General features: G+C 36.3%; 2 protein-coding genes and 1 non-coding gene across 3 annotated transcripts; 2 read left to right on the top strand and 1 right to left on the bottom strand.

The window, feature by feature from the left end:
• The first annotated feature begins 13,960 nt into the window (after window positions 1-13,960).
• On the top strand, window positions 13,961-30,134 carry LOC145766797 (uncharacterized). The gene is made up of 19 exons (XM_082578503.1): window positions 13,961-14,072; window positions 14,675-14,753; window positions 15,265-15,502; window positions 15,835-15,952; window positions 17,386-17,530; window positions 18,074-18,171; window positions 18,751-18,882; window positions 19,768-19,926; window positions 20,404-20,595; window positions 22,756-22,971; window positions 23,548-23,739; window positions 23,978-24,136; window positions 24,777-24,929; window positions 25,332-25,427; window positions 25,824-25,937; window positions 27,867-28,112; window positions 28,456-28,729; window positions 29,317-29,468; window positions 29,702-30,134. The coding sequence occupies exons 1-19, from the start codon at window positions 14,034-14,036 to the stop codon at window positions 29,813-29,815; spliced, it is 2,916 nt and encodes a 971-aa protein (XP_082434629.1). The 5' UTR covers window positions 13,961-14,033; the 3' UTR covers window positions 29,816-30,134.
• A 2,466-nt stretch (window positions 30,135-32,600) lies between these two features.
• LOC145767678 (U6 spliceosomal RNA) lies at window positions 32,601-32,708 on the bottom strand. The gene has a single exon (XR_014288845.1). It is a non-coding gene; the product is annotated as a U6 spliceosomal RNA (small nuclear RNA).
• Window positions 32,709-36,663: 3,955 nt separating this feature from the next.
• On the top strand, window positions 36,664-51,052 carry LOC145767278 (uncharacterized). The gene is made up of 12 exons (XM_082579067.1): window positions 36,664-36,810; window positions 36,966-37,053; window positions 37,550-37,960; window positions 38,261-38,423; window positions 39,031-39,212; window positions 39,856-39,996; window positions 40,774-40,901; window positions 41,855-42,001; window positions 42,432-42,541; window positions 45,217-45,358; window positions 48,472-48,615; window positions 49,816-51,052. Exons 1-12 carry the CDS (start codon window positions 36,736-36,738, stop codon window positions 50,041-50,043), a joined length of 1,959 nt encoding a protein of 652 aa, XP_082435193.1. The 5' UTR covers window positions 36,664-36,735; the 3' UTR covers window positions 50,044-51,052.
• The last annotated feature ends 21,037 nt before the right edge of the window (window positions 51,053-72,089 follow it).

Genomic DNA, 72,089 nt, shown 5'->3' on the forward strand with positions numbered 1-72,089 from the left:
AGAATACCACATAACTTACATGTTTTTCTTGATTGGTTTTGGAGCCATATTATACGCGCTGACTAAAGAGATAAATAAAGAATTAGTCACTTAGCCTACCACACTCAAACTTACCACACTCAAACGACAATTTATAAAACATTTTCACAACTGGCTAATTTGTTGGTTGTTCAGATCTATGATCAAAAATGGGAAAAACCAACTGAAAAAGGTGATCTGGTACTATGACACATCCTCAAATGGGCGATCTACCTAATACAGAAAGCAATATCACTAAGAAAATAAATCAATAGCTTTTTTTCCTTGGTCTGAACCTTAAAACATTTGACCAGGCTAACACACACAATAGTATTTCAATAAGATAAATTTATGTTATGGAACCGGTTTTCTTCCATTAGGAATCGTCAGCATAACTGAGTCGAAATAAAAATTAGCCTACATCAATAGATGTCAGCACAACTGAGTCGAAATAAGAATTAGCCTACAATATCAATAGATGTCAGCATAAATGGACCAAAAACAAACGAAAAATTACAAATTAATTAAATAAATAAAACTGTTCATGACCTCCAATCCTTCATATTCATTTCTTTATTTCTGCCTTTTCTTCTCTTCATAGTTTAAGCAAAACGCAACTATCGAATATTGTAATTTCAATTTGACTTAGCTTGAGCAAGTAGGCTATAATGGCAAACGCTTGAAAATTCAAATAAAATTTACTAAGCAGAGGATTATAGAAATACTATGTCAGTTTTATTATATACAGTTTTATTTATTTAATTAATTTGTAATTTTTCGTTTGTTTTTGGTCCATTTATGCTGACATCTATTGATATTGTAGGCTAATTCTTATTTCGACTCAGTTGTGCTGACATCTATTGATGTAGGCTAATTTTTATTTCGACTCAGTTATGCTGACGATTCCTTATGGAAGAAAACCGGTTCCATAACATAAATTTATCTTATTGAAATACTATTGTGTGTGTTAGCCTGGTCAAATGTTTTAAGGTTCAGACCAAGGAAAAAAAGCTATTGATTTATTTGTTCAGATCTACTTGTAACTTGGATTTTCCAAGATGAACTTGGGATAGACTGCTTATCATAGACCTGGTGTTTGGTGTTTTTAGATGAGTTGTACAGAGCTTTTTGTTTATTTGCATCTTTTATTGTTGTAGGTTGTGATCAGATTTTGTAACCGCAAATGCGCATTGAGTAACTTTCGAACAGGCTGCTTTTACAATCACGCTAGACTTCTTCATTATTATTTCTACGTCGTTGTTTAGGCATTGCCGTTTATGCATCACTGGTTCTTTCAAATCAGCAAGGCTAACTCGTTTGTACATAAAAAGGGGCTCTTCACATTACCAGTCATACTCTACAAGCATTTTGCTTTACTCATTCCTATGGATGTACAAGTCACCATATGAAAATTCAACAAGTGTAGAAAATAAATAACGTTGAATATAATTATGAGAGTCAGTAATATTGCAGGTATGCTGCAATGGATGACACCAAACTTCTAATTTCTATATTGACAGTATTTGATTTTGCACCGCAGTAAGTTGACGACTATGGTATTAACTTTCAGATTTGTGCCTTTGGAAGAATAAAAGTGTTGTTGAGTACTTTTGTTTTGTCTTATCAGTTCATTTGTAATTTTTGAAAAATACAAGGCAAACAACAAAAGGATATAAATCGTATCCTCTTGTGTTTATATAAAGTAGAATTGCAATAGATTGAGTTTCGCTTTTAGCAGCATGATCGTTGCTTACTTCACAATGTACTGTAGATATTAACGACCTGCTTTACCCTGATCAGCATCAGGCTTAAACAGTTCGTTAGTATTTACATTCTAAAGTAAAGTAGAATTATCAACTACATGCAGATACGTGACACTGAGTCAGGTTCACACTCGATGTTCATCAAAATTTGCAAAAAGTGATTCTCCACACTTAACCCTAATATCTAAATTTATAGCTTTGTTGAATTTTAGTTCAGATCTGTCGGGTTCACAATTTCTTCTGGTTTTATAATGCAGTTGAGTTAAATGATTGTTACAGCTTAACAGTTTCGAAACAATTAAAAAAAAAAAGTTTCAGAACCATTGAAGACCTCCAGTCCCAAACATAACTGTTGAGATAAAACAAGTTAAAGTTCTTTCCCCATTGTCAATTGTTTTATTTCTATGCAAACACCAGCGTGTGTTTTAGCGACATTAACATGTTTTTTTAAATCAAATTCTGAGCGAAGACAGTCATTGACCATCATGCAACATATTTTTGGTGATAACTCAACGTCCACAAAATGTGACGTAAGCAGTTTTACAACTCAGGTCTTCAATCGGAACTTTTGCAATGACTGGCCTACTTCCTTCTCATCAGACGTTCCGGGATCAAGATTGAAAATTATCGACCAATCTTTACTTTATTCCATCTACATGAAGTCAACTTTCAGAGCGCGATCATATTATTACAGCTTGTTAAGATCAGAAACAATCAAGACAATAAGAAGAAGAGAAACAAGATTTCAGATTAATGAGGATGATGGTAACAAAACAATAATAAAGAAAATTGTTTCTTACGTCAGTAAATCTTAAAAACTCTTGAAAAATATGTAGGGTGATGTTCGCTCCACTAAAGTTCGCAAAAACGTTTGGACAACATTAAACAAACCAAAATTGTTTAAATAAAACAAAACGCATTTAACGCAACAAAAACGTGTGTTGTATTATGTGCATTAATCGGTTTTCAGAAATCTTGCCTTTTGCCGGTAAAGATCACTACGCATTCAGTAACGAACCGACAGTAGAATGATCCACCAAGCATCATCATATAAGGAAATGTGAGCAGCTTCATTTAAAGTAAGCAAATATATAAGGAATTATTTGGACACGGATATGGCTAACGTGAAGAAAAATTTAAACGGCAATTGTTACCACACAAAACCCGACAGCTTATACGTACTGCAAAAATGTCGAAGCAACACTGCATCGAGTGCATCGTCCTTGTAGCCTACGCGTTAGATACATTAGTGTTGACAGGTGGGTCCAGGTGGTACTTTTGAACCCGGGCCCGGGATAATCTTAGAGGCCCGGAACCTTACTGAGGGGCCAGGAAACTTGAAGAAACCATCGAGTATTCTTTACGTTTTTCTTAGTAGTGTCTTGATTTATTGGCCGGAGTAATTCATTAGTACCGGGCCCAAATTATCCTTTCAACGGCCCTGGTTAGATATGATATATCAGTTAATAGGCTATCGTTGATTCCTGCCTATAGGCTGTGCTATAACCATATTTTAAGAAGAAATTGAACTGCAAAATATTAGATGCAATAAATTTGCAGGCATTAAAAGCTTGTACCAAAAAAAGGTAACAGCAGTTTATGATAACTTATTAATTTTCACACGCACACCTTTTTGCATAAACTACTTCTTTTACATACAATAGTCGATGTACACTAGAAAACAAAGAACAAACTTGCATTTCGGGATTTTTTACAAAGTTAGCGTAGGCTACTTTTGTATTCAAATAAGAGAATTTTTCAAAATATTAATGCTTTTAGCTTAATAGCTTTTACTCACCACTGATTTTGACACTTATTAAATTCTTTGTAGGCTGAGTGGCCGCAAATGACTTCGAATGGCCATAAAAGTCTGTAAGGTACGTGTTAAGGCTTTCATTTAAAATAAACCTGAGAAAGTAAATGTTAATTATGCGTTTTTTTTAAATATCACGTCATGATCTCAAAACGTTTTCTTCTGGACTGCATGGCTCAAAAGTTTTTTGTGCAGCAGTTTGAAATTACTAACCTGACTGAATGCCCAATGTCGATAAAAAGAAAATATCCAAATAAGGTTTCATTCTAAAGATGACGTATATCGGTAGGGTGTGTCATACTTTTGCAAAAATTTATTTTTTATCGGCTATGCTAAAAAAGGTGATATTTTAATGACAATAGCAAGTCCTGATAATTTGAAAGAATTTGAAGAAGGTCTACCTACATCGATTTTCACTTGAAAATCTTCATTTTTGGCCAAAATTTGCATTTTTTTAAAATTTTCTTGATTTTATAATTTGATACCCAACAATTTTTTTCAGCTTTTTTGACTCCAGTATGGCTCAAAATAGTTACACTCTCCCTCCTAAATGTGGTTAAATGGCTCTACCCTCCAAAAACATTCTTGTAAATAATGTCAAAAACCAGTGAATTTTGAAAAAAAAAGCCAAGAATAGTCTCCATTATTGACTTTCTGATTTGAGGGCAATGAGGATCCTGACATGCTTGTGTTTTGCAGAATATCAAAGGATATGATTACATTCTAAAACAACATTAACAATAAAGTGATAAACAAAAGTGTACAAGATAAATATGTGATAAAGTGATTAAAACACCTTCTCCAAGTGTATCAAATCATTTGTGATGCAATAATGAACTCTGGTTGCTTGATAATGGTAGCTTGAAGGTTGCTGGTTTTCCAGTTTGTTTGGGAATGAAAAACCAAGGAAATAGTAGGCTTTCAAAGATAATTTAGCAATATCCAACACCAATGTATAGAATCAATGTGAAGATTGCTGATTTAACAAAAGCCAGCTTTAGTTCAGATTGGTTTAACCTGTTCAGTGTTCACTGGGTTCAGTGGTCAGTTAGTAGCCTAAGATTGTTAAATTTTGCAGTAGCCTATGTCTGCAATGTCATTCAAAGCTTATCCAGATCGCTTTTTGATTAGATTCATCAGGCATTGTTTTAACCAGATATCCAGTGCTCGTACAATATAAGTTATAACTTAAGCTAAGCATTCAGCTAAGATTTACCATGCAAAGTAACATACTAAGCACAAGCTATTACAGGTAGGCTACTGCAAAAAGTTTAGTTATTGTTTTGTTTTTGTTGTTTCCAGATCATTTTTACTGTTAGTAAAATTTGACTACAGTTTTAATGAAATAGTCATTATGGCTACTAACACAAGAAGTGCTTCCAGCTGTCATTTAAGTAATATGATAGGATGTGGCAGCAAGATGCTGCCATCAGAACTTCCAACTGTCAGAGATGTGCTGAAGCTGGGTCTCTTTTTGCGAGAAACAAGTGAGACTAATCGCAGAAATTATACACAGAATGAGCTCATTACAGATATCTACAACCAGGTGTATGCTCAGTGGCAAAAAGCTAATGCCCTATTCAAATTCCCTGTCATTATTGCAGAAAAAAGTATTATGAACCGGTTAAAAAAACTGTGGAAAAGAGCAAATGAGATTGGAAGTGGTAAGGGAAAAACCGAAGCACGCCAAAAGTTTCTAGGAAGCATAGACTCATTGTTTGACATCCTTCATTGCAACTGTGTTATAAAAAAATGTGATGAATGCCAATGTGGTTCGGGTTGTGAAAAAGTGGTTCATATTTTCTGTACCTGCACCCGTGAACACAAGATTCCAGTTATGGATTTAGAGTACATCAAGGGACAAAGGGAAAAAAATAGCAGCAAGGGGCCCCATCAAATGTCTCATAAGGATGTTCCTGAAACAAGAAAACAAATTGCAAGTGCTTTAAATCAAAAAAGAAAGATGGAAGCCAGCGAGAAAAGAAAATTTAGACTAGAAGAGAAGGATGAAATGTTCGAACCTCAAGAAGAAGAACAAGATGACTATCAAGCAAACGAAAGTCCACAAGATAATGAATTTGTTACAGAAGCTTCTGCTTGGCCTTCTACTATAAAGCGACGTAAGCGTAACACAGAAAAAATACCAAACATTGCATTAGCTAGTTTACGACACAACACAGGCTTACGAGAGGCAGCTGAAATAGCCAGTGCAGCTTGGATGGATGCTGGGATTATATCAAAGGATGACCTATCTAAGGTGATTGACCATAACAAGCTCAGAAGAGCACAAACAGAAGTGATGAAAAGCATCGAATCCAAGCTTGAAGAGCAGATCAAAACGGAAGGAATTTCCTGTGTGTTTTTTGATGGAAGGATAGACAATACTAATTCTTATTTCTATGTTAAAGGATCTAGCCAAAAGTACCCAGGAATGGTAAAGGAGGAACATTACTCGGTGTGTAGTGAGCCAGGAGGAAAATTTTTATTTCATTTCACACCAGATACTGCAACTAAAGAAAAGAAACATGCTGAAATCATTGCTGAGAAGATATTCGAGTGGTTGGTCGAAAGAGGATTGGACAAAACTATCTTGGCGGTCGGCGGTGACTCAACTAACGTAAACACAGGTTGGAAAGGAGGAGCAATGCACTGTTTGGAAACTAAATTGAACAGAAAACTGGTTTGGATAGTTTGCGACTTGCACACTGGAGAGCTGCCTTTGAGGCATCTTATAATTGCTCTTGATGGAAAGACCGTATCTGATAGTAAGTGGTCTGGACCCCTAGGCAAGATGTTAGACGATGCGACGGAGATGGAGATAAATCCAAGTTTTCCCACGATTAGTGGTGGTCCAGCACTTCTTAATCTTCAACCAGAAATTATAAAAGATCTGTCTACAGATCAGTGCTATGCATACAAAATCCATGAAGCTATAAAAACTGGTAACCTCTCACCATCTCTCGCTCGCATGGAAATTGGCCCTGTAAATCATGCTCGCTGGCTCACTACCGCTCTTCGATTCTGCCGAATTTGGATTTCCAAGCATAATTTAAAGGGAAAAAAGCTACAAAATCTTCAAAGCATTGTTCAATTTATCATGGGGGTCTATCTTCCTAACTGGTTTAATATTAAAGTGAAACATAAATGGACAGAAGGTCCCGCCAATTTGTTGTTCATGCTAGAACAGATAAGAAAGCAAAAGACCGAAGTGCAGCAGCTGGTCATTCCTGCAGTGCAAAGATCAGCTTGGAACGCCTTCAGCGAGACAATTTTGCAGGCAATGCTTTGTTCCCAGGATGAAAGTGAAAGGGTTTGGGCTGTTAACAAGATCATTGAACTGAGAGGAGAAGGAGAAAGCAAAGTCGGAAATGAAGCAGTGCGAGTGAGACGGGTGGAAGAGATTAATATCGATGCAACTAAGATTTCAGACATGATAAAGTGGGAAGCATCGGCTTATGAGCCACCTCTTACATGTTCTCTTACAAGCAGTGAACTGAGAAAGTTTTATGCTATTCCTATGGACGTGCCCATGTGGTCTAGCCACACACAAAGTGTTGAGAGGTGTGTAAAGATGGTGTCTGAAGCAGCAGCAACTGTTTTTACACAAGAACGAAGGGAATGGTACATCAAATCCCAGCAGGTTAGCCGTATGCTGATGTCCAGAAATCATTCCAAACAAGACATAGCAAAGTTGATCCAGTTTGGCAGTTTCGGAACAATTTAAATATCCATTTTGCCAACTCTTGTTGTGTTTCTGTAGTTGTGCAACAATTATCTACGTGTTTTACGATGTGTTGCTGTGTTTTAAATGTTTTTTCAATTTTTTTTAATTTTTAAAAAAATTGAAAAAACTTCAAATTTTCTCGAAATTTCAGATGCAAAATGATGTAGGTAAACAAACTTCAATATTGCTAAAACTTTTTTCCCCAGTACTAGGCATATATTTGCACCATTTGTTGGGGTAGCCGAGAGAATATTTATACAGATTCTAAAAATCAAAAAATATGACACACCCTAGTATATCGGCCATATCGCAGAGTAGAGATAAAAATGCATCAAAATTATTTCATTTTGACAACTGTTTAAAAAATGGTCTTCAAGCAGGTTAAACACACTAGTTTTACTCAACTAAAACCAAACTTTGTTTGGTATGTTTAGAAATTAAATCGATGGGTAATCCTCTAGTACTTTGTTAGATGATGATGATGGAATTCGTAGTCGCTCGACTAGTTTTGTGTAATTATTTCATGAGCTGATTCATGTTTCATGAATTTTTTTATGAGAACAATGGCATGAAAAATAATTTGTATGAGTCAGGTGAAAAATCAATTTCAATAAGATATTGATACTATACAGGCTTTAATGCTTACAGGCTAAATACAGGCTTAATTTTAACACCACGTGCATGAGCACGTGGTGTTAAAATTAAACTTTTGTAAAGGAAATAATTAGAGTTTAACGTAACAGTAGCAGTAACGGTAGCAGTAACGGTAGCAGAAACGGTAGCAGTAATGGTTACAGTCACAATTTTTATAGTGACAAAAGTATTGCTATACTACTATACTAACTTTTCATTGAAATCCTTAATTGGTAAAACAAAACAAAGTCTATGCTTCTCTAATTAAGCATTCCAGTTGGTAAAATATCAAGACACACATTTATGTCAACCGCTTTGCGTTAACTTGGAAAAAAATGACAAAAAAAAATTGATAGGCCTACTGATAATTGAGCTGACTTTGAATTTTAAGTAAATGAAAACTAAATAAAATCAGCCCCCATATCTCTATCTCGGACGACACCCGCTTCTTAGATCCTTTTTTGCTGAAAAAGATGTTGGGTCCCATTCGTTCCCACGAAGACGTCAAATTTTTTAGGCACTAATGGTTAATGGCATATTTTTGTCCCAGGGACACAACGCAGAACACATACCATCAACAGCTGTACCATTATCCTGCCACAAAGGTTCTGCCTGACTTGGCTCATGGGATCAAAGATTGGCTGCTTTCTAGCAACAGTCAGGGCAAACTTTATCAGGGCAAGATTGGCTGCTCTCTAGCAACCTATTCGCATAGTCAGTAAACAACGGCAACCTGTGGTGATGAAAGAGTAGAATCTCGGCCTGAAAATGTCAAACAAAGATAATAAGGAACCAACTTGGCTTTCAATTTAAATCTTGTTTTATACAAGCAAGAATAAACACAGTTGGTAACATTTTTACAGTTTGTGGCATGACCTGACCAGGCTTCGAATTAAATCCTCTTAAAGCCTGGAAAGACACAATACTAACCACGCCACCACTGAATTAGTACTCAGACAGCAAAATTTAAGGTGTCTATGGTATACACTCAACTGAACCTGTGTGTCTGCGAATTAATTTAGTTTTTGTGCAACGATCAAGATACGTAATTATCACGTAAATAACAATAGGACCAAACTACTGACAATGGTTTCGTAGCCATCTCCACCGTAAGAGCTTAATTAAAAGAGCGAAGATCGATGATCGAGATATATCTCTGTTCAATACAGGAAGGACTTCAGGTGAGAAAGAAAAATACATTCCCTGGGGTGTATTTCGCTGATTAAATTGCTTCGTTAAATCAATGACAGCAAAAGCCATAGACAATAAACCATATAAAGAGATGACCAGCTCAGTGGCCGAGTGGTTATCGCCTTCGTCTCTAGTGCTGGTAGGTCTTGAGATCGATTCCAGGTTTGGTCAAACCAAAGACTTTAAAACGATACCGATTGTGTTCTTTCTTGCACAATGCAGTGAGGATAATTCGGGTAATAATGTGATGATGTCGTAAATCTGATACAAAATTAAAAATGATCCCTGTCGCTACAAGTCCTTGACAGTTGTACAGTAGAGCTACAATAAATAAAACCATAACAGTATTACTGCACAAAGAGATGAGCATGTGCAAGAAGTAATTTCGAATTTACTTTTGTAAAATTCCATGTGGCTTAACCTTGTTTGAAAGACTACTTTTTGTGGTCAGTAGCCTATTCGAAACAAACAGATTCGCAAAACCTTTTCGATCACACGTGTTCAAGTAAAAATAATTCAAGTGTCTGGATAATGACTGAGATAATGTTTTAAAAGACAAAATGTATCAGCCTATTGGCAGGAATAGAACTTTTCTCAGAAAGCGTACCAGGTTTCCAAAGAAAGTCATAAAATAGTTAATAACGTTTACACTTCTAGAAATAGCCTTCAAGCCTTTGCAAGTGAACATTTTAGTAATTTATAGCTTCATACATGTAGCAAATTTTATCGACATCGTATGTTTTAAGAGACTTATTGCAAAGGAAAAACTAAAACTTCGGTCGTTGGAAAGTAAAAATTTGAACTAATTATGCAATTAGGCTAGAATTATTTCACATTTTAGAATATGTGCTGGAGTCTCATGTAGTGAAAACAATTTTCACACGTCCCCATTGAAGGAATTGCACAGAGATATAAATCTTGTAAGGAACTGGCAGGTTTCGATGGTCCACTACACTACTGTACTATAGTGTCATGTTAGATTGAATAGACAACTTTATTTTGGGAGCTACAGGCCTTCGGCAAATAATTTTTCTAAAATTATTTATTTAGTTCAAGGGTTTTTGACCATTATTATAAATGGATAACTGAAATTTAATCTTCCAAGCGAGGAAAATTAAAAATTAACTTTTATAAGACTCAAGAAAAGATCACCATTCCCTTGCGCAAGATGTTCCTGTTCAGAAAGAAAAAGGTTTGTTTGTCAGTTACGTTAAGTGAGTCTTCGTATTTAAACATATGCCTGGGATTTATTTATTATTTAGATTAAGTGGGCAGAAAAGCAAGGAAATTATTTGTTTTGTATCTTGCTAAAACACCGCCGCGTGATTTTGATTGGTATTGAACTTACGACGTTCTGAGCGTGACCACCACTCGGTCAAGCAACGGGTTGATTTGTTAGATGGGTAAAGCTTTAGCAAATTAGGCCAAAACAGGCCCGGTCTTGCTTAAACTATCTTGTCTACGGTAGATATTGGCTTTCCAAGTATGATCCATTCGCTGTGCTATGCATGCGCTACACTACGACTTCAATCATATCAAAACTTGACAAAACTCTCTACGAGGTATCGCATCGATTTATTCTGCTCTATAATCTGATGGTCCTGGGTTAAACGATAAATTGCATCCAGTATAAAGGGCGTGATTTAGAAATCTTAGAGTTTTGGGAAATTTGAGCTGCCCCGTAATTTACATCACTTCCAGGCCCGCTCTGGTCCGAAGCGGTAGCACGTTAGGATCTCAACTATGTAAATTAGGCGGAGATCATTTTCAATAGCCTAAACAGTCCTGCATGCTGGCCCTGCATTGGGCCAGCATGGAGGGTTATGGCACAACACTCCCCAAGTGAGCTATGTTAATAGATCGACTGGATTGACTAGAAAAGTGTAGGCTAAGGGTTTTGCTCTGCAATAGATTATTAAAAGCTAGAAATGATGATGATTCGATGGAAATATTTAGAATCGCAACAACTCAAATATATTATTTGATGTTTTACAAGCATAGTGACCCGTGGCTGAAATTTGAACCTTGTAACAAACATTGTTATTCTATTTAGGCCCACCGCCCTTGCTTATAAGGCATGATTGGACGAAACAGTTGTTTACAGTAGAACTAGGGATGTGTATGTAAAGGGTGTTGCCAGTGGTTGTGCAAATAAACTGCTGTGATGTAGACGTAATTAGTAGTACATTTAATGCGCTAGTTACAGTAGTTGCAGTACCCAAATATTTGTTTTCGTTTTTTTTTTGGTTTCCACCGCAATACCTAATGGCTAAAAGATGAGAAATCAATTAGCATCAGAACGAACAGAAATGGACGAATTGAAGCAATATGAAACTTTCCCTGTTTAAATATTAATTGTGTATCGACTTTGTGCAAGTGATGAAATCCTAAGACCAGGCAAGCAGTGGAAACTTGAAAACATGAAAAAAGATAGGCTATTGCAGTAAAATGTTAAAAACACTGATCCCAACCTATTTACTTGAAAGGTTTGCGAGCATGCGTGAAATATTTTTTTTTGTTTTTAGTGTTTTACAACCGGTTTCAAATAAAGTGGTCCGTTATACATAGATTTTGGGTACATGTTAAACTGGAACAGCTATGCCTGCTACGGTTTGATGGATTTTGAGTTGTTGACACAAAATTTTTTTTCGAAGTTTAAACTTGTTATTTGATAAAAAAAACTTTTAATCAATAAATTGAGCACAAACCAGGACCGTAGCCAACATGCCAGGAAAGGCAAACCTGAAAAGACTAGGCCTCCACTGAATGATATACAAGCTTGTATCAAATTTTCGCATACATTTTCTTATTGCTTTGCCTTTCTATGAATCGGTTTCTTTCTTTGACATACAGGCCTGTCTGCAGCCTTGGCAAATGCCTTACGGTAATTAAGCTTTAAAAAAATGCTTTGCAAATTAAACAATATCCAGGTTAATTTTTTTTAATTTTGGAAAAGTGGATTCTTAAGCACCTTTCTAAAATAATTAAATTCTCTCAGTTAATATAAACTCTGAGCATATAAACACTTCGTGGGCTAATTTAGCCTTCCAGTGTTGCAATAGGCTACTCCCATGAGAAATGCATCACTCTTGCCAACACATATGCTTACCGTAGCTTTTGTAAAAGATAATTGCGTATCTGCATAAAACCAAGTTGTCATTCTGCCATGATGTAACCTGCGACTCGTCAAAAAAGCAAGTAATTTATACACTTCTGCTTCTTTTTTAAATTCAGTGCAGGCTGTAATCAAGCATTGTAATGCTACTGCCAGAGAAAAGTAAACAATTCTCATGAAAGCCCCAACTTTTCGTTTCTCATGTGCAGATTAGCACCTTATGCATATTGTGATAGTTCAGCTTAATTTGCACCAGAAGAACGTATATCATGTTATTTAACTAAATGCCTGGTGAACAGCCTCATTCAATTTCTGCATTTTTTATGTTCAATTAGATAACAATTATCGCAGTGACAAATCAATTTATTGCTTCTAAGTGCGCGTTGCTGGGAAAACCACAGCTAAACAATTGCACTGATTCGTGTTAGCAAACACGAGAGACCATAAAAGTAGGCCATCCTATTCGGTAGCATGTAAACTCCTCAGAGACTCAGAATTCGCCTGCCTCCATAGCCTTAGTTAGCAATAATTTATTTTTCCACAACAAATATCAACGTAAAACATTGTCATGTCGAAGTCTTGAACTATCATCAACTACCCGAAATACCTTTCCTGCGACGTCATGTTTATCAGCTGTGGCTTTTCGTGTAATGGCGGAGTTGTGGTTTACATATCACGTGACCGTATTGATTGCAAAGTACAGTAGTAAATTACGTCATGACAAGAATGCCATGAAATCTAAAGGGATAGTAGTTTGTCATTACTTTCAATGTCAAGTGCTTGTTTGTAAATAGCTAAGGTTTGAGCACTCAACTATGTATGTCATGGACTACAAGTAGCCATTTCAAAGCTGCGAACATATGTGAATCGTGTTTAAGAGTTCCAGGATTAATAAGACATGTCCTGTGCGCAGCAGCAGACATTTTTGAAGTCCCGATTTAATGCCTACGCAACATTTCGGAAAAGTTTACTTGTCAAAACGTGTGCGAGGATAGTCGTTTTAGAACGGCCATGCTACATTTCTACTTAATAAGTAGAATGTTCGCTTCGTGAGCTACTGAGTACAGTGCCTGGAAGGTTAGGGCTTTACAGATGAAACGTGTTTCATTTCGTTTAAAACAAGAGAGCGAAGCCAGCAATAATTCAATAATGAAATAAAAATAGAAGCCAGGCAATCAAAGTCTGACGCCTTGGCCAATTACCGGCTCTTTTCTTTATCAAAGGATGATAAGGCAAGATGAGTATGTCTGCACAACGAGACTAACAAAGAACGGTGGCAGCCTACAGTGCTAAGAAAGTTTAAAGCACTTTTACAAATTTCATTATTGGCTTGAAGCTCTAGCTTAAATTCGAAGTGACTGTTAACAGACTTGAAATTCAGGATAAGGTTACAAATGCTACTGTTTTCGAAATCAAGTTTCTGAGAATGCCGTTTTTTTACTGTGAAACAGACAAATTAAATATCTTGTAGGCAACTGCAGCTTTAAATTCTGCATGACGTAATGGCAGACTAAGTTTAACCTATCTTATGTGCCATTGCTTGTCAAGGACTATTAGTACTTTGGTTTCGAAACGAGATTATACAGAAAAGTACGTCGGTGAAAGGAAGCCATTGTTTATGTATTTTTATTTTTTTTTTAAATTGTTTCTGTTATAGGCGAAAGGTAGGGTGGTGAAGTTTATAATAAAACTTAGTTTGCAGTGAGGAATTGGTAATGAAATAGTTGGAAAGAAGATTATTTATGTGTTTTTGAAAAAGTATTGTCTTGATTAGCGATGGAAGAAAATCATAAAGATATCAATTTTGATTTTATGGTGAGTAAAAAAGAGATAGAAAACAAAAGAAAAGCAAAACGTCGTCAATCATTATGAAGCAGAAAAAGCTCATAATGAAGAGGATGAGAGGTGTAGGATATTTATTGTCAGAAATATGTGTGTGGTTGTGTGTGTGTGTGAAAATTTAAAAGTGTGGGACGAGTTGTAGCAGAATCCATATCAAAAAAACAAATGGTATTACTTTTATATCGTATTAACGTTGCCAAAAGTGGATCCGATGTGTGTAATATCCTTTTTATAAAGTTATAGACACATTCTAATATCTATACAAATACTGTATTTACTCGAAAACATTTAGTTTTGGGTTTGACGGTTTGTGAAAGAAAATTTCTGAAACTTCTCATTTTTTTCAAAAAGTTTGTGCTTGAAGCGAGTCCACTAAGTGTTCTTAAGAGTTACACTTGAGGAGTAAGTTTTTTCCGAAATCAATGTTTCTGGTTTACATTGTACAACAGCATAACTTTTATTGATATTTATTTTATTAGTTTTGTTTGATACGCATTTTAAATTTAGATCTAAAATCTAAATCCTTTAGAAATTAGATGTGAATGCAAAATATTGGAATCGACATCTTGTTTCAGGTTCCAGCTCTTTCAACGAAATCGTTAAATGCAGACACAGGAACAGTAAGAAAAAACAAGCAAGTGTTTTACGAAAAAGGTAATTTTTCGAAGATTTTAAAAGAGTTTTGAAACAAATACTACTTGAAATGCTTATTAGTGACACCAAATACAAGATTATTATTTTTATGTAATTTTACTGACATTGTTGAATAGATTTTTACAACTATACGATAGTTTACTTAATCAAGAAAATGAAATATCTTTTGACGGGTGTCAATGTCGAGTGAAATAAATTCGTTTGTATAGTTTACTGAACTATCGTTCATAAGCAATCAATTGTGTGAACGCAGGTTGTTAGATTGTTAAGAAGAGTTGGGCCTTTGAGCTACCCTCAAAAAGAAAAAAAATATTGATTGATAATAAATTAAGAAAAGTTTTTCCAAAAGTTTTCTGTTAACTTTCTTATGATACATCACCACTCTCATTCTAAACACGTCATTGTGTCCAAATCCACGACTCTTTGCTCTTTTCGTTACTATCTTGTATTTTCTGCTTTTTCTCTTTTTATGTTTATTTTTCCAAACTAAATCTTCGATTTCTTTTTGAAGATAAACACATTCAAATCCCACTTCCAGAAGATGAAAATTCGTCTGAAGGCAAAAATCCTGAAAATTCAATACATCTAAATGGAGGAAAGCAAACTGTTCCTGCGTCAAATGAGCCTAATATTAACCTTAGCAAAGATGAACTACTGAAGCTCTTGAGTGTATTTGAAGGAGAACTACAGGCCAGAGATGAAGTTATATCGATTCTCAAAGCACAATGTTCCCAGAACTCGGATTCAAGGTGACTGAAAAAACAATAGTTCTTGTAAAACAACTCTTTATTAAGGGAAAGGTAGTTATAAAATGTAAAGAACTTAGTTGTTTTAATAACCTGTTCTTAAAAAGTTTTTATGAAGCAGTAAAATTAACCACTGTAGGACTGTTGAGATACTCATTTACTACAATTTTAAAGGAATGGCCATCCAATAAGCTATTTGACTTTGTCTGGTGAAAACTAGAGATTTATCTAATCTAATTTAATATGTAGGTCAACAACTAGTGCTTGGTCATGTTAGAAGTCCATGGCTTGGTATTTGCGCTTTGTTATCGTGACTCATCAATTACTTTAATCAGATACGGTCTCACAAGTCAACCTTTCAAAGCCCTGCAAAGAGATGCTGCTACTTTAGAAATGACATCACAAGACCATGTTTGTGAACAAACAAAAGAGCAACTCCAAAAAATAATTCAAGTAAAGAGTGTGTTGCAAAACCTTTCTTTTAAATTGGTCCTTTAAAACGATGTTCTATTAGAAACATTTTATTGCCGTTAATTCTCAGACATCAACACTGTAAGTAGGTTAACTGTTTGTAGGTTACAAGGTAAAAGCAACTAATTAAAGTTCAAGAATAGTGTGGTGTTACTTTTTGTCGCAATTTGTCGCAATTCGCAATTTGTCGACATTATTGCAAGAAATTTCTTTCTTTAGTAAATTAATTTATTATGTAGTGTGGTATTTTCAAATCAAAGAAGCAAGACATACCACTGCATGAAACAGAAGTGCAAAAAATGGCTTGTGTTTAAAAAAAAAAATTGATAACTTGCGAGTTAAGTTGTGCATGAAGTGGTTTTTTATTTGTTCTTCTACTTAATCGATACTAAATCAATACGGTCAATATATGTAATATGATACTGCATAGCAATGTAAATAATAATTGATTGTCCATCAATGCGATTGTTTGGAGAGAAGTGGTTAGGTCCGTCAATTGCAATTGTTTTTGTTGATTGTGAAATGACAAAGAACACAATGCGTTCATAAACATTGGATTTATTTATGTTATGCAGTATGCACACTTACAACTCGTAGAAATATGTAAAAAATTAACAAATATACACGAATAAGTTATATCACAGGATCCAATGCTATCTTAATTGAAGCATAGCAATTCACAAGTAAAAATACGTAAACAGTCCAATTTTACGTGGTTCAGTGCCTCTGCAAGTAGCCTATGCGAAGCGGCCAGGATGAAGGTCTTTAAAAAGCTTTTTTAGTCCGATGATAAATATTTCCACAATCAATCAATCAAGATAAAAAATAACAAATAAAAAAATAAAAAATAAAAACTAAAAAATAAAAAATAACAGCAAAAAACAAGTCTCTATTGCAAAATTAAAATTGTCCGATCAGAACATAATTTTTTGTCTGCCCAAAATACCCTAAGCATTTCTCCCATACCTTTCTACCGTCAGCTTAAATAAACTGACAGAAGTAAAATCATCTATATTTCACAAAAAAAAATAAAAATTGTCTCGAATAAACATTCATTCCTTACAAGTTATACCTATTTAAAGCTATCTTGAAAAAATCAACAACAAAGAAAAAAAAAATCAGATTCAGGAAGATACGTGTTAAAGACTCAAACCTGCCTTTTGATATAAGCTAACTTGATCCTCCGAAATGTCGCTTTAGCACGCTGTCCATGTGAGGCAATGTGGTCCTGATCTTAAGCATCATTGGACCTTTGCATGTATTGTAGGATAGAGAAATAAAACAAAGTAACTTTAGCAGTTTTATTTCTCTATGGTTCAACAAAGCAAACTCTCTACCAAAGCTTTATGGTAGGATAAAAAAGAATAAATTTTGTGTAGTAGGCTGCTACACTTATACTTTTTTTTATATATCAGCATCAAAAAGACTCCTATAGAAAACTGAAACAAATGTACTTGGCTTCTGAAGAAAAATATCACCGTCTTTCAGCTGATATGGAAGAAGAAAAGCAAAAACATCAAGAGTATATATTAAAGTCAGACAACTTTGTCAACTTATTAGGTTAGTGTTTGTTTATTGCAGCTGACTTAACAGAGTTCAAACGTTAGTATGTTGTGTATATGTCGATGCTTCAGTGACATATAACCTCCTCATTTTGCTGAGCTTGTATTTGTGTTACTTCTACTCTACTTGTATTTAATAGAAATAGGGCTCTTAATTTTATGTTAATTGGTTCCGACTGAGTGATCAAGTGAGATGATCATCCACTGACGTCTTAATTGCATCAAAATTGTTTATTTTTACAAGTTTCTTCAGGATAAGGTTCAATATCAAAAAAATTCCGGCGTTAAAAAGAAAAACACTGTCCATAACTTGTAGCAGACGGACAAATTGGGAGCGGCTGACTGAAGAGATTTTTACAGCTTCCAGTTGTCTGGTGTTTTGCATCCGTAGACGTTGCATCTGTAATCCACGATGTATTATTATGTTACCACAATGGGCGCAAAGTAAAATGATGATTAGAATCGTTATTATTATCAAACGAGTGTCAAGTTTTTCTCACTCATTGTCTGACCCATTATTTACTCAAATCTTTCTAAACAGAACATGATCGAGATAGAGTAAAGCACATTCTTGAGCAAGAAAAAACAGAGCACGAACAAAAAGAACGTGACTTGGTGCAACAAGCCAAAGATTACAAGGTGAGAGATGGCGAAACATTGGACGAGAAAAGTAAGCTTTGACCCATAGCATGTATATTATAACCGTATTACAGAAAAACTAACACGGATAAGTTGTAGCATATACAGTAGGCCTATACAGTTTTTCTATAATTGGTATTGTCTTTCTACGATAGATATAGTTTTTCTGCAAGTATTTCAGCTCTGCTTGCTGCGTTGACCACTTTGTAATTGCTGTAACTTGACTTTGAAATATTATATATTGCATAATATTATATATAATAGAATGTGTGAAATTATCACACCGTGGAGATTCTATGATAGTTTTTTGACATATTGCCACTTGTTGCTGTGAAGTTTTATTCTTTTACAATGTTTCAGCTTTTTCCTGAACATGTATGACTTTGCATTGTAGCCTACAATTATTTGCTCTAAGAGAGTAAGGTCAAAATTCTTTTTTAAACACTCCAGAAGTGCATGTCAGTGCGAAGCCTGTGTTATTGCAGAATAAATTTTAAATTGACTTGTTAGCAGTTAAACATATCAGCAGAGTGTTTAGTGTTTCTCTTCATACACAATTTAATAATTGCAATCATGCAGGAAGAATTGGCTCGCGTAAAATCTCTCTCTCTGGAGCTCGTAGACGAAAGGCAGCAGCAGCTGCAAATTATCAACGAACAGAAACAATTAGCATTCGCTCTGCAACAGCGCGTCGATAGCTTGGAATTGAAGGTGAGGTTGAATAGAGGGAAATGATTATAGGCTAAATCGGGTGCGTTATAGCGTTAGATATTTAATCATTTATAAAGGGATGGATCACAGTGAGGAGATACAGCCACATTAATACACTATTTTTTGTTTTAAGCGCAATAAAATATAAGTGTTTATTTCATGTCTTATCTGAACTGGAAAACATAAAACCACAATTAATCAGTAAAAACAAAACCGAAACAAAAACCAGCTCTTTCCGTAATCAGTTTGCATGTTTGTTGGGAAAGACTCAGTTTCAAAGATTTTTTTTATACCTACAGTACATTCCATGGTATGTACCGTGATATTTGCCTGCAAGCTCAAAACACCGGAAATTACGTTCTTTGACCTCACACATCCAGTAAAAGTCATAAGCTATCATTACGTAACATGATGGGTGAGATTATGGAAATGCTTTTCTGCAGCAATTCTGAAGTAATTGCAAACCATAGTGAAGATGCATTTTTACTGTTTTGTATATCGCCTGCAAGCAATAATCGCCTGCTGTACACTCTGCCAAAAATGTATGGGGTAGTCTAGTCTAGTCTGTATCTAAAAGTTGTTTAACTGTGGCTAGTAGGGTACGCAAGGTTTTCTCTAGACTAGAGGGTAGTATAGGTGGATCGGACGTTGAATTTAGTATTTTCTTAACCTATGACAACATTGTTAATTGCTTTGACTGTGCCATCTAAAACATATTAAATGCCGTAATCTACATTGTTATATTACCAAAACATTTTTTAAAGGGAGAGAGGCATAGCCCAATCTTCTCCCCTCCTGCGTAACTCACTGACTGTGGCAATGTCAGCACTTGTCACTTTTGCAGAGCGTATCTTATAATTAAGCGTTGCTTACATATCTTCACAGATAAACGAAGCTGAAACTGCTGTTGAAACTGAGAAAGAACACTCCTCGCAACTTGAGAATGAACTTGAAGATCAAACAAATAAGTTTTTCAAGGACTATGAAGTGTTGAACGCGAAATTAACTGCAGAACTTGCCAAGTCAAAAGACCAAGAAGAAAAGGTATTATTATGCTTTTGTTTTTATTATTTATTTCCAGCAAACTAGAATGTCTATATTAAAAAAATATATATATACAATAAAAATGTTATGTTTACCAAAGTACCATTACAGCTGATTTTAAGGTAACCGTTATTGTTAAAGCAAGTTCACAATGATTAAGAAAATTTTAGAATATTCGAAGCTGGTGTAATCTTTGTCAATGTAATGTCATGCTGCAAAGGCGAGACAAAATTGTCACTTAAATATTCATTAGCATCAAAGCAGTTAATTGTGATTGCAGCAATAAATCAAATTGACAACAATTAAAGAAAATAAAGAAAGCAAAAAATAAAGAAGTGTTGAACTTTAAGTTTACAAAAATAAAGTATAATAAATTAATGAAAAGATATGGGAATGTGACAAAATAGTTGTTTGAATTACTGCTCCATTCGCGATCTATGTGTGCTGCAATCCAACTTTTACACTTTGTGGTTTTAGATAAAAAGTCTGGGAAAGCAAATGAAAAAGTTAAACAGTGTGGATAAAAATTTGCGGAAGACAGATGATCAGTTATGGAAGATAAAAGAAAAACTGGTGCAAGAAGAAAAATACGAAGACTTACTGGAAGAAGTGGAATTGCTCAGGAAAACTGTGGCTGGAATGCAAGAAGTTGAAAATATATATGTGCAAGTAGGTTGGCATTTGATGATTGAAAACTGTTTTAACCGGTAACACCTTGTATAGATCAGTAACTGATCAACTATCAAAAGATTAAAATTACGATGTTGAAAGATTGTGTTAGAATAACTAATCATAGTGCTGCATACAAGTAGGCTATTGAGCACCGCAGTATACGGAATTTACACGTGTGCAATTATATATTTGATATTGCTTCTTGTGAAGTGCATAGTTCATTGTCTTCAGCAGGGATTCATACTATAGGGATCGCCAACTAGGCTGGATATCCGACAATCGGAGTGTAAAAGTGTTGCCAGATATTTTTTTTATTTTTAGAAAAATTATTATTTTGGCAGTAGTAGTTGCCCAAAACTTGCCCGTAAATAAATATTTAAAACTAATATAAAGCAATTTTATTGTTCTTATCAGACTATCATATTTTTGGCAAATTTAACCTCTCTTGTACATAAAACATTTTACTTGCAATATAATTAGCAGCTTCAACACTTAAAACATGAAGCTCTTTATTCCTGAGGTGTATTTTAATTTTTTCAATTTTTTTTGTTTATAACTGGTTAGTAATATTTTTTTTTAAACCTGCAGGTTTTATTTAAGTTTTGCACATAAATTCAGCACATTCTTATTGCAAAGTAACACAACTACAAACTACTTTAACTCAATCTTGTGCCGTTTTAAACTTCAGGTTAGTTTTAAACGGACAAGCTTTGGGCGACCACTACTCTTTAAAAATGCTAAAATAATATTTTTTCTAAAAATATAAAAAAATATCTGGCAACACTTTTACACTCCGATTGTCGGATTTCCAGCCGAGTTGGCAATCCCTATACTATGAATTCCTGGTCTTCAGCTAGGGTATCCCAGCAGTGATATTAAATTGCATTGCATTTCACTCAATGATATGGATAATTTCTTTCCATAAAAATCTTACACTCCCTGAAAAGAAATGTTTAAAATCTTTCCTTGTTTTTTCAATCAATGGTCAACTTTGCATCAAAACATAAAAACAGTTTTAAAGAAAAACGATATTTATCAAGGAAATTATTTAACTGAGATAGTCATATAGCTAATAAAATTAAAAACACCTCTAAATTTAGGTTTTATTGACAGTTTTTGAAGCAGCTATTGCTGGCTGCCAAAGAAATAATAGTACATTTACCAGGCAAGTGGCTGGTTCATATTTTTTCTGCTGCTCTCGGTAGGCTTGAATTCGATTTAAAGACTTTAAAATGGTATTAATCAACTACTTTGTTGTTAGAGTCTTTGCATACTGTTAGCGTAACAACGTAATTACGCGTGATATACCATAAGGCTAAAATACGCAGCAATTATAAAAATCTTAGTTCTTGCAAACGACATGAAATAAAACCATAATTAATGTTTCCATACAATTAACACATAACCACGATTAGAAAATGTCAAAAAGTTAAATATATCCGGTTAATAATAAGAAATCAACATATAAGAGCAAAATTATGGCTGATTGTTTTGTGAACGGTGCAATCAATCTTTCCAATCGCATTACAGCTCTGGTTTTTTAAATGCTAAACTGAATTGTTTGGATGTGTTCTACTGCACTGCAGATATCTTCCAAACTAGCAAAACTCGACCATTTTGCGTTGAGCTAGATTTCTGCAAAGTGCAACGTCATAAAAATGTAAGAAAAGATAAATAGACTTACCTCGGTACGGTATACTGCATGCTTGGGAAACAGGCAGCAAATCGTTTGTTTCTAGATTGATTTGCGACTGATCGCGACTGAAAAAGTGACTGATTTGCTGTTGGGTGAGCTGCTGAACATTAATCTAACTTACTAAATGTTTTTTTTTACGGATGTGATGTCACAATCTTCGCAACTTGTTATTGGACTGATAAAAGTAAAATACAAAACGTGGACTGTTTGTGAATAGGAAAAGCTGGGCATCCTTATTCGGGATAACCTTGCCAAAAAATCTTTCTAATAAACAACAAAGTACATCGATTCGTCTCCACTTTGGAGTATTTTTTAGCAAGGCACTTCATAGAATACTTGAAAAAATCATCACAAAAGTTAGCTTCAATGCTTTCCCATCCACTTAGGCCTAATCTAAATTATGAGCTACTGGGAGTAAGCCCAGATACGAAAAATTTAAAATAAACAAAACATAAACTTAGGCTCAAGAGGAAAGCAAAGAACTACGAGAAACAATGGAGAAGGAACTTGCTCTTACCACAGCATTGCGAGAAGAGTTTAAAACCCTCAGGAATGGCATCCGGAATAATACGGACACAGAAAGATGTGTTGAAGAAGGGATGTTTAGATTGGAGGAAGTCCAACAACAGTTTGAAGCTGAACGTAAAAAAGTGACGAAAATGAACAAACAAATTGAGGTATTTATTTGAGGTATCTTTGAGGTATCTCATTTCTTTTGTTGCAACATTGTTTACATTTTTGCAAGGTTGGATATAAATTTGATCATGAATAAAAAACGTATTGAACAAGCTACTATTTAACCTGCAGCCCAGTAACTTATAAATATTGATCTTCCTAATCTGGTACTTAGGTATATTTGCAAAAGAAGTGGACTATTTGCACAACATCGTTTATTTGATAATCATCAAGACAGGGCATTTGACTTGGACTTGTAATGGACTTTGTAGTCTTCATCCCGGGCAACGGACTCGGTGGAATTTTCTGCAAAAATCAGACAGTTGCAGACATCTCCAAGTCCACTTTAATTTTGGTTGTTTTATGCGTACGCTGTCCCTTTGACAACATATTCTGGCTTTCGTTTTCAGTGTATTAATTTTTATTAATCTATGAAGCTGTTATAACTAGGCTACCCGAACAAGTTACAAGTTTTTATTATTCGAATTTTCAGATGTTAAATCAATGCTTTTTTTTTGGCTAGGGAGCAAAGTTATATACTGGTGTTAAATAACGTTCAAGTTTGCTTTTTATAATAGGAATTCCGCGTGAGATTGATAAAAATGGACGAAACTGAAAAGTTACTGCAGATGAGCGAAATTACACTCGAACAATTACACACGGTGGCGCAGGAGAAAAAGCAGGCAGAAGCTGATCTCAAAATTAAATTGCAATTGGAAAGAGAGAAATCCGACCAGTACCAAGAAATGATAGAAAATGAAAGAAGCAAGGTATGGCGCGTCCGTTTAGGAATAAGAATGTTTAATGTTTCAAAACAGTTTTGACAAGATGTAGTAGTGTATCAAATATATTTTGAAATTCTAAGCAATCTTCAGAAACGGATCGAAAGCAAAAATAGATTTTTTTTGTAGCACGGAATTCTTGCATCTTATTACAATTTTTACTTCTTCATTCGGTTATTTTATTGAAATTTCATGCATTCACAAATTATTCTTGTTTTGACATCAGGTAACGGATGCAACACAGAAAATGGTCGATGAAAGCAAAAAAGTTCTAAAATTGAAAGAAAAACTTGCTGCACTTGAAACAAAGCGCGTGGAAGAAACCGGATCATTGCGGTGTAAACTGGAATCAGCTGAGGAATCAGTACGACAAATGATCACAAAAGTATGATGCAGTGATTGTTTTATACATTTTGTTCTGCCCCATTAACTTGGTTAACATGGTGGTTATGCGCCGGACAAGGTCAAGTGGCGCTGGTTCGGCTCTTGGGGTGTGAGCTTGAGCAACGCATTTCAGGACTGATGCTTTCCATTCAAAGGCACTTAGTAGACGGAATAATTTAACAACATTTCAACAGGAGGAAGTTCCACTCTGCAAATCTCAGTAACCGGCTCTGCTTCAGTAGTTCAAAGCCTTTACAATTATGCAAAACTGTCTGGAATAATAATAATCTATCATAGGCTTTGTCAGTCACAGGATAAAGATTCAAAACCAACCAACCATTTTCTATATACCTTTTGAGCCTGAATCCTATGATTTCCGCAAAAACAATATTTCTTCTTTTGAAGGTCATTTGAAGTATGCTTGCTTTTTTTTCCACTTTTGTCTGCAGGAAACTCTAAAAAAGTGTTCAATCCTGACATAAACTTATAAAACAATTTTACATGATATTGCCGTGTAGAGGTTGCCCAAAATTTCTCAAGTTTTAAACTTATTCGTAAGTAGTCAGGGAATTTTAACTTCTCATTATTCACTGCCAATTGATTTAACTGCCCATTCATTCACTGCTGATACATCACAACAGGAGAAAGCTGGTCAAATGGAAGCTCTCATCACCAATCTAAGGAAGCAAATTTCTATGCTGAAGAAGAGGTTGGATCAATTGGAGAGTGCAGGAAGTGGAAATGAGACTAAAACACGGATTGCAAGAGAAAAAAGTGGAAAGCTGAAAGCAAATGTTGGAAAAAGCACAAAAAAACTTGAATGTGAAAGCGCAATTAAAAAGGTATTTCACTATTGTCACATATATCAAAATGTTTATGAAATTTCTAAAAAGAAGAGACAAAAACATGGAAGTCAGGAAAGTTTAACTGCATCTCAGAAATATAATAATAATTACAATAATAACATGAAACTGACCAAAAGAGTGACACTGAACCACCAAAAAATATGAAACCGAAAATGTAACCTACCAGTAGCCCTGATAATTTTACTGTTTTTCAAGTTGAAGACCTAGGCTATTGGCCATGAACTCTCCAACTGCCCTACGTTGTAAATTCAACACAGCTTAAGGTTTTAAAGATAGTGTCCTTGGCTGTTGATTGGTGCATATGTGGAGAAAGTCTATCTAACTTTGCAGAACAAGTCAACTGAAAAACTAATAAGACTGGTAGGCCAAGGCTTGAACGAAGAATTGACAACCGGATATTGTGAGGAAATCCAACAAAAATACTCGGTAGGCTACGTATATACCAGCAGTTCTCAAGTCTTTTTACAAGGCGGACCGCTTCTACTTCCTCGAAATATTAAAACAAAATTATTAAAATGACCATAGGCCTACAATATATTCCAGTGTAAAATAAATTTTGTATGATTACTGGTTGTTAGTGTATAGTGTACTGCAATACTATTTTCCCACTACTATTATGCACTTCTAGCCTAAGTCTAGGCAGCTCATCAGGCAAACTCTTGTGTTTTTATTTCACAGGAAATAAGATAAATATTTTTTTCGAAATGAAACCAAGGCAAAAAATTTTGTTTTATTTTGTTTTGAAACGAAATACCTCAGAGTTAGGCCTGTCGTAATTAAAAATTTTGTCTCATGGTACCTTACTAATTACGTTGTTTACAGAATTTAAAAGTAACAAACACAACCTTACAAGAAGAGGTGGAAATGCTGCAGTCCAAACTTCAAGAAATCGTTTTTAACACGTCGACCAAGAATAACAATAATATCACTCTGAAGGTAATATAGACTACATTGCACGAGGTAAACGCACCTTATAAGCAGCCGATTATATTAACATGAAACTCACCTGTGGAAACTCACCTCTGGATCAGTAATCAGATATTTTAATCAGCGAATTGCGATCGGAGCATACAAAAAAAATTGTGAAATAGGGTATAGATTGCTTAATCGACCGCTTCCGTAATTGTTAAATGATCTATCACTCGTGCATTCAACCTTTATTAAGGTACAATGCGGTTTGTCACATGTGATAACGTGTTCTATTTGGTTCTGTATCAAAATAGATTAACGTATTTTTATGACTTAGACCAGCGTTTCTTAACCGGGGGTGCTAGCACCCCTTGGGGGTGCTGGAATAGACTGTAGGGGGTGCTAGATGCATGCAGTATACTATCAAAAAATGCCATTTTACTTTTATGCATTTTTTCGTTTTTTTGCCAGTATCAGCAGTTGTCATATCAATGATTTCTGTTTCGAAGTAGCCTACATGATTTGCTGTTATTGTAGTCATCTCCCAGTCAAGTACTCAAATTGATCCTGAGTGGATTGTGCGAACTTAGGCTACCTGGTGGGTGCTTTGTTGTAGTAGTTGCTCACCTGTCGCTTCTAGAAACCACTATGGTAAAATACTTTACCATAAATCACTCATATCCAGAGTGGATACAGCAGCCCTTCTTGGCAGACATGAGTGATAATAATAGACTAAAGGAGAAGCTGATTGACATGCAGGTGAATCAGAGTTGTCGGACAAAATTTCGTCCTTCCGCTTGCTGATTTCTTGTGTGATCAGTTGACAGCATATCCTGCATTGGCACGAGCAGCATTGGAATTGATCGTGCCATTTCCGACTAACTATCTGTGTGAAAAGGCGTTCTCCACCATGCTCCAAATCAAAACAATTGGCCGGAGCCGTCTTCAACATAGATTGCTCCACGGTATGAGAGTGGCTTTGACCACCACGAAGCCTCGGATAGAGAAATTGGTCACACATAAGCAACAACAGAAATCACATTGATACATGTGTATAGTTACCCAGCTGGGTAACTTATACTTATGTATGCTTAAGTTTGTCCATGTTCTTTCACTATTCTTGGGTTTTCCTATTTCTTTTATCACCAATGACGACAGTAGTTTTGAAAAATAAACAAAATGATCAATTTGTACTTCGCTTTCCTTTCAATAGTGCAGGCAAAAGTTTAATGGCGGCGCCGAAATTTTGACATGCTTTTTGATCGCTTGCAGTATTTTTTGTCGCTTAACAAACTGTGCGGTTGTTTTAAGAGAGTTGATTCACTTACATATGGTTAAATTGAATTTCTGTTGGTGAATGAAAGCCAAATACCAAATCCTGAATTAACTTCATTAAAACAACTGCATAGTTTGTTACACAACAAGAGACTTCATTACAAAATATATCGCCAGCGATTTGAAAGCATGTCAAAATTTCGGCCTCTACTATACTTTTGGTCGGCACTATAGTAGTCGTATGTCAACGATAGTTAGGGGGTGCTAGACTGTTCAGGCCTGTTTACAGGGGTGCTAGAGTCAGAAAAGGTTAAGAAACGCTGACTTAGACAGACAATCGATAACAACTTAATAACATTGAATTGCATAATTCAAAACTAATACAGAAATGAAATAGATACATAATTTCAAACGTTTTCGGCAAAACTTTCTGCCCTCTTCAGGAAAATATCTTAATTCATCTAAACAAAACAAAATTATTCGTGAAATGTTAATAATAAATGACTGAAATTCAATAAAACTGCACTGACCTGCGTACAAGCAACAACTGACGAACAAACACAAAAGGTGGTAGCAATCTGTCATAATTATGCGGGAGTGTGGTCATAAAACAAAATAGTGAGCGGACAACATAACAGTTTTTTTAGGGCAGTTTTTTTATGACTTATGTTTTTATTTTAGGGAGTTTCCATTTCTCACACTGCTTCACAAACCGTGGATCCAGGAAATAAAAGTCCAACTTCTCCACAAAGTCATACTCCCGTCCGACGTCATTCTTCCTTGCGTAACCCTGCAAGTGATTCAAAGTCTTCCAATATTCGCCGAGCTTCAAGCTCTACCAAGAGAGATTTGTCTGCCGGAAGAAGCTCTCGTGGAATGAGTCTTCCAAGGTCTCAACCGAGGACTACAGCATCATGTTCCCGAAAAGTGTGTTGTTGTTTTAATGACTTATCGCTAAGATTAGTAAAAAAAGTGCAACCAAAAATATTACTGTAGGATAAAAGTGAATTTCAATTGCTTGGTATTTATCTGATACCTACCTACTCCGAGTGTGTTTATGCAAGAAGTAAAAATCTTACGTGGTTTTTCTTTTTCATTTTTATATCAGACAAAAACGCATCTAGCGCTGTGCTTTTTGTGGAGTTAAGTCAAGATTTCGCGATGCAGTGAGAGATTATAATCTTTCCAACTAGCTCATGGAACAATGTAAAGTCACCGGCAATTAGCATTAGAACTTTTTGAATGACTTTATTTACTGTATGTTTTGCAGTTATCTGCTTCTTCGGCAAATCGCACAACCAACGGATCAGCATCTTCCGATGCTGATAAAAGCTCAAAACCTCTTCTGGTTCGATTGAAGAGCAACGATGATCGTATCTCCAGTAGCCAATCTCCTGTTTCTATGATGATCACTCATGATCCGTCTGAAGAAGCTATTCCGACTTTTCGGATTGTCAAGGATAGAAAAACAGGAGACCAGCATATTGAAGCAAGTGTCACAGATAGCAGAAACATTCAAATACGAACATCTAACAAAGGTGTAGGTAAGAAAAACATTTAATAAACTGTTGGAATAACCCTAACTACTTTTCCTTCACTTTTTCACTAATTTATCTTCAGTTTCATGGGAAGAGTTGTATAAATGATTGGATTTTCTTTCTGTGAATGAAAATGCTTAAATTCCGTAGCTGAAAGTAAAATATTAAGCTAACTGTTGGCGAATAGATGTGTCATGTGTCGCTATTGTATATGGAAATAAAGCAATTACGCTAGAAAGAGATGGGCAGTTTTTTTTTGTATTTTTCTTTCAGTAGTATCTATTGGATGCCTATACCTTATGCACCTACAGTAGTTTGAAGTATTGCATACTGAAAAGACGTAAGGGGTAGGCTAATGCTATATTACCACTCGTATTTATAAAGCTATTTTACTGGTGTAAAACAATAAACAGGAAAAAAATTAAGGAAAAGAAAATCGCACGAAAGATCTGACCATTTTTTCGTAATTAATGCCGCGGTCCAATGCAATGCTAAAGCACTTAGTTGATGAAAAGCGTATTAGCCTATTCTGCAAATATATTTTGTGAAAGTTGTTTAAAGCAACGTAACTTTAACTTATTATTTGAAAACAGCGTCATCCTCCCCACAAACTCGTCCTCCTTCGGCTGCCAGCGCCAATGGAAGATCAACTAATTCCAAAGGTCAGGGAAAAGTAATATCAAAAGCGTCTGTGGCGCCTACGCACCATTCAAGGAGCAAAAGCAATACCAAGAAGTCGGATACGGTAAGAAAGACATCAGCTGTTGTGTAGCCAGAGATTTTTAGAAGTGAGGAAACTCGCGGTCGTAAGAGAATGGTTTTAGCACAAGCCTTGTCATCCGTTTTTGTCATTTTCTAGCAAAGATCAAATGCACGGCAGTGGCTCTCATCACAAGACTAGCTACAAACTTACCAAAAAGTGGTTATTTATTTTAAGTTCTTTGTTTATTCATTGATGACGTTATTCACGTTTTTCAGATTGAACGTCGCACCTCGATTTCACCAACAAGAATTCCTAAATATTGCTGCAGCACGTCAGCTCCAAACTCTCCAGCAGTTGCGAGAATGTCTCGAAGTGGTCCAACCACTTGATTTCAGAATGATATTCGTAGGAAAAGCACTTCCATCAGTTGGCGCCGGAGCGAAATGCGAGATTAGCAATGTATATTGCATGGGAATGGGAAGGCTGAATTGAAACTGTCTGCTAACAGAAAGTTTGATCAAGCCAGAAATAAACAAATCTTCTATCTGCAAGTCATGGAGATGAAAAAACTTATAAGAAAGCAATTCAATTCTAGTGCTGCACTTTTTATGATTTCAGTGTTTATTTTATCTGTATGTAGCGAGCCTATTTTGTTTTTTAATCTCTATCATCAGATTCGAATTTCCTTTTGAAGTTGAACTAAATAATTGAAAAGTTGTAACTTTTTTGGAAATTTCTTTTGGAATTTCTTGCCAAATACAAGAAAACCTACTGTATTTAGTATGAAGTTTATTTTTCTTTGGGCTGGCGTGCAGCTTCCATCCACCCAGGTTTTGAAACAAGCATGCACTCCTTGATTTGATAAGTAGGCTAAATATCCTTCGGTCATTCTTTTTTCAACAGCCCTCTCAGACACTTCAGTAAAGAGTAACGGCTTCTAATTTGTTCCTCCAAGATGCGCAGTCAAAGGTTAGCGACATTCAATTGTCTGCCCCGTTAACTCAGTGGTTACGCGCTCGGCTCAAAATCACGCGGCGCTGGTTCGACTATTGGGGTGTGCGCTTGAGCAACGCATTTCATGACTGCTCACCATTCAGCGGCACCTAGTGAATGGAATAATTTCCCGGCAACAACACTTCAACAATCGGAAAACTTCACTCTGCCAATCTCGGTAACCGGCCCTGCGTCAAGAGCCTCTTTACAAGCTTTCATTTCATATGTTAGACACCAATAATTAATTAGGCTATAATCCATGTAGGCCTATAGTTTAAAACTTGGCCTTAGTCTATCCCATGGTAATAAAACACTGGTAAGTTGTGCGTATGACTCTATCTCAACTGACTTATTTCCGAAACCTCCGTTAATCATTGCTTTGCGAGTGAAGAAAGAGCACGACAGAGCGTCTATTGTTCATTTTTTCATATGTGCGGTTTATCAGGGTTTCCCACCCAGTTTGTAAACATTGCTCTTTAATATTAGGCTACATCAAAACATAAGAATATAAACAAAGTTAAAACATGAAATTGAAATTTATAGGAACGAATATTACACGATGTAAACTTAATGACTTTTGTTTGGGCAAGAACAATTTTCTGTTGAACACACGGTAGAAAATCAGCCCATTTCTATAGTAGCCTACATCTGCAAACGCTGAATCGATGCAAACAAATCCATTTTGAGGCAGGTTCGATACCGAATGGATGAAGTAGGCTACACAACAGCAAATAATGTTTTTTTGTTTAATAGTTGATCTTCGGGCTGGGAAAACAAGCACTCACATTTCAACAAGAAACGAAACCATTAAATCTTAACCTTCGATTAGTTCTTCGGTAGGCCTATTCATCATTGCTTCCTTTTAAAGCATGCGAAAAACGGTCAGGGTGACCTAAGCTTTAATTAAAATTTCGGTTAAAGACCAAAAATGTAGTTTTTACCCAGATAGAAAACGTTTATTCCTAGACATTTGAGCAATTTTTAGCTTAGTCTTTGGCCGAAAAACGAAAAATGACTTTCGCTCGGGTAGAAAGGCTAATATCCAAACACAGCAAGGCTTTAACCAGTTGTGATGAAGGCAAATAGTCTCAAAAATATTGATTTTAAGGTTTAAGCTACTTGCCGTCTGGTTTTCAAAGTAAACATTGTAGCATTTTATGGCGTGGTTTACTGTGGATGGAAATCGCGTTTGGAAGCAAATAGCTTCCAAAAACTGCCTACAGCAGCCTGTGGCAAGTCAAATGTAGCCTACCGACTTTTCACGTATGGGTTGACTGGTCTAGACTAGAGAAACAAACCTAGCTTCCCAGCACAAATAAAAAAACTAGTGGTTTAATATTTATGGTTTAGTATTTTAGTCAATTCCATTGCACCTATGCTTTTCGTAGAAAAGAATGACCAATTTCTTTATTTAAAGTGTTTTGCTGTACAGCTTAGACACATGGACAAGAATGAGAACAGATATTAAAAGTCGTCATAGCACATGACTAGGGAACTGTGTTTTGAAAGCTAGTGCAATTCGCTATTATTGCAATTCAGCATCAGGCTAAAACAGGTCACTAAAATCTACATTGTGAAGTAAGCAACGATCATGTTGCTAAAAGCGAAACTCAATCAATTAGATCAGGGGTCACCAAGTGGCGGCCCGCGGGCCGCATGCGGCCCGCCACGCTGTATCGCTGCGGCCCGCGGAAGGTATCAGCGTACAAGTATAACTAAAAATACTTTTCTTGAGGAGTTAAAGAGCACGAAGGCAAAAAATACTTTCCGGGAAGCGTATTTTCGCTTTGCATACAATTCCACCGATCGACCAATCAGATTATAGTTCTAGGTGGGGGGTTGCTAAAAGTTATTCCAATGCGATGTCCAGCCACACTGTCCCAGTGGTTGATTAAAACGTCTGTTTTCGAATTTCGAAATTGTCTGTGAGCATAGGGTTGCTTATTTTAAGTTTGCAAATGTCATGTAAACACTAGTGTGCGTTTCAACGTTATGGTGTTTCACGAGCAGTGTTATCTTATCTTTATGCAAGTTTTTGTTGGCAAAATAGGTCGGTGTGCCAATTCAATTTATAATAAATTGGCAAAATATTATATATAAATTTAAAGACTTTTTCTGATTGTATTATGAAAATATTTAGCTTAGTAACTTGCTGCAAAATGTTTTTTTGTTTTTTTTTAAAGAGATATGGAACGCTTCACGATTTTGCTTGTCATCTTTGCGCAGGGGCCCATGCTACTCTTTTCTATATCGTTCCAATTTTAGTATATGTACTGCCGAAGCAAGTAGGCTACTGCAAAATGTTGTTAATCAACAAATTCTTGCCACGCTGATAAGCATCGCAAGTGACAGTTGTCTATAATAAAAGAAAGACGGTTTTATAGACTCTCACAAAAAGGATGAAAAACCAACTCATTGCTTTTTTAGAGGGAAGTCTGTTCATGAATTACGATAGAATTACGATTTTTCGGTGATTTCCACAAGCGTTTGTTTCATGGTGCCTGGTTTCTTTTTCCCTGTTATTGGAGCCTATTTTTCGCTGATATGTTTGCAGGTAACTATTAATTGTTGCCTGTATTGCGATGTGTCAAACATTTCCTTGTTTACTGAAATTGTTAATTGCAAAACTTTTTTGTGTGAAGCGGAGTGACAACACCACTCTTGCTTGGCGATGAATATTTTGATGAAACTGCTCGCCTCGCTATAAGTGCGCAAAACAAGTGGCCTCGTTTATTAGGCATTGTTAAAAAAGTCAAAAGTGTTGTAAAAGGAGCTTGGCCTGGCAGTAGCGTTGCTCGATTAATTTTGTTGCTGCGGTATTCCAACATAAATATGAACAACATGTAACGCTGGATACTGGGTACGAAATGCGTTCTTTTCTAGCATAAGAGTCAACCTACCGAATATTTTATTAGTGCGCCCGCCACAGCTCTCCTTGGTGCCAAAGTGGCCCGCATGCAAAAAAGGTTGGTGACCCCTGAATTAGATATTAGATGTTCAGTGGTTGCAAGAGCGGTTACAGCAAGAAACTTTAAGGAGCGATGGCCCAATCTCCCCTTCTGGATCCTCCACAATCATTCAGTGACCAAAGACCAGAAGAAAGGGATGCGTGGGAGAAAGAGAAGCAAACCAGCTTAGAGGTAGAGAAAAATCTATTTGCACAAGCGGTAGGTGAAATGAATTTCTCGGCAGTCGACTGCCAAGAAACACATGTTTTCGGGAAAAGTGTTGATGGCTAGTGTGGAGGCTACACCGGTATGGTTAGCGAAACACAATGCTCGCTGTTTTATAGTGAGTAGTCAGGTAGCGCTGACGCCAGGAAGATGGCTCCTTCTGAACAGGTGAAATGAATTTAGTTTAGATTGGTGATTTTAAATTTACCAGGACAGTTTGAAGTGCGACCAAAAAATCTCCACAAATGTGGAACTTTACCCTGCCGAAATTTTATTTAGAAAAATAACAGTGTAATTTAACAATATGATTTTGTAATTGGTGTTGTATCTTATAAGTCTATTTTAACAACGTTTTTTTCGTTGAGGAAAAATGAAATATTGTACAAAATATAGTTCTAGTGAGAATTCTATTGTAATAGCTTAAGCAACAGCTTTTGTGAAAGCTGAAATATCGATTTACTAAAAGAATAAGCCCTGTAGTAAACGGTTTATGACCAACTCAGCCTTGTTTGTTGAAAAAAATATGTAGCCTACCATCAGTGCGTACTGCGTCAACACAAAACGCACAATTTCCGTTTTGACGCATAGGCTACATAACAACCGCATGAAAAGCTTGCACTTGCAACAGGCTTTCAAGCAAGCCATGTGTAGCCTAAATGAAGTGCCTTGTGGATGTAACACCGGTTTATTTTTAGATTAAAGACAGAATAGAAGGACACGGAAGTGCTGTTTATTTGTATAAATCAACCAGATAGCTAGTCTGTAGAAAAAAGATATGCTAAACCGTCAAATATACAGCAGTTACAAGCAAGAAAGATATGACGTCAAATGTAGTAAACAACCCGAAGTTATTGTGTTCCCATGGCTACATGTTTTTTATACTTGGTTGCGTAGGTTTCAATATAATATAAAGAACTGTGCAATCATAATAATCTCCAATTAGTTTCAAAACGCATTGCTTAGTAATTACTCTCAGTGTAATTTTAGCGGCTGCTATAAGTGGGTGTTATAAATACTGTATTATCGATTGTAACAGCAAAAATTTTATTTTTAGCAGGGTAATAGACTACTTGGGGGCCATTTTCTTGTCCAATCAACAAGCAGGCGGAGACCATTATTGATTGGTTTTGTTTTGAGTCGTTCGTTTGAATTCGTTGGTTTTGATTCATTGGTTGGTTTTGTTCTGTTGAAATAAAAGATGAGGCAGCTAAATGTAATTTGTTCCATGCCTATCTTGCAGGCTACATGGTGCTTGTAGGTCGATGGCTGATCTATAGTTTCAGTTGTAGTTTGTAAAACAAGTTGGTTGGTTCTAAAAGGGCGGTCAGCAGCCATTAAATTCTAGCACTTACCATTGAAAAGCGGAAAATCCCGTGTGTAGACCGATAAGACGCATTCAAGCCTGTCTTAGCGAATAAAGAACGGCACAACGGATGTCGACGTCAGGGATAAATATTGGGAATATGGAGGAAAGGTATCCGCGCGATTGTGATCTCGTTAAACGGAAAAGGTTGCTGGAAAACTCCCTCGAAGTAAAGCATTTAGAGATTAAAATGTAGGCTACAACATAAGGCCATGGAGTTACTTTCTCAATCCTCTCAGAAGAGTAGACTTGTACAACAGATTTAATAAAATGTGGATTATAAAAGAGAGGTTGTTGATATAATCAGCAGACCTAGCTATTGTAAACGCAGCTCATTGCTGTAACTACAAATCATAAACTTTAACCAGAGACTTTAACCTACGATCTTAATGACAACCAGTTACAAGTTTACAAATACAGTGATCTTACTTCGAATGAAGATAGTTACTGCAGTACTATTACAGTACGTTTTACAGAAAGACTTCAGAGAACTTGCATTACAAATATGTACCGTAGCCTACATTTTTTATGATAACAGGTGTGTTAAATTACATATAGTAACCTACATTACCAGAATAACAAATTGCACGATCGTGTGTAGATGTGGTGCATCTTTTGGGCGCTACAGCTAGGAGAGAAACTATCGGAATGAAAAGCGTCTCCTGGCAACTATAAATTCCCCTTTTTGTAGTTTGCAGGTTTTTTGGCGTGACAGTAGGCTATGTCACGTCACAAATAGGAGCATTGATGTAGTTAAACAGCTCATTTTAAAAAGCGTTATTTTGGCACAAACCTGTCTTTTCGGCTACTGGTTGTAGTTAACATTTGAGCTGACAATAAAGGAAATACGATAAACTGCTACAGACAACACAACTCCTTGCAAAACATGAATCATCTTTTGTTTGGCAGCCGCGGATACAAACGGAAACGTTTACTATATTTTCTATATTGAACTATCAGCTAGTCCTACTGAATTGGTTGAAACTAATGTAGGCTACTCTAAACACTTAACTGTACAGCTGACATATATAACCCTACAACGCTACAAGCGGGAAAAGATCATCAGCTAGCAGATCTGTAGAAAAAAAAAAACTTTCAAAGTAAGCAAGCATCATATTCATACCTATTCACGAAAGGCCTATTTGTGCAAAAAAGGTGGAAAGCTTAGCCCAAAAAATGGCTGTGTGACAAATTTTGTGACTAATTTTAAACACGATTGGCCAAAACAGGTTTATTATATTATTGAATTGAACGAATGAATTTAGCAAGATATTTTAGCTTACAGAAAATAAAATTAGACTATGTGCAAAGGTTCGATTTACAGAGCACAGCCCGGAAGAACTGCGACGGTTAACTGAAAATCACCAATTATGGAGATTTTTTATTGACGCTATTTTCCACCTAACTGCTGTAAAATAAACTATCACTATTATTGTTATGTGCATGCAAATGTATAGCCTAGCAGGTTAATAGCTAGTATAGGGGCATAATAATTTGCTGCATTGTTAGCTGAAATGAGAGAAAAATGCTTCTCTTCAGTTTGTAAATAAATAATTACTAAGTCTGATTAACTGAAAGATGTAGTTTGCAGATATCTGCAATTTTTTTATCTTAATTTTTATTAATATAGTAACCAGCTTGTCCATTAGCCTATCCGTAGCAATCTTAACTACGTGGGCTATAAATCTTCTTATAGTTAATAACTTGCTATTCCACTGTAAAAGTCTCGCAATTGATTTGAATGGTTTTGCCAACCTGACGCTGAGACCAGTTGGTAGCTATGCTTTCAGACGAACATAGACGGAAGTCGACTCCAGCGCCAAAAGTTCCTCCAAGACTACACGAGCAAACAACAGTGAGTTACATATTGTTTGTGGGACATTTATTGATACCATTTTGTGATACAGTGACAAAGTTAGGCAGCTTAAGGAGGAAAAAATCTTTGGGGGACTGTTATAAAGTAATTAATTTCCAAGTCTAAAAAGACTTAAAATTATCTTTTGACTTCAGGGTTCACAGAAAGAATTCAACAAATCACTGTCATTTCATGATTACAATTACCGAAGAAGGTCTGGAGGGATTGAAGATTGTACAGAAGGTAAATTTCTGGAGTAAAAATCTTGCTAATTTTAATGTTAGAAAGGCTATATGATAATGTCACTCATAGAGTTTATAGGCTAATATCGTTGCAAGTTTACATAAAAGTATCAGGCCCATGTTGTTGACCACATAGTTGGCATATATGGCTAATGACGGATACAATGAAAAATATAGACTATGTTTTGAAATAAAATGTTTTTTTTAAAGTTTTAAGCTACTTGAAGTCGTGCTTTTGACTTGCCCTCACACACGGCAATTCTTGAAGGAAAGAGTTGCATCTTGCATGCATGTGTAAGTAGGCTATGTGACAAAGGTTTTTGTAAACAGTATAGACTGCAGAATATATTCCTTTTAGGATCAGAAAAAATTATGTAAGCCGTCGTTTGATCACTATTCTTGTTCATTGCGAAGTTTGACCTACGTGTAAGTTTTAACAGGAATTTGACTCAATGAACTGTTCAATGTTCATGCTGTCATGTCACCGCTTTTTGCAGCTTCCTATCTTTCCACGGAAGATATTGCTTCATTTCCTTGTTCAAATGCAAAGCTAAACAGTGCACACAATCAGCGTTATGTCGAACGCGGAAGTTACGAATCGATGTTGAGAAAAGCTAGGTCCAACACCGAACCGCACATAAGCCATGACCAACATCCAGTTGACACAGGAAAGCCACAAAAATCGCCAGTTCGGTTTCGTACTTCGAATAGTGTTGACCTCTACACTGAAGCCCTTAAGCGTTCTGACAGGGAGAAACAGTCACTTACGTCACCCAAGTGCCACATGATGCCAATGTCTGCACACGCGTTGAATGCAAACGTACCATCAGAAGAGACGAACAACAGTCATCAGAATTTTTTGCAGTCTACAGCCCAAGCTTTCTTCCCTCCAACTGCATCACCAAAAGGTATGAAATGTCAAAATAAAATAATAAATTTACAGAAGAATGTTATTTTACCAGTATTTGAGAAGTTTAATATTTTCACTGTACGGCAATTTATTTCCACAATAAAGAAAAGTCATTAAATCGCTTTATGACTTTAGCCTACGTGATACGCAGTGATAGCCTACAAATGGCCAGTGATTCAAGAAAGAGACTTAAGTATTCACTGAAATAAACTTAAAACTAAAATAAAAAAGCAAGTTTCTTTGATCACGTTCTTTAATTCTACCATTCACAGCTTAATGATGCGTTTTTATTTCGCAGACGATTATTCGCAACAAGTTGGGTATGGAACTGGGCAAGGCTGGGGCAACAACTTCATCATAGACCTGATCAGGATCCAAAAAAAGCTTTCAAGTTTGTATAGGAACATTGAAGATGCGTCGCACAGTTCGCCATTGATAGCAGACTTGAAAACTCATTTGAGGTAAGTAGCTGATAATATTTCTACTGTAGTTGAATGCAGGCTACTATAGAAATTACACGCAGGAGAGCTGCTTGACAAAGAGATAGGAGCACACTAAAAATTTAACTGAAAAACATCGGCTTTTCTTCTTCACGTTTTAAATCACATATGGTAGTCATGGTGAGTTAATCGATCACACTTTTATAAAAACAAAGTCAATTTTATGCAGAAAAAGAGCATACAGTCGTAATCGCATTAATTGTCAAAAATAAAATCAGCTGCCGAGATTATTTTATTATTAGCCTACTGTATTAGAATCAATTAGGTTGTATTACCAAACAATCAGAAGCACAGATTATTTCAGAATAATGAATGCAAATGAAACAATAATGGCCATTTTCAAGAAAAAATCAACTATATTTTTCTTACATTTTGCACCAAAATATGTTAGGCCTACTATGGTAGCCTGCTCTAACTGTTGAACCTCAAGCAATGTTTAATGTGCCTCTTACCATTTAGAATTTGATCCCGAAATGAGCACTGAACACTTATTTATGTGAGTGCAAATATAGACTACTACATATTTTTCGAGTATTTTCAACAACTAAGCACAGACAAAATTTTACAGGCTTTCAGAACACGAGCCAATGGATGCTGTCTTCAAAAGTATTCACAAATCTTTAGAGCCATCTTTTTCAAGCAGCGACTGCTTGGAGACTAGTGCTATGTATGTCGTCGATTTCCGTCAGTTTCGAGATAAACGTGAACTCAGACAACAAATAATTCAAATGTTTGCTAAGCCTGGACCACGTGAGTTGAACTTGTTTTAATTGTGCATTTTAAGTTAATTTTCGCAGTATTTGTGTTTGTATTCTGCAATATAGCATGCCTTCAGCCACATCTTACTGTAAACAGCGGAGAGAGCAATCGATTTTCAAAAGCTTCCAGTAAAGTAGATCGTAAATCTATAGGTGTAGATTAAATAACTGGAATGCACAACAAAGAAAATCTCCATGGCTTCTGGCTAGGTACGGATCTGAATCAATAGTTACAGATTTGGACTATGCGGACAGGAAGACAAGAAAGCCAACTTCTGTCGACATGTTTTGTTGATTTTCTAACAGATGTCACTGTCGATTTGAAAATAAACAGGAAAGATCGGCTATTTACTTTTTCCAGAAAGACAAACTACGAAATCAAGCATCAAAATGGAAAGATTAAATAGGAACGCTTACAGTACTTCAAATGCATAACTTCTCTACTATATTAACAAAACAACGCATCTGTCTATTCAACACGTTCCGACGTCAAACTGATGTGATTTAAAAAAAAGTTGTTGACACAAGCTCATATTATATGTCTTGAAGTTCTTTTGAATTCTTTGAATTTATTGTTGTTTAGTATAAAATCATATTTGTTCCTTTCTAATTTGATGATGTTTTGATGCATTTAGCTTCCATATGCTATGCGAAGGTGGACGCAAAAATGGACGGAATCGTCACGGAATTTTGCTCAAGAGTTGAAACAATGAGAACGGTCAGGAACGAATATATCGAGAGCCCAGCTCATGTTAGAGACTTGCTTCGATTACACGGTTAGAAAAAATTAAAATATGTTTTTCTGTTTTTTGAAGAAATATTATTTCATTTTTCGAGTTTGCTTGAAAATTGTCAGTAGCCTACAACAAGAATCAGTAACTGAACTTTACTTCATTGTTCAGTTCAGTGTCAGTTTAGTTTCAGTTCAGTTTCAGCAGTTTCAGTTTAGTTTCAGTTTGTTTTTATTTCGGACCATCACAATGAAAAACGATGTAGGCCAAACATAGCAGAGGTCGAGAAAAAGGTTGAAGCGACAAAACGCAGACGTTATAACGTTATGTTTTCTCTGTCGACAAATTTGAGAAATATATGGGCTGCTATAATGACAAGGCAGGGACCTCAAAAAATCCCGGCTTTAAGGAGAGCTAAATATCATGATAAGTGAGGCTGTATTCTTATACTTTTTTTCTTTTTGCACCAGTAAGAATAACACTGAAAGAAATGCTTCGAATTAAAATAAGATTTTCACTGTAGCCGATTTTTTATTCCAAGCTGTAGGCTAAACTTTGGGAAAAAACTTCCAGAAAATAAAATGTTTCTGAAGGCTAATGATTGTCACTTTTCTTTCCGTATTTTTTACTGGAGGTTTCTTTCTCTTGCCAGCATTGTCTTATGTAGGTTAAGTGGTTTGTTCGTTTCCTCAGAGGTGGCCATTAAATGACAATATTGTTATTCGCGTTTTAAACATCCACATTATAATTTCATCAGGTAACAACAACGTAAAATATTGTTTTTAATTGTAAAGTATTTTTTCTTAAAACAATTTTATTCAGGAATACCTGATGCTGAAAGTTTTGTTGAAGCGCTGCACGAAAACCAGCTGTGGATTAAGTGGGGGACTGCAACCAACCTCCCACCACTTTCTCACTTGTATATGCACAAGCAACCACCTTCCTATCAAGTAAGTTAAAGAGAATGTTCGAATATGATATCACTCCCTTGGAGTTGGGGAAAGGGGTCATCAGCAATATTCCTGAGGCTAATTTGGCTTAATTGTTTCTGGGCACGCGTCGTCTAATTTGTTAGCGCTTTACCTGCAGGAAGGCGCCTTCTCAATGGAAGAGCCAGTATTGTTTAACTGTTTACTTTCAATCACTTCAGTTTTTTGATAATGCCGTCCGAATGGTTGAGGTCTTTTGGTGTTGATATTGTTCGGTGTTTGTGAAGAACCATTTATAATCCTTTAAAAAGAAAAACAAATAAGCTTCAAAAAGTTGTACGTTGAAGGAAATTTTAGAAAAGGACAGGGAGACTTACAATACAAGCTTCCTAAATTTGAAAGTTAACGGATAGCCAGCAAAAATGTTTTACTGAAACAACTTAAAAACTTATTACCAAGGATTAGCATCATTCTGCGAATTGCGCACATGTAATAATGGTATAGCCTACAGGTGTACAGTGTACACCTGAACAAAAAATATAGATTCTATCATCATAAACCCAAATCTTACCCTCACGTTGTAGGCTAAATGTAATTGTGAATTGCCATCAAAGTTACACTACCGTTCTTTTCCGAAAAACACGGGACAATTTATCAATTAGCCATTACCCTAATTTTTTTTTTTTTATTTAGCATCAAACGCTAAAAGTTATGAACGAATGCAAAATAGCAGTAGGCCTACCAGCTACCACTGTAGTAGGCTTAAGTTGTGATTGATTATTGGCTGATAACCGCTTCCGCATTGACTGGGAATCAATCTCAGAAACAATTTCTGATTGCTTTGAATTTAATTTTCTTTCATGGAATAAACCCTGATTTGAGAGTAAGTTATATTGCATAAAAACCGGCAGAAACAAAACTTCCTTGCTGTTATTAAATTGTTTATTTTGTTAAGTTTTCTCCTTTTTTTACAGGTCAGAAAAGCTGTTACCATATCTTACATTGCTGAACGCCACAAAGTAATGTCAGACATGTTCAAATCTATAAAAGACTCCAGTATGCTTTGCCCACCCATATACAGTCGGCTAAGTTCTGAAAATTCCAACCAACAAATGTGGCAAGTAAGGACTTGTAATATTAGGTCTTTTTCTTTTCTCTACTTTCAGGCATTGTAAAGTCTACTATTCCTGCTGAATCAACAATATCTGTCTATAACGAATATGCCCAATTGTTTTCTATACAGGTTTAATTTTTGTATAGTTTGCTTTGTTTAGTATTTTAATTATACGGTAGTGCCTGCGCCGAGACTTGTGATGTCATTACAAGTCAAAGCTATTTTTAGATTCTTTGCTTAGCCTATTGGGCTATGAGACATTGTAAAGTGAGATTTTACTGCTAAATCAACTAAACTTATTTATCAAACAATACGCTCATCCATTGTGAGTGAAGAAGGTAATGCTTTTAACACTTTTTTTTCTATCTGTAATAGAACATAAGCCTTTTTGTTTTCCCCGACAAAAATCCCTTGCGATAATTTATTGTAATTTCAAGGTGACTGAATACGACGACTTTGAAGGAAAATTCAAAACTCAGGCATGCACTTTTCCGGCCTGGTTGGACGAGGACCCGAGTGCTAACGCTCTTTTAAAATCTTCAAATCGGTAAGCTTAACAATTTCTTTACATAGCCTACGACTATAGGAGCTATTTTAATTATGATAAACGTAGCCTAGACTAGAAAGATTTATTTTCTGATGAAAAAATAGAGAAGCCTCTAAAATAGAACAAATGGAACAAAACCTAGCCTGTTGTTGCTTTTCAATAAGACTCGTGACGTCGCAATCTAAATGTTTTAATTTTAGCTTAGGCTAGGCCTACCATATTTTCATCACCTAAAAAGAGAACATGTTTAGTAGCCTAAGCAAGTAAAATGCAATGTATTTTTACGTTTAAACAATTTTTACATCTTCTTAGATGATTACAGGCCTATGTAGCAAAAGTGACAATTGAAAAACAATATTTATTTGTCAGATTCAGTCAATGAACATTTTGCTGTTCATTTAATTTTCACCAATTCAATTGTCCGCCCCGTTAGCTCAGTGGTTACGCGCCCGGCTCAAGATCACGCGGCGCAAGTTCGACTCTCGGGGTGTGCGCTTGAGCAACGCATTTCAGGACTGCTCGCCATTCAGCGGCACCTAGTGAATGGAATAATTCCCCGGCAACAATAAGAAAACTTCACTCTGCCAACCTCGGTAACCGGCCCTGCGTCAAGAGCCTCTACAAGTATGCTAAACTACCAGGAACAACCTATCAAGGCTTTGCCATTCCGAGGATAAAGATTCAAAACCAACCAAATACCACAGAAAACATGAGTTTTACATTTGCCTTTTTCAGCCACAGCCTCTTGCAGACGAAGAACTGCTCGATTTTTAACAATTCATTTAAAAAAATCTATAGTTTTGCAACGTTTAAACTATTCTGTCCATTTTCTAATGTGCCATCGTTTAAACAAAGCTAATGCAAACTAGCTATCAGGTGTAGACGCCTTTGCACTAGCTTTGGTATGGAGCTTACAGATCGAACAGTTTAGCATCACCAATGCCAACATTTTTCTCTGACAGATTGCCTACTGCACATACCGCTGAAAAGAGTTATTCTATTCTTTGTTGTAAGACAAAAGAAGCATCCAATCAAAGGATGTGAACTCGGAAAATGAAACTATTCATCCAAATAAACAAATCCGCCCCGATAGCTCAATTGGTTAGCGCGTCACTTCGGGAACGAAGAGGATTCAAGATCAAGCGGCGCTGGTTCGACTCTCGGGTGTGCGCTTGAGCAACGCACGTTAAGGACTGCTCTCCATTCAGCGGCATCTAATGGATGGAATATTTCCCAGGCAACAAGACTTCAACAATCGGAAACTTCACTCTGTCAATCTAGGTGACCGGGCCTGCGTCAGTGATTCAAAGCTTCTACAAGTATGCGAAACTGCCAGGATTAAGCTCTACAAGAAGCTTTCCCAGTCCGAGGATAAAGATTCAATCAATCAAGAGTCGAACAATAGAAATACATCTGATATGGTCATCAAGTAACACTGCTTTCGTTTGCCACAGAAATAAATGTTGCCATCATAGCCACAACAAGCAATGTATTGACAACTTCAAAATCAATAAACACTTATCTAAAACAAGGCGAGCCTACTTCTGCCACAGCTCACAGAAAACACACTTTTCATAATTCCTTTTTTCTAGCTGATTGAAATCGATTTTCAGCTGTTATGATTGAACTGACTCTGAAAATAAATTCGTTTGTAGCCTATTGACCTTTTTGGTATCGTTGCTTAGCCTTGGTTGGTTGGTTTTGAATCTTTATCCTCGGACTGAAAAAGCCTTGATAGGTAATTTCTGGTAGTTTCGCATACTTGTAGAGGCTCTTGACGCAGGGCCGGTTACCGAGATTGGCAGAATGAAGTTTCCGATTGTTGAAGTGTTGTTGCCGGGGAATTTTTCCATTCATTAGGTGCCGCTGAATGGCGAGCAGTCCTGAAATGCGTTGCTCAAGCGCACACCCCGAGAGTCGAACCAGCACTTGTTGTGATCTTGAGCCGGGCGAGTAACCACTGAGCTATTTAGCTTTCGTCAAACATCACATAAAATTAAAACCCTGTTGAAACTAAAAGCAATGCAAAAAAGAGGACATTTGAGCATTTTCAAGTGTCCTCGGAGGACAATTCATTTTTTATGAAAAAAGAGGACAAATCCTCCTAAAAGAGGACATATGGTAGCCCTAGCTTAGGCTAATTCTCAAACCGAGAGTAACAAAGATCCAAAGTAATTTTGTTGTTGTCTACCCAGTCATAATAGCCATGTCTTTTACATTGATTTAACTTCGGAAAACAAGTCATCAATGTAAAGCATCATTGTAAGTCATCATTATTCAACTTTGGCAAACAAGTCATCAATGTAAAAAATGGTTGAACTTTGAAACTGCTTAGGATAGGCAGGCCCGGATTTAGGGGGGGGGGCAGAGGGTGCAGGTGCCCCGGGCCCCCCTTTTGAAGGGGGCCCCCCCCCGACGTGGAAGAAATGTGATTTTGTGTGATTTTTTTCTTTTAGCCCTTGAAGTTTCTACAAAATGCTCTGCAGTGCAGGATTAATGCTACTGTAGATGTAGAAGTAGTTTTTCACACGGGGGGCCCCCCGATGTAAAAGTGCTCCTGCCCCCCATCAGCTAAATCCGGGCCTGAGGATAGGCCTACTGGTGATAACAGAAGCAAAAAAAACTTTCCGAAATCTGTCCTCATTTAGCATAGTGGGATTTGTTTTTCTCTGTAGAACTATCTTTGAAGCTGAAAAACATCTCTACGCTTTGTACTGTGTGTACGTGATCATAGTCAAGGACTTCACAATAGCTCAAGAAGATAACTCAAGGAAAAATGATCGAGAGTATTCACGTGCTATTCCATCAAAATTTCAGGTAAGATTCGGTAGTTTGCTGATAGGTCTAGACAGGGCCGTGTGACCAACTTGCCTCCTCTCCCAAAATTCAATAATGAGCTCTTGCGTTTAGTGATGGGTCTTAAAAATACGAAAAGAAAGCGTTATACTATAGCGCAAACTCTTTATATGCAGAAAAAATCATATTCATCATTTTAGCAAAGAGTAGGCTAAACAACTCTAACATTTTAAAAACAGAAGTACCAGACTTTTAATACTGCAAAGCAAAATGTATGATATATAAATAGGGAATGAAAAACTTAATGTCCGATATTGTAAAGGCGAATAGGGAGTGTGGGGAGCTTGTCCCCTGAAAATTTTTGACAAATAAGATATAATCTTGTCTTAGTCACTTTTTTACCATTTTCGGCGCAATAGGCCTAATGGCCTATAGGCTAATGTTTTTTTTTTAAATTCTTTATCAAAATGCACACTTTTTATGTAACCAAGTTCATCAAATTAAAATTGGACCTGGGTAGAAGGTTTGGTCTGAATTTAAGTCACTTAACCAGAGAGAGAAAACTTTTATATCGATTGTTGCGAGAATGGTACGGTACAGTTATAAACAATAGCTATATGAATAAACTATCACCATAACAAGCACCGTTTCAAAAAACAATTTCATTCACAACCCCAGAAGGATTTTAATGCTGTAATTTTTGAATTAATGAGGCTATCTGAGAGTGAGCAATGTGTACTTCGGAATATTGCATTATTATTTGTGAGGCATAAAAGCTTTTTACTCCTTTCATTCATTTCCAAAACCATGCATGCCCAAGGTCGTTGGTTAGATGAATAAAATGTGGTTGAGCGAGCAAAACGAACGAAAAAACTTTTGCAAAAATGGGAAAAAATTGTAGCCTACTGGTGCATGTAAAATTATAAGACAAAAAATGCTGCACAAACTAAAATGCGTGGGCCGCTAGACGGAAAGGGGGCCCCAGCCGAAGGTTTGGGAAGTAGTAAAGACGGCCTTGCATGATTTAAGCTCGGCTCAACCGGCTCCGTGGCTTAGTGCGCCTGCCTCTGAATCGGTAGGCATGGGTTCGATGCCATGTCGGGTCATACCAAAGACTTTTTAAAAATGGTACTGAATCAAATTCCTGCTTGGCACTGAGCAATGGAATGGAGTCAGGTAATAATGTACTCAGTTGCGCCTCTATACGGCTGCATTGACACTGTCTTGCTTTGTAAAGCGCTGAGGAGTAACCCATTCTGCGCTGGATACAGCGCTATATAAAAACAAGCATTATTAGTATAAGCTATCAACTATATCGAGCTTTTGTAGCAGCTTCTTAACCGTCAAAACATTAAACATATGAAAACGAAGGGGCCCCCAAACAACCGTGGGATCCCCAGTCTGGGGGCGGTTAACACGGCCATGGCTTTAGGCTTCGTTTTGTAACTCGTTTTCCCAGCTAAAACGTGTGATTAACCGCAAGTCCAGTGGCGTACGCAGGGGGGGGGCCATTGGGACATGGCCCCCCCCCCCCCCCTTAAATTTTTTTTAGTAGTTAACGACGTAGATTAAGACATTGAATATGTTTTGGATTGCTCTGTCAAAGAAATTACTGAAACAATGTTGTTTTATAGACTAAGCCACGTAATACATGGCCCAATCCACCTACCCCACCCCAGGTATGCCAATGTAGCATAGTGTTCTGTAAGCCTATTATAGCGATTAGTGAGAGAGAAATGGATAAAGTCTAAACTAAAACCATACTGAGATATCATGAAGACGTCTGGGATATCAATGGCCAGTAGCCAAAGGGGGGGGGTTGGAGATTACAACCCCACTTTGGCACGCGTGTGACGTCACGATATTGAGAATGATGCTTTCAGTCTCTTTATGCTTGGGAATGATGCTTTCAGTCTATAAAAAACTTGCCTAATTTTAAACAAAACTGCATTAAAAGAGCGAGTTTTGCCAATACCAAACATTCAAACATCTCAGCCAGGAATTAACAACAAGAAAACATAGAGACTTAGCTTTATTTCCGAAAAATGCCGAAGAAAGCATGATCTTATCCTTTTGCTATGCCACCTAACAGCACCATTTTACAGGAATATTCATACCCACATTTTTGTTGAAAATGCTCTCAGAATGCACCAAATTCAAAGTAATTTTTCAAAATTTTCTGGGGGAGGCCCCCCAGACCCCCCGCCGCTGGGTGTCGTCTTAAGCGAAAACGCCGTCGGGCTTCGCCCGACTTCAAAAATTCTTGGCTACGCTACTCTCAATGGCCCCCCCCTTTGAGAAAATCCTGCGTACGCCACTGCGCAAGTCTGTTAAAAAAAGACAACTTTGGAACTTGAAAGGCTGAGAGTGAAAAATCATATTGTTGGAAATCAAGGCAAATGCTGTGAAAATAAATAGTTTGTGATGGATCACCAGTCTTCACCACAAAGAACTACTAACTTTATTCACGTACACCAAACTGTGAAGCATTTGGAAAAACCTCTAGCACTGATAAAAAAAAAAAGTGTTTCTAGTTAAAGCTTAAAATATTACCACATTTTTATAAATATAATAATAAAATATAACCACAAAGCTTTGCCAACAAACGCCACTTTACCTCACTTTCATGTGTGAAGTGGAGGCATTATAAAACGAATGCATCTCCAATGAAATCGATATAGCTTAAGTATCAGGGCGTTGTTGTAGGCTATTAGGATATCAGTAGCCTACACGTTTTGAGGCAAGTTGAGGATGGCTAATAACTTAATATTTGACCTCGATTGTACATTGCTGAAATAGTGACTCTAAAAGACTGTTTTACTATAATCGTCTTGGAATTAGCTTAACAAGAGTTAAAATATTTGTTTTTCTCCCAAGACATTGTTCTGAACTTGAGAGGCTACATTGTCATATGTCATGTTTAATCAATTATTATCATAAGTTAGTATAATAATAAATTATTATTTTATTAATTTAATAAAAGAATCATAATAAATTAGTATCAAAAGGTAATCTACTTCTGGACCCGTGCTTTTGACAGAAATGAATATAAATTATTATCAAAGTAGGCTAGTGCTAGAGTAGTGTATGAAAGTGCTGTAGACCTATGTCATAATCTGGCATCTTATGCGCAGTATTACATCGGCTCATCAAGCACTGGAGTTCTCTATCGGTTCACTCACGTAAAAGAAAGCCACTGCTTCCGTGCGATGAAAGTTCTACAAGAAGCATCAAACCTGAAACACTTCCGGTGCTATGAAGAATGTGATCTGGTGGAGGTGACATTCATAAAAAATTCAATCTTACATTAACTAGACCAAAATTTACTTGCAGTAGCGTTGACAGGGAGGTCCAGGGGGTAGGCTACTTTGTAGCCTACCCGGGATGATTTTAGGGGCCGGAAAACTTGAAAAACTACAGCGTATTCTTTAAATAAGTTATAGCCTAACGAGTTTGTTTTAAAGTGTCGTGATTTGGGGCCCGATGATATCCTCTCAACGGCCCTGCGTAGCCTACTTAAATATACCATAGGCTAAATTGATGGAAAAGCTGGTCTCATATATGAACACTAATGGTTTCGCATCATCGCACAGGTCTTACTCCCAGGGCCGTTGAGAGGATATTTGGGGCCGGTGCCAATGAGATCCTCGGCAGCCAAATCAAGACACTTTTATGAAAAACGCACTGCATCCAAAAATACGCACTGGTTTCTTCAAATTCTCAGGCCCCTTAAATTATTCCGGGCTCTGGTGCAAAAGTAGATAGCCTACCCCTGTCAACGTTACTGCTTACTTACTTAGGTGCGTGTAATCTACTTCGACCCGTCCCTTCGATAGAAAGTAAAAAAATGTTTTATCAAAAAATATAGGTTGGCTACAGGCTAGTCTACAATAACCTTGGTGTAAAACTCTTTCTATCTTTAATTACCGGTACATCGATAGTTTTTGTAGCCCACAAAGCAGTCCTCTTTGGAAGCTGTTTTGCATACCGCCTGTTCAAAGTGTTCATGCCACGTAGTTATCAACCGCTGCTTTTGTAAGTCAATTGAATCTTTAAGCTTGTGGAAAGAAAACAACTACGGTAAACTAACTGTCGCCAAGAATGCACGGTTGAGAAGGAGCGATCTTCCTGGCGTCAGCACTACCTGGTCAGGTTACGCCAGAAAGATAGCTTCTTCTAAACAGTTTTATACCTTCAGCTGGTGCTTTCAGTCAGTTTTAAAAAGTAAGCTACAGAACTGGAATGTTGTTTTGCAGTATGTGCTTGCTGTGTATACCTTATTTCATTCGATAGTTGCCTGTAAACCAGCAATTCGTTTTCACGCGATTAATTTAACTCCAGTGGCAAGTGAGGTGATTTTTTACCAGATATAGGCTACAACGCTAAACTATTAGTTTTAATAACGGCATCCCATGTATCACGGTGGTAGGCCTAAACAAATATCCAAATTCTTAAACTTTTGTTTAAAATGTTTGCAGGCGTGCTTGGCCTTAGCATGGGCAAGAAAACAGCCAAGAGCAGTATTCGTTCTCAATTCATTTTTACCAAGCAGCATGTCAAGCCTCTCTTTGGAAATGAAACGACCGTTTGATGAAAAGATGGCGGCACTTGCCAATCATTTGATTGCTGGCAAAAAAATCGGGCCACTCAATGACATGCGATACGGCATGAACGGACCAACCACAGTTCAAAATGATGAAATGTAGGAATATCATTTTAAAACACTGCACTGTTTTCGTTTATAATTTAAAGTACGGTGGCTATTGTAGACGTTCTGCCTGTCAAGCTCAAAGAAGTTATGTGACAATTGTGTGAAAGAATCGCTAAATCGCATCATTATTTATGCCAAATCACTCAGTCATCTATCGAGTAGGCTAAAAGTGATGCCGCTGCGGAAAACCACGAGTAGTGGCCTAATTTCTCATACAGAATGGCTTTAGTGCTAGAAGACCACAACAGTAGCCCCATTTAAACGTATTGAACATTTTTTTTTACAATATTTCAAAGTCATGGTCTCCGAACTGGCTTTGCATAACAGTAGGCCTATTGAATTTCCTTCTGATACCATGACTGCAGCTTGCAGTTCAGTTTATTTTGTTGGCGAAAAAAGTTACTTGCAGACTACAAATCAATAAGCTATTCGTTGATGACTCAACGGACTTTGTCGTTTCATGTTTAAGCAAAAAGCTCAAGTACTGTAGGCTAACAGCAGCGATTCTTTCACATAACTTTTTTGAACTTGATATGTAGAACGTCTACAATAGCTACCGCACTTTCATGACAATACAATTGGTTTCTGGATGTGTTTTCGTTTTTTCATATTTCATTGAAAGCACTTGCATATTTCATTTGTTGAAAGTAAATTTTTTTGAAAATCATGTATCAACAAGTTAGCTAAATAAAACTTACTGTTTTTTTTAATGTGAGTCGAAAAATGCTCTCAATTGTTCAAAAGAACAGTTAATCAAACTTCAAATTCAAAGAAAACTTATATTTTTTGTGGTACTGTTTTGTATTTATAATGTTATAGTTTGACTCTGTCTGGGCTGTAATTACTCCAAAGTTTGCCTGCAAGTCAAGCAAAAATATTCCTTGTAAACAAAGTTTGATGTTCAACAAACTGTACCTAGAGATCATGTTAGGCTTTTTTGAACAAACATTTTTTTTTATCAAGTTAGTCTATTTGTGCTTTGATATTTCAAATAAAACATGTTAAAAATATCAATTGGTGAATGTAGTAAGGCTAAAGCGGCATCTGCTTATTCAAAGGATTTAACTTATAATAGAGGTTAAGGTTAACCAAATAATAAAGACTCAGCGAAAATATAAAACAGTTGCTAAACGGCGTTTCGTGATTAACAATAATGGTTAATCATATGAAGCCTCAGCGAAAATGTCTCAACTAAAATTGATAGATATCGCTATAGCCTATACCTGCAAGATATCAGATGATTTACACCTACATTGAAACAATAACTTTCTCGCTTGCATGGATATGGGAAGGTAAACACAAAAAACGCCCACCCAAATGATCCATACAAATTCTCTAAATATACAGAAGCCGTCGGTGGATTTAAGAAATCACCGAATCGGTTTTCTCCAAAAAAGGCTGTCTCCGAATTGGGTTTAACGGATCATTCCGTTTGTTGAATCTGCAATCGCTGTGTAGTGTCGTAATGGAAGCAAAATAAAACATAATTATTATTATTTATTACAATCAATGTTTGAAACGTTGCAGCTAAATTATTAGAAGCGTAACTAGAGATGAGGACTCTGAAGGCCACCTCACCTTTCAAACGTGTGACGTCATAATAATGAAACCAATCATGATAACAACACTTGTTTCTGTTGCTTCACTGACGTGTCGTGCACAATGCCAATGATTTTCCTCAGAGTGAATAACGTACAAGTGAGAATGCGCATTGCCATGATGCGCAAAACAACAGCCCAGAATAAAAACAACTTGTAATTGTATGTTTTTGCTTTTACTTTGGTATTCACCAGACAAACGTTGCAACTACCGCTCGACAAATATTCATTAAATCAATTAACACGACTTCCACAAGCCCCAAAGGGGAAGGTAACCCATAACGTTTCTTGAGTATAGATTATTGCTTGGAAATAAGGTATGAATAAAATTCTATCTTTCAAAAGTGAAAACCCATATTTCGCGTAGTGGAACTCAATAACAGATGAACAACAAATTTTCACCAAAATATACAGTATCAGTGCAACTAAAATGCACTAGGTTATACAACTTTCCATTGTATCCATGGTGAGACCTACAAACAAATACATGCAGCTCACAGTGGATTTTGCAGTGAAAGTCACGGATGAAAACAATTTATATGCCGATAGTGCAAACAATGTGATATATACATTGACATGACGCGGTAGTATGTTCCATTTAATTAAGACGTTTCATCACTTTTCAAAATCTTTTCACTACTTGTAGGTTCAAAATCTTGACGAGATAAAAATATTTTTTGAGTGTACAGTTTTGTGTGAAGTTCACCTTTTTTTGGAGGCACTTCGGGAATGGACAGATCAGGGCTATACCACATGTGTACTATTTGAGATCCAGCCAGAATAGCCAGCAATCCAGATGTCAAAGATTTAAGATAATGAGCCCATGTCAGACCATAAGGCATTTTAAATATTTGTGGAAGTAAATCTTTTGCTTGTTGTAAATGGTAGCTATACAAATAACTGACTAGTTGAAAACATGTGTAAATTGGACTCGTCAATTCTTTTCTTCAGCTTAAGGCTTTGAAGATTCTTTAGGTTGGGTATAAACTCTCTTCAAACTTGGTAGAAAACAGCTGCAAATATACACCTAGAAGATATTTCTTAATAAGCTTGAACAAATAGGTAGGCTACTTCTATGGAAAAAAATAAGTGGGTAAAATATTTCATATTGAAATGTAGTGGAAGAATGTGACATGTGGAAGCACTTGACAGCCAACATTCGGCACAAGACGACACATGGTGATAATTAAAAGATATTAGCATTATAGCATGAACATGTAAAAACGCAGCAAGTATACACCACTGTAATTTCAATACAAAAACAAGCTGATTACAGGACCGATATTTGGGATTGTCAATCTCGCTTGATAGAGTTCTTTACCATCTCTTGTCATTACAATATATATTACATAACTGTTGATATTTAAATGAGTCTCAAAGTATTAAATGGCAACAGATTATGAAAAAAATAGGCAATTTCTGATTTATACACATTATATATACACACATTATAAGCTATTGGTTAGGCAGTGTTTAAAATAAACTATTCAAACTTTCCAATTGAAAACTGAAAGGTCCAGCTAAAATCACACCTTGGCAGTACTCAAGAACAGAAATTGCTAAACTGTTGAATAAACTGTCGAAAGAAGGTTGCAAGTGTGCAGCAAAAGCCTGGTGATTTGAATGTTGGTCAGAAATAAAAAACAACTGAACTGTTGCAACCATAACTGCAAATGTCAAATTAGTTTAGAAGAGAGCATAATTGCTTTCATGTTGCAGTAGGTGCCAACAATTAATTGTGTCAAATGTATGACTATCCATTATCCAACCACACCCTCTGGGGTGCGTCGTTTGACACCAACTTTTAGCAATAGATCCTACCTTTTTTGTGTGTGTGCAGTTAGCTTAAAAAATAACTTTTGGAAATTTTTTTTGTAAATCCAATACAGTACATGGCTACCCCACCCAGACCTTTTCTAAGAAAACTTTGAACATTTTTTAATGCTTTGAAAACATGCTCCTCTTTATTATGTAGTTTTGGTACAAAAATTGTTTAAATTGGACCAGAGAGTCAAGATAAAAGTAGTAAAGAGTAGACTACATTGTAACTCATGCATGTTTATTTCTTCAACATTAACATTTTCAACACATACTGTAGCAAACAACAAACATGCAAGAAGTTAAATGTATGATTAGAATTTAGTAAAACTACAATCTTCCAAGCAATGTTGCCACTCCCAAATTTGGCCTTTACAAATATATTGTCAAAAACGCAATATTACTCACAATCTCTGACGTAGTGTAGTCTAAAAACTCCACACTCATCAAATGTAAGCCGACTGCGCTGCCTACCGTACTTCGCTAGTCTACTTTGAACACTTTTCACATTCATTTATGTGTATTCTTTAAACTATTTATGCTAAATATCTCAAATTTGGTCATCATTGGGTGTAACCAGACAAAAAACCCGCTGTCCACTTTGAAAAGCACTACAAACACATTGATGCAGCTAAACAAAAATAGGTGGGGCTACTTTGAACACTGTCCAAATTTATGCACACCAACATAGCGCTAAATCACTAAAAAAACACGGTGCAAGTATAGAATCCGCCACCCTGGTCAATATGACGTCACAAAACGGACGCAACTACTACATAAGGGGTGAAAAAAAGGATGCTGAAAAGCGGCGGAATGAAGGTGATAAAGCGGAATGGATATGGATTTTTTGACAATTTTACTGTCTTTTTACAATAAAAACATTAAACCAACGCCGAGTGTTGAATATAACTACCTAGAATGACATAAAATTTACCAAATTGCATCAATTCAGCTAAAAATTTACCCAATTTAACTTTAAAAATAAAAATATGAAACGTTTGCAACTAAATGTGTTGTAGCTATCTAATTTCAGCTCGCATTTTAATTTTTACAATAAAAGTAGCCTACCAATCTAACGCAACTGCAAAGAGTATGTCTTGCTTTATGCACCTGGAAAGTTTCAGGTTTATATCTTATCTACAAAATGGGCAATCGTCGTTCAAACGTAGCCGCTCGGCGACACTTTTTCCCAATGCATTGTAAAGGCGAATCGATCCTTATTCAGTATAAGCCACCCCCTGTTTGCAGTGATCGGTAAATAGTGCTTCCACTAAACTTGCTGTAGTTTTCTCGTTTCTGCTCGGATTTTAACAATTTTGCCATTGTTGGAAAGCACGATCATACATCTACACGAATCAATTAAACAGTAGCACAAAATAGGTACTAGCTTTATTTTGTGATAACTTAAACTTCACCAACTTGTTTCGATTCTGAGCAATTTAATTTTTGCAATAAAATTATTAAATCTTTGCAAACTAAAAGAATATGTCTTGCTTTATGCACACGAAAACTTTCAGGTTTATATCTTATCCACAAAACTGGCAATCGTCGTTCAAACGTAGACGCTCGGCGACACTTTTTTCCAATGCATTGTAAAGGCAAATCGATCCTTATTCAGTATACGCCACCCCCTGTTTGCAGTGATCGGTAAATAGTGCTTCCACTAAACTTGCTGTAGTTTTCTCGTTTCTGCTCGGATTTGAACAATTTTGCCATCGTTGGAAAGCACAATCATACATCTACCCCAATAAATTGGCTACAAATCCAAAACAAGTACTATCTTTATCTTGTAATAACTTAAACTTCACCAACTTGCACCAATTCTCAGCAATTTAATTTTTACAATAAAATCATTAATATTCTGCAAATGGAAAGAGTATGTCTTGCTTTATTCACCTGAAAAGTTTCAGGTTTATATTTCATCTACCAAACGAGCAATCGTCGTTCAAACTTAACCGCCCAGCGAAGCTTTTTTTCAATGCATTGTAAAGGCGAATCGATCCTTATTCAGTATACGCCACCCCCTGTTTGCAGTGATCGGTAAATAGTGCTTCCACTAAACTTGCTGTAGTTTTCTCGTTTCTGCTCGGATTTTAACAATTTTGCCATTGTTGGAAAGCACGATCATATATCTACACGAATCAATTAAACAATAGCACAAAATAGGTACTATCTTTATCTTGTGATAACTTAAACTTCACCAACTTGTTACGATTCTGAGCAATTTAATTTTTACAATAAAATCATTAAATCTTTGCAAACTAAAAGAATATGTCTTGCTTTATGCACATGAAAACTTTCAGGTTTATATCTTATCCACAAAACTGGCAATCGTCGTTCAAACGTAGACGCTCGGCGACACTTTTTTCCAATGCATTGTAAAGGCAAATCGATCCTTATTCAGTATACGCCACCCCCTGTTTGCAGTGATCGGTAAATAGTGCTTCCACTAAACTTGCTGTAGTTTTCTCGTTTCTGCTCGGATTTTAACAATTTTGCCATCGTTGGAAAGCACAATCATACATCTACCCGAATCAATTGGCTACAAATCCAAAACAAATACTATCTTTATCTTGGAATAATTTAAACTTCACCAACTTGTACCGATTTTCAGCAATTTATTTTTACAATAAAATCATTAATATTCTGCAAATTGAAAGAGTATGTCTTGCTTTATGCACCTGAAATGTTTCAGGTTCATATCTCATCTACCAAACGAGCAATCGTCGTTCAAACTTAACCGCCCAGCGAAGCTTTTTTTCAATGCATTGTAAAGGCGAATCGATCCTTATTCAGTATACGCCACCCCCTGTTTGCAGTGATCGGTAAATAGTGCTTCCACTAAACTTGCTGTAATTTTCTCGTTTCTGCTCGGATTTTAACAATTTTGCCATCGTTGGAAAGCACGATCATACATCTACCCGAATCAATTGGCTACAAATCCAGAACAAGTACTATCTTTATCTTGTAATAACTTAAACTTTACCAAATTGTACCAATTCTCAGCAATTTCATTTTTACAATAAAATCTTTAATCCTTTGCAAATGGAAAGAGTATGTCTTGCTTTATGCACCTGAAAAGTTTCAGGTTTATATCTTATCTACAAAATGGGCAATCGTCGTTCAAACGTAGCCGCTCGGCGACACTTTTTCCCAATGCATTGTAAAGGCGAATCGATCCTTATTCAGTATAAGCCACCCCCTGTTTGCAGTGATCGGTAAATAGTGCTTCCACTAAACTTGCTGTAGTTTTCTCGTTTCAGCTCGGATTTTAACAATTTTACCACCGTTGGAAAGTACAATTATATATCTACCCGAATCAATTAAACACAAGCACAAAGTAAGTACTAACTTTATCTTGTGATAACTTAAACTTCACCAGCTTGCACCAATTCTCAGCAATTTAATTTTTACAATAAAATCATTAATATTCTGCAAATTGAAAGAGTATGTCTTGCTTTATTTACGTGAAAAGTTTCAGGTTTATATCTCATCTACCAAACGAGCAATCGTCGTTCAAACGTAGACGCTCGGCGAAGCTTTTTTTTCAATGCATTGTAAAGGCGAATCGATCCTTATTCAGTATACGCCACCCCCTGCTTGCTGTGATCGGTAAATAGTGCTTCCACTAAACTTGCTGTAGTTTTCTCGTTTCTGCTCAGATTTTAACAATTTTGCCATCGTTTGAAAGCACGATCATACATCTACACGAAGAAATTAAACAGTAGCACAAAGTAAGTATTAGCTTTATCTTGTGATAACTTAAACTTCACCAACTTGTACCAATTCTCAGCAATTTACTTTATACAATAAAATCATTAATATTCTGCAAATTGAAAGGGTATGTCTTGCTTTATGCACCTAGAAAGTTTCAAGTTCATATCTTATCAACAAAACTGGCAATCGTCGTTCAAACTTAACCGCCCAGCGAAGCTTTTTTTCAATGCATTGTAAAGGCGAATCGATCCTTATTCAATATACGCCACCCCCTGTTTGCAGTGATCGGTAAATAGTGCTTCTACTAAACTTGCTGTAGTTTTCTCGTTTCTGCTCGGATTTTAACAATTTTGCCATCGTTGGAAAGTAAGAGCATACATCTACACGAATCAATTGGCTACAAATCCAAAACAAGTACCATCTTTATCTTGTGATAACTTAAACTTCACCAACTTGTACCGATTCTCAGCAATTTACTTTATACAATAAAATTATTAAACTTTTGCATATGGAAAGAGTATGTCTTAAAAGTATTAGGTTTATATCTCATCTACCAAACTTAACCGCCCAACGAAGCTTTTTTAATGCATTGTAAAGGCGAATCGATCCTTATTCAGTATACGCCACCCCCTGTTTGCAGTGATCGGTAAATAGTGCTTCCACTGAACGTGCGGTAGTTTTCTCGTTTCTGCATACATCTACACCAACGGTGTTCAACTTGCGGCCGTTAACAGGTAATTTAATAAGCATGTGTTGGCGGCCGTGCCCTGTTTTTGAAATAAAAAAATTATTTCATTGATAAAAATGAAATGTATTTTAAATATTATACAGGGATATCTAGAACCACTGGATACCCTTGTAGCTTGTAATTATATATAATATTTCAAAGTTTAAAACTTGAAAAACATTCTCATCATAAGTTTTTGTAGGCTAGGCTATATTGTTAAAATCGTTTTGAGACAAAACTTTTTCCTCAACCTAATTTCATTTTAACAGTAGCCTACATTCAGTGCCGGTCTTTGGGGTGTGCAAATCGTGCGATCGAACAGTGCACGAAAATTAGAGGGCCCCGCAATTTAGGCTACTCAAAAAATGCAGTAAATTTTGTCATTTCCAATTTCCTTTGTCATTTCCTTAGCTCTATTACCAAAAAATGTATCGCCGAGCGGCTACGTTTGAACGACGATTGCCAGTTTTGTGTGCGTGCAGTTAGCTTAAAAAATAACTTTTGGAAATTTTTTTTGTAAATCCAATACAGTACATGGCTACCCCACCCAGACCTTTTCTAAGAAAACTTTGAACATTTTTTAATGCTTTGAAAACATGCTCCTCTTTATTATGTAGTTTTGGTACAAAAATTGTTTAAATTGGACCAGAGAGTCAAGATAAAAGTAGTAAAGAGTAGACTACATTGTAACTCATGCATGTTTATTTCTTCAACATTAACATTTTCAACACATACTGTAGCAAACAACAAACATGCAAGAAGTTAAATGTATGATTAGAATTTAGTAAAACTACAATCTTCCAAGCAATGTTGCCACTCCCAAATTTGGCCTTTACAAATATATTGTCAAAAACGCAATATTACTCACAATCTCTGACGTAGTGTAGTCTAAAAACTCCACACTCATCAAATGTAAGCCGACTGCGCTGCCTACCGTACTTCGCTAGTCTACTTTGAACACTTTTCACATTCATTTATGTGTATTCTTTAAACTATTTATGCTAAATATCTCAAATTTGGTCATCATTGGGTGTAACCAGACAAAAAACCCGCTGTCCACTTTGAAAAGCACTACAAACACATTGATGCAGCTAAACAAAAATAGGTGGGGCTACTTTGAACACTGTCCAAATTTATGCACACCAACATAGCGCTAAATCACTAAAAAAACACGGTGCAAGTATAGAATCCGCCACCCTGGTCAATATGACGTCACAAAACGGACGCAACTACTACATAAGGGGTGAAAAAAAGGATGCTGAAAAGCGGCGGAATGAAGGTGATAAAGCGGAATGGATATGGATTTTTTGACAATTTTACTGTCTTTTTACAATAAAAACATTAAACCAACGCCGAGTGTTGAATATAACTACCTAGAATGACATAAAATTTACCAAATTGCATCAATTCAGCTAAAAATTTACCCAATTTAACTTTAAAAATAAAAATATGAAACGTTTGCAACTAAATGTGTTGTAGCTATCTAATTTCAGCTCGCATTTTAATTTTTACAATAAAAGTAGCCTACCAATCTAACGCAACTGCAAAGAGTATGTCTTGCTTTATGCACCTGGAAAGTTTCAGGTTTATATCTTATCTACAAAATGGGCAATCGTCGTTCAAACGTAGCCGCTCGGCGACACTTTTTCCCAATGCATTGTAAAGGCGAATCGATCCTTATTCAGTATAAGCCACCCCCTGTTTGCAGTGATCGGTAAATAGTGCTTCCACTAAACTTGCTGTAGTTTTCTCGTTTCTGCTCGGATTTTAACAATTTTGCCATTGTTGGAAAGCACGATCATACATCTACACGAATCAATTAAACAGTAGCACAAAATAGGTACTAGCTTTATTTTGTGATAACTTAAACTTCACCAACTTGTTACGATTCTGAGCAATTTAATTTTTGCAATAAAATTATTAAATCTTTGCAAACTAAAAGAATATGTCTTGCTTTATGCACACGAAAACTTTCAGGTTTATATCTTATCCACAAAACTGGCAATCGTCGTTCAAACGTAGCCGCTCGGCGACACTTTTTTCCAATGCATTGTAAAGGCAAATCGATCCTTATTCAGTATACGCCACCCCCTGTTTGCAGTGATCGGTAAATAGTGCTTCCACTAAACTTGCTGTAGTTTTCTCGTTTCTGCTCGGATTTGAACAATTTTGCCATCGTTGGAAAGCACAATCATACATCTACCCGAATCAATTGGCTACAAATCCAAAACAAGTACTATCTTTATCTTGTAATAATTTAAACTTCACCAACTTGTACCGATTCTCAGCAATTTAATTTTTACAATAAAATCATTAATATTCTGCAAATTGAAAGGGTATGTCTTGCTTTATTCACCTGAAATGTTTCAGGTTCATATCTCATCTACCAAACGAGCAATCGTCGTTCAAACTTAACCGCCCAGCGAAGCTTTTTTTTAATGCATTGTAAAGGCGAATCGATCCTTATTCAGTATACGCCACCCCTTGTTTGCTGTGATCGGTAAATAGTGCTTCCACTAAACTTGCTGTAATTTTCTCGTTTCTGCTCAGATTTTAACAATTTTGCCATCGTTGGAAAGCACGATCATACATCTACCCGAATCAATTGGCTACAAATTCAGAACAAGTACTATTTTTATCTTGTAATAACTTAAACTTTACCAAATTGTACCAATTCTCAGCAATTTCATTTTTACAATAAAATCTTTAATCCTTTGCAAATGGAAAGAGTATGTCTTGCTTTATGCACCTGAAAAGTTTCAGGTTTATATCTCATCTACCAAACGAGCAATCGTCGTTCAAACGTAGACGCTCGGCGAAGCTTTTTTTCAATGCATTGTAAAGGCGAATCGATCCTTATTCAGTATACGCCACCCCCTGCTTGCTGTGATCGGTAAATAGTGCTTCCACTAAACTTGCTGTAGTTTTCTTGTTTCAGCTCAGATTTTAACAATTTTGCCATCGTTGGAAAGCACGATCATACATCTACACGAAGAAATTAAACAGTAGCACAAAGTAAGTATTAGCTTTATCTTGTGATAACTTAAACTTTACCAAATTGTACCAATTCTCAGCAATTTACTTTATACAATAAAATTATTAAGCCTTTGCAAATTGAAAAGGTATGTCTTGCTTTATGCACATAGAAAATTTCAGGTTTATATCTTATCAACAAAACTGGCAATCGTCGTTCAAACGTAGCCGCTCGGCGATACATTTTTTGGTAATAGAGCTAAGGAAATGACAAAGGAAATTGGAAATGACAAAATTTACTGCATTTTTTGAGTAGCCTAAATTGCGGGGCCCTCTAATTTTCGTGCACTGTTCGATCGCACGATTTGCACACCCCAAAGACCGGCACTGAATGTAGGCTACTGTTAAAATGAAATTAGGTTGAGGAAAAAGTTTTGTCTCAAAACGATTTTAACAATATAGCCTAGCCTACAAAAACTTATGATGAGAATGTTTTTCAAGTTTTAAACTTTGAAATATTATATATAATTACAAGCTACAAGGGTATCCAGTGGTTCTAGATATCCCTGTATAATATTTAAAATACATTTCATTTTTATCAATGAAATAATTTTTTTATTTCAAAAACAGGGCACGGCCGCCAACACATGCTTATTAAATTACCTGTTAACGGCCGCAAGTTGAACACCGTTGGTGTAGATGTATGCAGAAACGAGAAAACTACCGCACGTTCAGTGGAAGCACTATTTACCGATCACTGCAAACAGGGGGTGGCGTATACTGAATAAGGATCGATTCGCCTTTACAATGCATTAAAAAAGCTTCGTTGGGCGGTTAAGTTTGGTAGATGAGATATAAACCTAATACTTTTAAGACATACTCTTTCCATATGCAAAAGTTTAATAATTTTATTGTATAAAGTAAATTGCTGAGAATCGGTACAAGTTGGTGAAGTTTAAGTTATCACAAGATAAAGATGGTACTTGTTTTGGATTTGTAGCCAATTGATTCGTGTAGATGTATGCTCTTACTTTCCAACGATGGCAAAATTGTTAAAATCCGAGCAGAAACGAGAAAACTACAGCAAGTTTAGTAGAAGCACTATTTACCGATCACTGCAAACAGGGGGTGGCGTATATTGAATAAGGATCGATTCGTCTTTACAATGCATTGAAAAAAAGCTTCGCTGGGCGGTTAAGTTTGAACGACGATTGCCAGTTTTGTTGATAAGATATGAACTTGAAACTTTCTAGGTGCATAAAGCAAGACATACCCTTTCAATTTGCAGAATATTAATGATTTTATTGTATAAAGTAAATTGCTGAGAATTGGTACAAGTTGGTGAAGTTTAAGTTATCACAAGATAAAGCTAATACTTACTTTGTGCTACTGTTTAATTTCTTCGTGTAGATGTATGATCGTGCTTTCAAACGATGGCAAAATTGTTAAAATCTGAGCAGAAACGAGAAAACTACAGCAAGTTTAGTGGAAGCACTATTTACCGATCACAGCAAGCAGGGGGTGGCGTATACTGAATAAGGATCGATTCGCCTTTACAATGCATTGAAAAAAAAGCTTCGCCGAGCGTCTACGTTTGAACGACGATTGCTCGTTTGGTAGATGAGATATAAACCTGAAACTTTTCACGTAAATAAAGCAAGACATACTCTTTCAATTTGCAGAATATTAATGATTTTATTGTAAAAATTAAATTGCTGAGAATTGGTGCAAGCTGGTGAAGTTTAAGTTATCACAAGATAAAGTTAGTACTTACTTTGTGCTTGTGTTTAATTGATTCGGGTAGATATATAATTGTACTTTCCAACGGTGGTAAAATTGTTAAAATCCGAGCTGAAACGAGAAAACTACAGCAAGTTTAGTGGAAGCACTATTTACCGATCACTGCAAACAGGGGGTGGCTTATACTGAATAAGGATCGATTCGCCTTTACAATGCATTGGGAAAAAGTGTCGCCGAGCGGCTACGTTTGAACGACGATTGCCCATTTTGTAGATAAGATATAAACCTGAAACTTTTCAGGTGCATAAAGCAAGACATACTCTTTCCATTTGCAAAGGATTAAAGATTTTATTGTAAAAATGAAATTGCTGAGAATTGGTACAATTTGGTAAAGTTTAAGTTATTACAAGATAAAGATAGTACTTGTTCTGGATTTGTAGCCAATTGATTCGGGTAGATGTATGATCGTGCTTTCCAACGATGGCAAAATTGTTAAAATCCGAGCAGAAACGAGAAAATTACAGCAAGTTTAGTGGAAGCACTATTTACCGATCACTGCAAACAGGGGGTGGCGTATACTGAATAAGGATCGATTCGCCTTTACAATGCATTGAAAAAAAGCTTCGCTGGGCGGTTAAGTTTGAACGACGATTGCTCGTTTGGTAGATGAGATATGAACCTGAAACATTTCAGGTGCATAAAGCAAGACATACTCTTTCAATTTGCAGAATATTAATGATTTTATTGTAAAAATAAATTGCTGAAAATCGGTACAAGTTGGTGAAGTTTAAATTATTCCAAGATAAAGATAGTATTTGTTTTGGATTTGTAGCCAATTGATTCGGGTAGATGTATGATTGTGCTTTCCAACGATGGCAAAATTGTTAAAATCCGAGCAGAAACGAGAAAACTACAGCAAGTTTAGTGGAAGCACTATTTACCGATCACTGCAAACAGGGGGTGGCGTATACTGAATAAGGATCGATTTGCCTTTACAATGCATTGGAAAAAAGTGTCGCCGAGCGTCTACGTTTGAACGACGATTGCCAGTTTTGTGGATAAGATATAAACCTGAAAGTTTTCATGTGCATAAAGCAAGACATATTCTTTTAGTTTGCAAAGATTTAATGATTTTATTGTAAAAATTAAATTGCTCAGAATCGTAACAAGTTGGTGAAGTTTAAGTTATCACAAGATAAAGATAGTACCTATTTTGTGCTACTGTTTAATTGATTCGTGTAGATATATGATCGTGCTTTCCAACAATGGCAAAATTGTTAAAATCCGAGCAGAAACGAGAAAACTACAGCAAGTTTAGTGGAAGCACTATTTACCGATCACTGCAAACAGGGGGTGGCGTATACTGAATAAGGATCGATTCGCCTTTACAATGCATTGAAAAAAAGCTTCGCTGGGCGGTTAAGTTTGAACGACGATTGCTCGTTTGGTAGATGAAATATAAACCTGAAACTTTTCAGGTGAATAAAGCAAGACATACTCTTTCCATTTGCAGAATATTAATGATTTTATTGTAAAAATTAAATTGCTGAGAATTGGTGCAAGTTGGTGAAGTTTAAGTTATTACAAGATAAAGATAGTACTTGTTTTGGATTTGTAGCCAATTTATTGGGGTAGATGTATGATTGTGCTTTCCAACGATGGCAAAATTGTTCAAATCCGAGCAGAAACGAGAAAACTACAGCAAGTTTAGTGGAAGCACTATTTACCGATCACTGCAAACAGGGGGTGGCGTATACTGAATAAGGATCGATTTGCCTTTACAATGCATTGGAAAAAAGTGTCGCCGAGCGTCTACGTTTGAACGACGATTGCCAGTTTTGTGGATAAGATATAAACCTGAAAGTTTTCGTGTGCATAAAGCAAGACATATTCTTTTAGTTTGCAAAGATTTAATAATTTTATTGCAAAAATTAAATTGCTCAGAATCGAAACAAGTTGGTGAAGTTTAAGTTATCACAAAATAAAGCTAGTACCTATTTTGTGCTACTGTTTAATTGATTCGTGTAGATGTATGATCGTGCTTTCCAACAATGGCAAAATTGTTAAAATCCGAGCAGAAACGAGAAAACTACAGCAAGTTTAGTGGAAGCACTATTTACCGATCACTGCAAACAGGGGGTGGCTTATACTGAATAAGGATCGATTCGCCTTTACAATGCATTGGGAAAAAGTGTCGCCGAGCGGCTACGTTTGAACGACGATTGCCCATTTTGTAGATAAGATATAAACCTGAAACTTTCCAGGTGCATAAAGCAAGACATACTCTTTGCAGTTGCGTTAGATTGGTAGGCTACTTTTATTGTAAAAATTAAAATGCGAGCTGAAATTAGATAGCTACAACACATTTAGTTGCAAACGTTTCATATTTTTATTTTTAAAGTTAAATTGGGTAAATTTTTAGCTGAATTGATGCAATTTGGTAAATTTTATGTCATTCTAGGTAGTTATATTCAACACTCGGCGTTGGTTTAATGTTTTTATTGTAAAAAGACAGTAAAATTGTCAAAAAATCCATATCCATTCCGCTTTATCACCTTCATTCCGCCGCTTTTCAGCATCCTTTTTCTCACCCCTTATGTAGTAGTTGCGTCCGTTTTGTGACGTCATATTGACCAGGGTGGCGGATTCTATACTTGCACCAAAAACACTACAGTAGAATTCGCCTATAGTGACACCTGAAGGGACCGCGGAAAAAGTGTCACCATAACCGAATTGTACTCAACTGTTGCGTACATGCAAATGGGACTTTGCAACAGGTGTCACTATAAGCGAAGTGTCACTATAGCCAAAGTCACTATAGGCGAATTCTACTGTAGATAGCAAAAAAAAAAACACTAGAACACTAGGAGCAAGCCAAAAACACTAGATCTAGTGGAAAAACACTAGGAGTGGCACCACTGCTTCCAACTGCAACATCAACTTTGAGTTTGACCAAGATGTTGTAGAAACTGTTCTAGGTTCTAGCATAGATGGTTTGACCTGACTAGACTACAAGGTTGGCAGATTTTTTTTTAATTCTCAGCCGTTGCAATTATTGAAAAGTAGGCTAGAGACAGAGTGCTAAACAATCTTCCCAAGTGATGAAACAAGCCCCAGTCATAAAAAAATTGCGCAAAATTAAATCAAAATTGAAAAAATTTTGGTAAAAATGAAGCGAAACAATCGAAAAAAATGCGACTGCCAAAATTTTCCCGTGTCTCCAAAACAAAACTAGCTCAATAAACTTAGAAACTGGCAACTTTGCTAAATCTCAGTGTTGCCCCAACCATAAACGCAATAGATGTAAACTTTTCCAGGTTTGGAAATCAGTTAAGACTATTGTTTGTTCTGACCATTTTAAGTCAAATATATAGTAGGCTACCGGTAATCAGTCAAATGTGTTCCGTTAAATCGTAACCGTAGAGAGCTGACATGCACTTAATGTTTCAAGGTGTTGCGACCTTGCCATATTTTAAATTTATTGTAGGAAATTAAAAAATCTCAAAAAATTATTTCATCTTCCATCTGCAAATTTTGTAGATAAATTTAAGCTAAAAACCAGCAGTATTTTTCTAAGGAATAAGTTACGTAGGCTACGCTCTGCTGTTACAAGTTAGGAGTAACTTAGAAAACTTACAGTATATCTATGGCAGGGATCTGTGGTCTTAAAAAAGGCTTTATTTTGTTTGTTCGTTTATTGTTTGTTTTGTCATATCTTTATCCTGCATTGCGGGAAAGCGGACTTGAGCGCTATGCATCGAGCATCGGTGTACGCCTTCCGACGTACACCTGACCTACGCTGCAGCCGACGGCAATGTCTGTTTCCGGTTGTCCAAACTAGGGGTCGCGACCCCCCAAAGGGTCGCGTAACGAACTTCAGTGGTCGCAGAAAGTATACCAATTTGCACAAGGTACTGGTACTGCATATTAACACTTCTGTGCGAGATGCTGTGACAAGAGCCGCGCACTCTTCATTAAGAGTCGCGCTCTCAATAGGTTGCTCGTATTTTTGAAAATTTAAGAGGTGAAATGGAATCGGAGTTAAAAACTCTTTTACTGTATCGTGAAGTGAGGTGGCTTTCAAAAGTCAACGCTTTAAATGGCTAGCCAATTAACATTGAAAACCAAAATCGTAATTTTTCCAACAGAATAAAATTCAGTCTTGGTCCACCATTTTCGCAAAGACATCTAGCTTTTGGAATTAGGCTATGCCAAATGTCAGATTTGCTTGAATAACTGAACGAATTTAATTTGTCCCTTCTAAGACAAAACATCATTATTTGCAATGAAATCAAAAATTGATGCATTCATCAAAAAATTGAACATCTGGAAATCAAAATTTCAAAATGATTTATCTGAATTGTTCCCACTTTGCCTACCGTTCCAGCCTAACCAACATTGAAACCGCCTTGAGTTGAGACCTGCGTTTACAAACACTGAGCCACGGTTGAACTTGCTTTGTGGCAGAAAGCAGTTACACCCATCACACCGGATAATAATGTGTTTGATTTTTTGTTTTGTTTCCAATAGGCTACCCATAGGCTTCTTTGTGATGGTCAGAAAAAAAATAAAATAAAAACAAACTGAACTGAGTGCCGGTCAATTGTTTTTGGCTTCTGTTTGATCTAAGCTTTTCAATAAATATCTAGGCTATATTTTGCATTGTTTATCATATTAATTGTAAGGGGTCGCGAAAATGTTTAGGAGATTAAAAGGGGTCGCGAGCAAAAAAGTTTGGGAAGCCCTGGTCTACTCTACTTATGACTTAAATTTGGTACTACCCATTACTCGAAATCCGCGGAGCACCGGTGTTCCGTGAAAGATTATTAGGTGTTCCGGAAGAAATTTACCGTACTAGTTTGACTAGTGTTATTTGGAACACCGGTCGAAAATCAAAATCACAAGAGCTTCGCGTTTGTCTTCTGCAATTTCTGCCCGAATATCAACTTTGTGATCATCCAAACAGGCCCAGATATCGCACTATCGCAATGAGTTGTTGTTGTGTTAGGATATTTGTTTTATTGCATCATTATAAACATTTGTTTGGTGTTCGTGTTACGCAAGATTATTTCAATGCATAAAGTCTTCCGTGGCTCAAAAAAGGTTGAAAAACACTGATCTAGACTATTTAAATAAATTTCTAGTCCCATTTGCTGTTCAATTAATTACGCGGCGCCTTTGTATAAAGTCTACACTTTTCTGAAAAATCGTCAGACCGCACCCTATCAAAAAGATAAATAGTTTGCGGCACCCTGGCAAAACTAGATCAACTTGATGAGGTTTCTGTATTAAAAATAACTGTATGAAATAACACAGAATGAGTTGTAGCCTACAGTATAGCGAGCGTAAATAAATGTGTTTATTCAAAAGTTAGTGCGAAATTTAGGCTTGACTTCTTGCACAAAGTCCCTTGATATCTCGGGGCACATTCGATAAAGCCACCCTCATTTCTTCCTCGACTATAAGCAGTCGTTCTCGTTGTTTAGTTTTTACCTTCGAAAAACCCACTCTCACATAGGTATGACGTGGAAAACTGCAGCAAAAGCACAACAGCTTTCTTTCCAACACAAGGATATTCATTTTGAATTTTTATCCAGAACTCGTCGAGATGTATCTGCTTGTGCATAAGCTTAAAATTTTTATCGTTATGAAATGTCAATTAATTCTTCTCCTTCTTTAAGGTTAAAAACGATATGAGAGTCCAGCTGGACAAGCTGGAAAAATACTTCTCAATTTTTTCTTCCAATGATTTTAGGTGTTGAGTTATTAATGAGACAACTTCTTTGTTCTTCATTTCAGAGAAGTGTGAAAGCATGTCAAAGTTTCCATTCTCCACTTTTAAGGACCACATTTGCAGTTTTTCTCTCAGTTCTTTCAATTCATCCTTTGAAGTGATAGGCCATTTTTGAGTTCCATTTTTGCCATTTACGTTATTTAAATGGTCGAAGATATCTACTAATTACGTTAATTTGGAGACTCAATTGAGCGCAGTGAAACGCAAAATAAAATCATGAAACCTGGCAATAATGACGCGTTTCAAATGTTTTTATGGAAAGAACAGCAACGAGTCAAAATCTTTTTCACGCTGTTTTTCCTGTGCGAGAAAACAAAGGCATACCGCTGATTATCTACTTATCGCCAGCGACTTCCCCACTAAGCGACTCTCCAGAAAGGAGCCGGGGAACAACTGCGAGACGCGAAACTTAATACGCACTGAAACTCGGTTAGAAATTAATCAATTCCGCACTTAACCGGTTAAAGTTAAAACAAAGATTGAACTGCAGTATTGCAATATCTCAATATCTCGCGGCACCCTTGAGCATTGCAATTGGCAACCTTGAGCATTGCAATGTGCCGCGGAACACCGGTTGGGAACCACTGGACTAGGCTAAGCTTGCATAGAAATTCTTATCAAACGGGCCTTACTTTCCATATGGCAATAAAAAATCAGCTGTCACAAGAACTAAAAGTAGCAAGCTGAGGGGTGTGATGAAGAAAAAAGAAGTCGTTTCTACGGTGTCTGCAAACGAAAGTGTGTAGAATAAATATTGCAGCTTATTCTTTTATTATCAATTTTTATAGGGTGGATTAACCGGTTGTAAAACCAAATGTATCTCATCAGACAATCCAGGGGTTCATAGAATTGAATTCATAGAATAGAATTGAATTTACTTGTATGAATCTCTGGGGCCAACATACCTAAAAGTGAAACCATCTCTTCGGCGAGTTTCACACCGAAATTGTATTTCTGGGGTGAATGGTAAAAAGAAACAAACATACACCATTTGTCGATCGACGTTTTTTGTATGACAGTTTTGCACGTTCGGTGCGGTCGCCTTAATTTGCTTTTTATCACCTGCTTTTTGCGCTTTTTCACGTCACGGAAAACGTACGGTAGCTTATGATTTGTTCGAAGTTTCAGCAAGTATAACGGAATTTTATTATGTTAAAGTGGCTACCAAGCACCAAGTGCCCCCACTAAATTCGCTACTGGTTTAGCGTTTAGTAATTTAATAGCACATACAGGGCAGCTACTAACAAATGTTCAAACGATTTATTTCTGATTTGATCATTTGTTTTGTAAATATGTGAAATAGGCTATTTTTTGATTAGTCTACTGAGCGTCAAGACTAAAGAGATTTGTTACGTAGCCTTCGCTTGCATTGAACAATAAAAAAGCAATTCTTCGCCAAAACTAGCTTAGCCTACATTTTAAAAAGTTGCCTACTTGTAAATTTTTCCCCACTTACTTGTAGACTGGTGAAGATTGAAATCCCTAATAATGAGTTAGTTGATTATTTTCATTTTATCATTGAAGTTCCTTTATTATCATTGTATCATTTCATTTTATTATCAAATTTTTATCATTTAAGATTTTCATCTGTTAATTTTTTTTATCATTTTTGTACGCTTGTAAAATGACCTTTTTTGTCATCTATTCCACTGAGAGAAGCAAAGATTGTATAAGAAATTCATCATTAAAAAGTTGCTTAGCTGAGAATCGGTAGGCTATCATACAGTAACTGTTGAATAAAAGCAAGTAGCCTATGAAATGCCAAATTGTTGAAACCGCAAGAAGGCTGTAAAACATGCCAAACAGATTTCAAAGATATAACTTACATTACTGCAGTATCAAAAATATAATTTTCTGTTGAAAATGAATTAATAAATTGCTGATGTCATTCTGTCTTGGATGCTGTATCTGGCTCGCTTGCATTTGTTTAGCAACCCAAGACAAGCAACGTTGCGTATCCAGATGTAAACAATCCAATCGTTTATGACTTCTTCCCACAGGAAGTAAGCCTGGGACATGCATTCGCTTCAAGGAAGACAACGCATAGTGACAGGCTGTTATATAAAAACACATTAAAATCCATTGAGTCCGCATTAGTTTACATGTCACTCAAGCCGGCCTGTCGTTTTATTTCCAATAAAAAGTGACAACCGAAAAAAGGTTTGCTGGTTTTATTTCATAGTCCAAGTTAAGTTCAAAGTTATTGTTAGACAGTGTTATCTTAGTAACTCTATTAAAAAAGCGCTAAGATCTTTTATTTTTTCGAAAATATTTCTTTAAAAAATGCCAATATGCAAATAAATTCTTATAACTAATTTAATAGATAATTTATTAGGTTTTTAAGAATGAATTGGCTATATTTAAAAAAAAACGTAGCCTAATTAAATAGGTTTAAACAGAAGTCTTATATCCTACTGAGTTCAATATATAGCCTAAAGTGAAAACAGGTTTATTAGCATAGCATAGTTAAGAGCAGCATAGTTTGCAGTTTATATAATATTAAACTAAATTAAACTTTATAGATAAACGTTGTTTTTAGTCTGCACCTGTGGAGGATAGAAACGTTTTAATGCTAATAAAAAATTGCATTAAATACAAGTTTCAAAAATTAAAACAGAACCCAAGTGTAGTAGATTGTTATTATTAGCGTAGCTATTATTATTTTCTGTCAATGATCGCAGAAGATTAGCTTTTCGGAACAAATTTTATCTTAACTGCATGACATCTCATAAAAAATATTTACTAACAATTCGAAACAAAACTGTGTCGAACCGCTAACTCGCTGCAAACCAGCACGGTCACATAAGTACCGTGCTGGTCTGCAGCGAGTTATGCATGCAGAGGAGAGAGGAACATTTGTGACAAGCATTTGCCACAGGTTTTTATGGTAGTCGTGTTGCTTATGCGACTAGTGTTTGATTGGCTGTGTGAACAATTTAATTTGCGTTATATCGAACTACTGTAGATATCGGTTTCAATCTTGATAATTAACTTATAATCGACAACAGTGGTGACATTGGTAGTCGCCTACATTTCTGCCAGCAAAACCAGAGACTGTCAAATGCATGCTTGATTTGCACAACGACTCTGAAATCACATCAGTTTGTTTTGATATGGTCACTGTAGTCTGTAGGCCTACACTACTGGTCGATGGACGATAACTTGCAAATGTCTTTTGCTTGATTTTTATAGACGTTCTGACAGGCAATGCCTTACTTTTTAATTAGGAAAGGTAATGGTAAAGGTTAGTCCCATACTAGATCCAAGCATCGGGGATGAGAAGATAAGGTTCCCATTATACTAAGCCTTCGGGTTTCGGCACAAACGAGAGTAGGGTGGCCAGTTCCTTTCTCTCGATCGCCTTACAATGCGTAAAGGTGAACAGTGATTTTCAACCACCAGCGCCGGGAGTCTAACAGGATTGCAAAATTGGAAAGCGAGCGCCTTACCCGCTGTGCCATTCCACCGCTTTAAATTAGGAAACTGTAGTATAAAATTTAAAAAGAATCTCCAGAGCAAAAAAAAATATTAAGACTATTCAGCTTTAAGTGTCACACAGAAGCAGGTTTAGAAAAAATAGTACGTAATGGTCGAATTAAATGTTTCCTGTCAAAAAGAGCTTTATTGCTGCGTTTTCTTGGTTACAAGACGTCTAAACGTTTTAGTTTCAAAGT

The sequence above is a fragment of the Aplidium turbinatum genome, chromosome 3 (assembly GCF_918807975.1).
Source record: "Aplidium turbinatum chromosome 3, kaAplTurb1.1, whole genome shotgun sequence".
In the NCBI taxonomy this organism is placed as follows: domain Eukaryota; kingdom Metazoa; phylum Chordata; class Ascidiacea; order Aplousobranchia; family Polyclinidae; genus Aplidium; species Aplidium turbinatum.

What these genes read in the sequence shown, in the direction of transcription:
- LOC145766797 (XM_082578503.1), top strand. Translation starts at nt 14,034, where the DNA reads ATGGAAGAAAATCATAAAGATATCAATTTTGATTTTATG. An exon ending in TAGAAAATGAAAGAAGCAAG is followed by an intron (nt 23,740 to 23,977) that starts GTATGGCGCGTC and finishes TTTTGACATCAG; the next exon opens with GTAACGGATGCAACACAGAA. An exon ending in ACAATAATATCACTCTGAAG is followed by an intron (nt 25,938 to 27,866) that starts GTAATATAGACT and finishes TTTTTATTTTAG; the next exon opens with GGAGTTTCCATTTCTCACAC.
- LOC145767278 (XM_082579067.1), top strand. Translation starts at nt 36,736, where the DNA reads ATGCTTTCAGACGAACATAGACGGAAGTCGACTCCAGCGCCAAAAGTT. An exon ending in CTTTTAAAATCTTCAAATCG is followed by an intron (nt 42,542 to 45,216) that starts GTAAGCTTAACA and finishes TTTTCTCTGTAG; the next exon opens with AACTATCTTTGAAGCTGAAA. An exon ending in AAGAATGTGATCTGGTGGAG is followed by an intron (nt 48,616 to 49,815) that starts GTGACATTCATA and finishes AAATGTTTGCAG; the next exon opens with GCGTGCTTGGCCTTAGCATG.